Source organism: Dreissena polymorpha, chromosome 5 (assembly GCF_020536995.1).
Source record: "Dreissena polymorpha isolate Duluth1 chromosome 5, UMN_Dpol_1.0, whole genome shotgun sequence".
Lineage (NCBI taxonomy): Eukaryota > Metazoa > Mollusca > Bivalvia > Myida > Dreissenidae > Dreissena > Dreissena polymorpha.
This window is the reverse complement of record NC_068359.1, coordinates 72429727-72501815: the sequence shown is the minus strand read 5'-3', so window position 1 is coordinate 72501815 and position 72089 is coordinate 72429727. Positions and strand designations below refer to the sequence as shown.

Sequence of the window (72089 nt, the reverse complement as noted above, 5' to 3'; positions counted from 1 at the left end):
GTAACAAGATCTTGCAGCGCCCTTTCATGACCGGGGCGAATGGGTATTTTCATTAAACATCTCAAACTATTGTCAGTTATTCAGCTTTCATTTGAATTTGAGTAAATTAAGTATTGATGCAATTCAATATGTTTGTTGGCATAATGACCCCCACAAGTCAAGACGTTTTGGCGATGATCATTTGTTATGACTTAATTGAAGCATTCATATGTTTGAATAGCAAGATTTGCAAATTCATAAATTGACTGATTACAATTTCTTTGTGAATACTAATGTACTTCTTTATGTATTTGGCGCTTTAATTTCTATTGTTACATGTGCATGCTAGTTATAAAGTAATGGTATTATTAATGACGTGTTTATTTTGATATACTGAAGATATTCATGGAGATTATATTGGAATAGACCACAAACAAGCATTATTGGATTCGAAGATGTTCAAATGGAGATGATATTGGAATAGACCACAAACACGCATCATTGGATTTAAATTATTTGTTATGAAACACCTGTTTTATTAACACACATTATCAGATTTTATATTCATCTAATCAATTTTAGTAATAACATAGATACAAAACCGATAAATATACACACATATCAATACACACACTTTGTTTTGCTTATGCAAAAATACATGTTAAATGGTATGTTTGCGTAGTTAGTTGAAATAGCTTTCCATAAACATCACAGAATGAAGCGGGGTCCCTGTCTCTGTCACCGTGGTTTTGATTTTTAACTTGCCACATATCACCTTCCGTGTGGTTTGATGGTGTTCATGTAGTTCTTACACAGCTTCGAACCTTAAAAGCGTTACAGATCTTTCGACTAATCCTTTTCAAGTCTGAAAAACAAAAGAAGTAAAACCCATTTTAAAGCATGTGCTCTTATTTATTTTCTTTGTCATTCATTAAAAAATGGACCAAATTCAATAATCAGGCAGAAATATCAATCATTATATTTATTTAAAGACAATAAATAAAACAAAGAAATATTATATTTCAACATAACATGTATGCTTTAATAAGAATTAAGTTCAGTTAAACATAAATTGGTTAATCATTACACGATTACTTCAGTATTCAATAATGTAACATTTGGTTAATTTGATATATTTTCAGGACAGACTAAAGTTTATGTTCTAGATTCTTACAAAACTGTGTTCAGATTAAATGCAGAATTCTTGTATACCACACATAGCATTTAAAAAATGTATCCAACACATAGCAGTATAACATTTATATACACACACTCCGAATAAGATGTATTTGCGCAAACATACAATGTAAGTAGCTTCTCTATGAAGAATTACAATGTCCGCCCTATTTTTAAACCCTCGACAATATTATTATCAATGTTTTTGTTGATTGAACAAAAAATATACCACACATAGCATTTCACATCATGTGTTTTCAAACACGCGGTTGCACTTTTTGGAAAAAAATACTTAATTAATTTTGCGCAAACTTAACAAAGTTGTGCCTTTTTACAATGACCGGGCACTCGTCTTTGTTTTGTTTTTTAAATGGTTTTGAAATAATGAAGAAATTATCAAAAAGGTTACCTGAAGCGACGTTTTGTTTACATCCGATTGTCCCACACATAGCCGAAAAAGTCACGTGGTTCAGGTACCGTGATATCTATTCTCTTCTATTGCAAAAATACAAGAATTTAGCTTACTTGTTATGCCTCACAAAATGGCATGATTCAAACAAATATTGCTACCTTTGACAATATCTCATAGTGAGGGAGATAGTGCTCTTATTGACATCTGGGCTAACCTTTCTGGTAAAGAACATTCTAAATTAATTATTTGATAATTACTACAAATACTAATAGTGCAATGTTTATAGATACTATAAAATGTGATTGATTCAAGCAATCAAAAGATGTGATCAAATGTGATTAACCATATTTAAAACATAAATTCAAATAAAATATAAATAACTTTGAGGTGGGTGACATGACAGTCGCTACCTTTAGTACAGTGGCTGACTTGACATTCTATACCTTGAGTACGGTGGGTGACGTGATAGTCGCTACCTTGAGTACGGTGGGTGACGTGACAGTCGCTAACTAAAATGACGTTTAAACAGTAGTTAGGAATATACAAATTAATTTAATCCTAGTATTTTGGTACTTAAAAAATATATACTTACAAGTGTAAAATTATCAAAGTGTTATATCAATGGTATTAAATAATATGTTTTGGTGGGTGACATAATTATCGCTGACCTACCTTGCATTATTCCTCAATTATGGTAATTTGAAATTACTTTGACTTTAAATGCTCACAAAGGAAAATAAAACAAAAATGCTGCCTGGCCCTTGTGAAATCTAAGTACAGTATGCAACATGGAGAAATCATTGCTGATGCCAGTGAAAATTATAATTGAGAAGGTAGCAGCAGTTGGCTGTTCTAAATTTTTACATTGTAGGTTCTAGTTGATTGTTTAGTGTTTTAAGGAGGAAATGCCAAGGACATACATAATAGATTATTATATAGCTCCTTGGTATATACCAATCTTTGTTTGCTGCACAATTTGTTTATCACGGTTTTTCAATAAATAGGAACACCAGGGGTGTACAATTGATTTTTTTAAAATATTTACGCATGCGTTTTTGATATGTTTATTGAGGAGCCATATCCATCACACACGTACATGCGAAGTTTTACATGCATATCTATTATACTTTTTTATATATGATGGTTTGTTTGTGCCCGTGTATATTATTCAACAGAGCCTACTCTAAATGTCTGTTACTTTGTTTTATTGTCAAATATGCAGAATATAAACGACTGTATAATGTACAGAGGATTTTACAATAAAAGTACCTCATTCTGAAGATGCCTATCTGTTTGTAGAGACCGTCAGTGAAGTGTTTCTTTTTATCTCACGAAAATTTCAATGATCAAATGAAGAAAGAAAAATTGTGTTGTCTCATTTTTTTAAATATGTACTGAACACAAGTTTTGTATTTTGTATAAAACGTGTTGTGTTGATTTCGATATAATGTTAATTACAAAATAATCATATTTATGACTGAGGTGAACCACTAATTACATATGTTTATTCGTTCTGTTTCCTATATAAGTGCACTTCAATAAATTTAAACGACACTATAGAGTAACGGAAATTTAATAAACATTGAAAAATGTATTGTGTGAAGCAAACATTAAACAATAGCCGATACAGAGCTTTCGCGCTAAACATGCAGAAATGGATGATAATGGCATTATCTATACAAAATATTTCTTAAGTGTGACATATATTACTTGTGAAAAATAGTGTTAACTGAGCATTTAGACCACACAAACTGTTCCTTTGCAGATTTACAATATTAACATAATATAATTTAGGCACACACATAAGTGCTAGCATTCTTTATAAACCATTGCAATGAAATAAACACAATGGAAGTATAAATCCCAATCTCCCAACATGCCTGAAACGTTATATATGTTACAAGTCACGGATATTTTATCGTCACGGACATTTCTGCGATCGCATATACCAGAAGGGGTAATCACGTGATAGTCAAGATGACGACGTCCATACCGAGACAATTATTTTTCGCCGTTTTATACCCTTTATTACCTCTGTTTATTTTTTAAATGACGCTCACTTTCCAGCCATATCAGTAAAAGGTGATTAGCGTATATTTCGTATTTAAATTCGCTAAATATCTCGACTTGACTCCCCGCAAATTTTCTTAATGGAGCCCTAATTAGGTCATTCCGCTAAGAAATTTCGCACCGAGTAAAGTCGAAATGTAGAGCGAATATTACTATGAAATAGTAGCCAGTAACTTTCTTCCTAATATGGCTGGAAAATGAGCGGCATAAAAAAATACAAATAATAAAGGGTATAAAACGACGAAAAATACCTGCCTCGGCATGGACGTCGCCATCTTGTTTGTCACGTGATTACCCCCTCTGATATACTATTCAACTTCTTTGACTTTAGCCCATTATTGTGTGGGTATATTCATTTATACCAGTAAACCGAAAGTTTAATTTATTATAAGCACTATTGCTAAATCTAATACTGTTCATAAAGGTTCTGAATATTCACGCGAGTGTTGTTTTCCAATTGAAACATTCTGTTTGACTTCCCCGTAGCAATTGGTGCTGCAATAGTTTACATTTACATATTTACATATTTGTTTTCGAAGAAAATGCATTGTTTAAAACCAACAGTATCACAGAGGTTACTTATATGTGGATGGTATAATGTAATTAATATGAGAAGGCGACAGTAACGGACATTTAAATTAGATGTTTTGTTAAATCACTTTTGCTAACTATTTGATCTGAAATGCCAAACTACGATTAATTTTTATTTTATATGAATGGGTTTATAATGTATAACAAGGATAGCCCGTGTTTTATATCGTCAATGTGTCGTTATTACCTGGCGACAGGCATTGTTCCTATTTATTGAAAAACCGTGTATAGTTTCATGTGTTACGCAATATTCACCTTCGATATATCTTCTCTTCAGGTATACATAATTATCGAAGTATAGGTCACTTTATGGTTTAGATAATTACTTATTAAAATATTAGAGTTATTTAGTTACAAGGACTGTTCTGTTGCTCTTATCCGCAGTTGGTATTCAAACCATATATATTTTACCAGATTTGTGCAAAATAAGGTGATTTTATCTCAACTATACACAGTCGGCAAATTAATTAGCATCATTTTTACAAACAGAAGCTTTTGTGGGCTTTTCAAACATTAACTCATTTGAGCTTTTGAACTGACAATATACTGTTCTAAATCATAACAAAATATAAATTAAATGTAATTCTTTGTAAAATTTTCTTAAGCAAGGTATCATGCTATTATACAACATTGCAGTTTACCTACATATTTTTTAAAAGGTCAGATAGCTTAATTGGAAGAGGAACCCAGGCCAATATCATATGATCAATATCATCAGATGGCTCATGGATGGATTCGGGTTCGAATGCCGATTTACGAAATCGTAATCCTGTCGTAGCGAATTATTTTTTTCCTATCGAAGTTAACACTTATGAATGACAAACACACAATCCGAAATAGATCTACGTTTATGATTCGTTCGATGCTTTAAAATATTAAAAAAAACAGGGTTAAAACCACCGCGTCAAAATTGTTGTCCCTAAAATACTGAGAGAAACTAGATCTATCTATCTAGATAGTATGTTTTATCTGAGAAATGACGTCACACTAGATACGTCATACATTGCGTAATCAAGTAAATGAAAATTATAAATACGGAAAGCTGGTTCGGTAATATATTTTAAAGAAGACAAAAAGGATGATATATAATATAACGATAACATTCATGATGCGTCCCAATAAATTTCAAAGGTCAAATATTAGAACATGTTAATCGGCGCGTAGGAATACATACTTACGGTTAGATCACGGTCACGTGATGTACTGCAGGATATCAACTAGTTTATCCGACCCTGCTTTATTTGGTCAATGTTTGCAACAGAGGCAGGAAAAATACATATTCTGGGTTATAAACTAACATTCATAACCAATTGGCACAACTTTGTCCCTTCTATCTTTCGTATAGTAGATATAGGAGTTTCGCTGAACATCTTTGAGCCCGGTACAAATTTTAGGGACCATGTCTACTTGGCTTGTGCTAATATATTTTATTTAGAACTTGCGCTCTGTTGGTTTTTCCGCTTTCTGAGCGCCTGCGGGACGTGTAAAAACATTGTAATGTAGACATTAATATTACCGGGATCTGATTAACGTTCACATTAATTTTCAGACATTAAGTATTTCAAAACACACCTTTAAGTTAGGTCAAAGACAAGGGTTGTACACTATGCAGGGAAGTTGAAGACGGTAGTCAGTTGCTCTGGTGAACTACTTTTGTCACTTAACAATTTTCAAAAGACGTGTATCTGTTTATACATGTTCCTTATTTTGTTTTGTTTTTGGTAGATTTTTTTTATTATTGCTTGTTGTAAATTTTGAATGTTCAGATGTGTTACCTACTTTTTAACCAAGTTTTGAACTACTATTTTTTATGTAACCACTGTTAATATTTTATGCACTTATATGTATATGTAGTTGTATCGTTTTGGATGTTACAGTTTTGATTTGAATAAAACCCTCAAAACAGACAAAAAATAAAATAAAACATTTTCAAAGGATTGGACAGAACTTATTATTTTTCCATGATCCTGTCACTGGTATTTATTATGAAATGGAGTCTTACAATACAAATAATGAGGAGGAAATCACAGACCAACCGACAATAAACAAGAAGGCCAAAATGGACATATGTCGCTCACCTGTTGAACATCGCTCTTTTTGGCATCTATATTCAGATTCGACTTCCATTGTGTCTAGGTCAGCGCAAAAGTGTATGTACTTGTATCAAAATGAGCGATTTTGGCTTATTTTCTTTATTAAGTGTCACCAAGAACAGTCACGTGAAGTTTTAAAGAAAATAAATGGCATAGTGTAAGAAGTCGTTTAAAGGCATTTCTATTTTTAGCTCTGATGGCCATCTTGTTCAGTGGTGCAGAACGATTTTAGCCATTTGTTTAAAGGTCATCCAAGAATCATTCCTGTGCAGTTTGGTCAAGATCCAATAATTGGTTAAGAATGAGATGTCATTAAAGTGAAATATCTTTTTTTAGCTCTTGTTGCTTAATTAAGCATTGGAGCGGAACTGCTATTTTAATGAGAAAAGAGGATCATCAACTGATCATTCCTGTAAAGTTTAATCCAAATCCAGTCATTGGTTTAGGATGGAATGTCGATTAAGTGCTCCTGTGACCTACTAGTATAATGCATGTTAACGGAACTAGTTATGTAACTTGGTAGAGTACCATCCGCGGATCATTCCTGTGAAGTTTGGTCAAGAGCCATGCATTGGTTAAATAGGAGATGTCGATTAAGTGGAAAATCATTTGTTTAGCTTATGTGACCTACTTAATCAGCGGAGCGGAACGATTTATATAACTTTTGTAGATGATTATCCACTGATCATTCCTGAAAATTTAATCAAAATCCAGTCAGCAGCTTCAGAGGACATGCTGTTTAAAGCAAATGTTGACGACGGACGGACGACGGACATCAGACCATCCTAAAAGCTCACCTTGAGCACTTCGTGCTCAGGAGAATAAAAAGCATGATTATTCTCTTAACAAAGCGCTGACCGCAGTTTTACTCCAATTTTTTGCATTGCAGCTTTCTGTTTTCATGTAATTTGTCGCTTCTCTCACAAAGACTAGCTAAAATGTAGTACGCATTGCTTGTCTGAAAACATTTCCAGGGAGGCATAATATTTGTTTACACGTGTGAATCCTCTGGTCTGGTCCAAGTTTAAGGTACAGCATGCCAACGGATTTAACCGATTTAAACCACCAATGCTTTCTGTAATATTAATTATGTTATTTTTAACATTAAATTTTTTATTAAGCGTTTAGGATAGACATGTAATGTTTTAGACTTATTTCTGAACATGTATGTTAACAATATTAAAAATATTGCGATATCTTACGTTTTTTGTTACCGTTTTCGTAAATGTATAACTATGAATGATGATGGATTTTTTCATAGAATAAAATTATTTGTCCAACGAAAAGAAGCCTTTAATATAGATGTGCGCTTCAAACAGCATTAAGTGAAGTATCTGAAAGCGTTCATTATTGTCGTCGGCATAATCTAAGTTAAATTCATATAAAGAAATAAATCTATAACGAAAACATTTTGGCAACATAATGTTCAGACCTGAAATAGCACATCACTATTTAAATAGTTGTACAATTAAAATCCAATATGCTTAGTTGAAATAGTTCATTGATTTTTATATTGCGTCATATTAATACTGAACTAGCTTTGCATAAACATATATCCTTTTTCTTTGACATATGTTTTCTCTTAAAACACATGTGTAAACACAGATGATGGCATTGTCAACAATCTAGTTCATGATTATTCATACTTAGTCTGATAGCTTTATTATTATTTATTTTATATAAATTTCCAAAATTAGGTTGCATTTTCCCACGTGTGAAATTTTTGTTTAGTGTGATTCATTCGGATTTAATGCAGGAAAAAGGATCATAATTTGTGTTTTCATTTTATTATATTAAGGGCTTGTATGTGTGTTTTTCAGCATTACGGGAAATTTTAAACAAAGCGCTTAAAAAACATATTCCTGGGATTGCATAACTTTTGTTTACATGTGTATACCCTGTTATCCATTCAGGACCATGTTTTATATTCAGCACGACTATAACGTTTTCTCAATATGTGTTCGTTACATAAGAGTAAAGCTCTATTTGCTTCAGCGTTTATTTATGATATAAATAAAATGTTTTAAAGTACCCATATTTACTGACCATGTACGTTAGCACAATTCCGAAAATTGTGAATTATTTTATATATTTTATTACCGTTTTCGTGAATGTATAATTATGTACCATGATGGGTTGAAATATTTTATTTATTTTTATGTTTCGTTATATTAATACTGATATAACTTTGCATAAAAATAAGTCCTTTTCTTAAAAAATTGCTTTCTCTTATAATCACATGTGTAAACACAGATGTTGGGAAAATAGCATTGGCAGCAATCTAGTTGATAAAACATTGTATAATTATATCTGATTACCCATTCTTAGACGGATAGCTTTATTATCATGTATTTTTATATACATTTTCAGAATTAGGTTACATTTGCTACAGTCTGAAACGTATGGTTGGTTTAATTCACTCAGACTTGCTGGAAGAAAAAAGTACCAATAAGAAAGTTTTGAGTTGTCATGTTATTATATTAAGGGTTTGTTGCAGCAATGTGATCAAAATTTTAGATCGTGATAATTTCTTACATGCATTTATATTGTTTTCTACTAAAACAGTATTATGTCGAAGTATATGAACGCATTCTGTTGATGGGGTCAACTTAAATATCTTCATATACAATTAACAATACATAGTTAATGTAGATTTTATGTTGTACTTTTTATATAGAAAAAACGTCAACGCTTATTTTAAATTGACCTGATTCATCACCTATATTTTCTGGATAAATGTTAACTTTATAACATTGACACTCTCATTTGTACGAAAAACTGATTTTAATATCGCCATATAATTATGTAATATGCATACAGTGTACGCCTGAATACGCATCTATGGTAGTCAAATAAAACGCATGTAGAAAAATATACATTAAACCATAATAGTTTAATTATTTCGCTTGCATGGACAAACTTATTCTTTCTGTATGTGTATGTCTAGAATTAGGTGGAATTTTGATCAAAGCGCTTTTTAAAACATATTCCTGGGGTTGCATAATTTGTTTTTGCTCGCGTATACCCTGTAATCCTTTCAGGACCATGTTTAATGTTCATGCCTTTAACGTGTTTTAAATATGCGATCATTATATAAGAGTAAAACTCTATATGCTCCAGCCTTTATTTAGGATAGAAATATAATGTTTTAAAGTACATGTAGTTTCTGATCATGGGCGTTAACACAATTCAACTGTTGTGATATCTTTTACCGGTATATATTTTATAAGCGTTTTTGTAAATGTATATTTACGTACCATACTGGGTTTCAGCATAGCATACAAGTTACTTGTCCAACGAAAAGGAGCCTGTACTATGGATTTGCCCTTAAATCAGCATTTAGTCGAAGTACCTGAACGCTTTCATTTTTGTCGTCGGATAATTTAAGTTCAATTTATATAAAGAAGTAGTCTAAAACAATGATTTTGGCAACAAAATCGTTCACGCCGAGGGGCTATGTCACTTTTGAAGGGCCCAAATGGGCAAAGTCTTCAAAAAAACATGAAATTAAGAATATAATTTGAACATATAATACTGGTATAAACTGGAAATATCTCACGGGAAATGTATTTATGTATTTTGAAATAAAAATCATTTTAGAAATTTGTGTACATATTGATGTCATAACTTTGAGGTTCAATGCCACTGTAATGAAGGTAAACAAGGTGAAACTTCAGCTGCCATAGCGGCACAGCATTCCCATCATCAACCGCGCCTGGTGCTTTATTTACGGCCTATGACCAATTGCCGATCAGCACAGCATAGAACATAACAAAACAACACACATAACAAAGGCCGTTGAATAAAGCTGGTGTCACCGCATTGGAACGGTCAATGCTAAGCATTTGGGGGTTTGAACCGGTTTTAGAGCGCTCAACCTCACATTTGGCCCAGCGATATTCAAAACACACATACGTGTAAATAAACATTTACCTGATAGGATTGTAACACAAATTAAAAGGCAATAAAAGAGAACTACAAATGTTCAATTTAATTACAAATTAATTACTCTATGGTAAGAAGAAACCAGAACAACAGCGCTACAATTTTCTGAGGCACGATGCAATGAACGAACAAGTATCAATTACATCCCATCTTTTGAAAAAAAAAAGCTTTCAAGAAATAACCTCATATAGTTAATTATTCAGAGCATCGTCGCACATGGTCAGGAAGAAGATGCAATTATGGGTGTAAAGAGCCAAATTGTACACCTTGGTTGTGTATATTAATAGAACCGAAATATAAAGTAAGGAAAATAAGTATAACTTATATGATATTTACCACCTAAAAAAAATTCCTTTACAAGCAGTAAAATATGTACTGAAAAGAGAGGGGATTGTTGATAATCATATAAAACTTAAAGGCATTTAGAAAGTAAACAATGTATAATTATACAAATAAAAAATCATAAAAACAAAAACATCCAGACTGAGAAGTATATAAATGAATGCTAGCTAGTCGAAGTCAGCAACTCATTGTACATGGAAAGTTCTTTAAGTGTTTAAGTGTCCGAGTGTCGTATTTTAACACTTTAATCCGCAACAGGCCAAAGGCGCTGTCTCATATTGTTCGCTCGTATGACCCGTCATTCATTAGTTCGATTTGTACTTCGTGTTTTATTTCTTTTTAAACATTCTTATGATTTGTTTCGACCAAATTTCTCTTTTGTCGTTTTTAATATTTGGTTTATTGTACAAATATGTATCAGCATGAGGTATATGTAAAATACAAACAATTTTTATTTAAAATGGGAATCAATTGTCTTGTTGACATCAACAAGCTTTATAATAATGTATTTTTGCATACATTTTAAGAATTCGGTTGCATTTTCCACAGTCTGAACTGTTATGTTGGTTTCATTCTTTGGGACTTGCTGGAAGAAAAAATATCAATAAAAAAGTTTTGTGTTGTCATGTTATTATATTAAGGGCTTGTTGCAGAAATGTGATCACAGTATTAGAATCTGATAATTTTATTTAGGAATTTATATTGTTTTCTACTAAAAGTATGTTATTTAGGATAGAAATGTTATGTATTAAAGAACATGTAATTTCTGATAGTGGACGTTAACAAATTCAAAAGTTGTGATATCTTTTATATATTTTATTACCGTTTTTGTGAATGTATATTTACGTACCCTGCTGGGTTTCAGCATAGCATACAAGTACTTGTCCAACGAAAAGAAGGCTGCGCTATGGGTTTGCCATTAAATCAGCATTAAGTCGAAGTACCTTAAAGCTTTAATGTTTGTCGTCGGATAATTTAAGTTCAATTTATATAAAGAAATAAGTCTATAACAATGATTTTGGCAACAAAAACGTTGACGACTTTAATAGTATATCACCATTTAAACAGATGCAAAATTTAAATCCAACTGCTAAGATGAACTAGTTTTTTTGTTTCGTCATATTAATACTGAATGAACTTTGCATAAAAACCATTTTCTTTAACAAATGCTTTCTCTAATAATCACATGTGTAAACACAGATGTTGGGAAAGTAGCATTGCCAACAATCTAGTTCATAATATTATCTGATTATTCATACTTACACGGATAGCTTTATTTTTATTTATTTTATATACATTTTCAGAATAAGGTTGCATTTTCAACATTGTGAAATGTTATGGTTGGTGTTTAGTTGTGAGCTTTAGCTCACAACTAATGTAGAGAGGCAGTTTTGCAATTCAGTCTGCTTTAGCTAGGCTATGAACGATAACTGCAAGTAAGTCTGCTGTAAGCTATGCTATGAACGATAACCACTTCCTGCCTGCACTACCTGCATTGACATTATGCAGAAGACGAATGTTAGGAGCGTCTGCGCTACTACTGCAGTGTGTGTATTTAATCAATAGTGTTTAACAGCTTGTAAGACGACATTGGCAAGTCTAGTGTTTATCATTGAAATCTGTATATATTGGCTGCTTTCAGAGAAAACGGGCCTTAATGCATGTCAAATATGATTAGCCTGTACACATTGAGCCTGTGTAATTCGCACAAGCTAATCAAGGACGACACTTTCTGATTGTATGGTGTTTTTCGTTTAAAGACAGTATCTGGTACTGGGATGACAATTAATGCATATGCAAAAAGCCCTGTTTTCCCAAAATGAAGCTTAAATCATCTTTTTTATTTATGTTATAAAAAACCCATCTCAACCTGTGCTTTAAGACACACTCTTTATAAATTGAATGGGGTGTATTCATTTCAAACTTGCGATATAAAATGCTATAACATAATTTTGAAAACTGAGTTGCGTCTAAGATTATACAACAGCGAACAACTTCAGTGCCCCTAGCGCTTTGATATTCACACGGACTTGCTGGAAGAAAAGAACGTATCAATAAAAAGTTTTGTGTTGCCATGTTATTATATTAAGGGCGTGTTGCAGCCATGTGATAAAAGTTTTAGCTTCTGTTATTTTCTTTCATACATTTAGTTTGTTTTCTACCAAAACAGTATTATGTCGAAGTATATAAACGCATTCTCTTGATGGTGTCAAATTAAATATCTATATCTATATAAAATTTAATGATATACAAAATGAAGATGTTATGATGTATTTTAATACCAAAAAAAACGTTAACATATTAACGTATATTGTAAATTGACTTGACTCACTACTTATTTGTTCTGGTTAATATTAAACTTATATCATTGAAACTCTCATTTGTACGAAATAATATGATATCGCCTTATTGTTATGTAAGAATTATATGCAAACAGTGTACGCCTGAATAAACATATATGGTAGACAAATAAAAACGCATAAAGGAATATATACATTTTACCATAATAGTTGAATTATTTTGCATGCATGGACAAGCTGATAATTTCTATGCGTGTGTATTTCCATCATTACGGGGAATTTTTAAACAAAGCGTTTAAAACATATTCATGGGGTTGCATAACGTTTGTTTACACGTGTTACCACTGGAATCCATTCAGGACCATGTTTATGTTCAGCATGTCTATAACGTTTTCTAAATATATATTCGATATATAAGAGTATAACTCTAGTTGCCCGAGCGTTTATTTAGGATATAAATGTTATGTTTAAAGCACCTGTAATTACTGATCATGTGCCTTAACACAATGACGAAAATTGTAATATCTTTTATATATTTTATTACCGTTGATAATTATATACCATGATATATTTCAGCATAGCATACAGGTATTTGTCCAACGAAAAGAAGACTACAATGGGTTTGCCCTTAAATGATCATTAAGTCGAAGTACCTGAACGCTTTCATTTTTGTCGTCGGATAATTTAAGTTCATGGACAAACTGATACTTTCTATGTGTGTGAATTTTCAGCATAATGGGGAATTCCAAACTAAGCGCTTTTCTAAACATATTTCGAGAATTATATGATTGTTGTTTACACGCATATAAACTGTAATTCATTCGGGACCATGTTTTGTGTACAGCATGCCTACATAACTTTTACTACCTATGTGTTCATTGTTACGGTTAAATCTGAAGTTGCTCCTGCGTTTTATAGGATAGAAATGTTGATCTTACGTTTAAAATTGTTAAATTGTTAATACTAAATTTACGTTTTAAATTCTGAGCATGTATGTCAACAAAATTTCAGAAGTTGTGATATTTTTATACATATTTTAACCGTTTTCTTAAATGTTTAATTATGTGCCGTGTTGGATTTTAGCATAGTATACGAGTATTTGTCCAATGAAAAGGAGCCTGACTGTACTATAGGTATGCCCATATGTAAGTTTTTAGTCAAAGACCCTAAAAGCTTCCATTTATTTGACGTCTCGATAATGCAGGGTTCATTTAAATATAGAAATAAATATATAACAGCCATTTTGGCAATACAACTGAACACATATTACACGTATACACACATATGTTGCGAGAATAGCATTGTCAAAATCAAAATAAGATCTGAATTAGCCAAAAGGAGGTTCTCATAACGAAGATTAAAATATTTATAAACTTCGCTCATTCAGACATTTTTGTTCTTAATTTTCAAACGGGTTATTGACGAGAAGCATTTTTGAAGAACAGATAAAGACATGTTTTAAATTTCGCTGAAAAAATGGTAATACAAAAAAAACGAGTATGCTCTAACTTTTGTATATTTTTAAACAACTATTGACAATTATAAGACCAATTTTCGTTTTAAATGGTAAAAATAAACTTTTTAGCACAATCAATCTGTAATATGACCAACAACACAACTAAAACGACCCAAGAATTAGTTTGACTCATACTATAATTGTTGTTATATAATGTTGACGCTGTAATACAATTTTAATATTCGAATTTGAATTCAATGACTATATACCGTTAAAATTGGTAAGCACAGCAAGATCAAAATCAGCGTTAAGGTGCTGAGCTTCTTAAGTCTGTAATTGCTACCATTAACTGCGTAGCAGTTTCCGGTTTAGAAAAGAAAACTAAGTGTTTTTGGACAAGTCGAAATTTTGAAATGTATTTCTTATATATTAAACAACAAAACAACGAAATGTAAAATGTACAGACATCTGCAGCGTTCGAAACTTGTTCTTTACAGGGTCCAACCGAAAACATATATTATTGGTTTAGAAGAATAAAATCCACATATTTTAAAATGCGCCCTAAGGCTGGATTTCATAACCACATACATACTTTTTTTAAAGAAAAATCATGAAAAATGCATGTTCTATTGTAAAACGTCTTCAAATGTATCAATATACTTGCTATATCATGCTCTACAAGCATACTAATTTTTAAAGCGGAATAGTTAACAGGTAATTAATAATTAATTAAGAGAATTAAGTCACCTTCGCCATAATGGTCGAGGTCGACTTAACTCTGCAAAATTGAATTTCGGCTTCGCCCAACGGTCGCGATAGTATTTATATATATATATATATATATATATATATATATATATATATATATATATATATATATATATATGTGTGTGTGTATGTATATGTGTATGTATGTATGTATGTGTGTATGTATGTATGTATGTATGTGTATATGTATGTGAGTATATGTATAAGTGTGTTTAAATATATATGTGTATATATGTATATGTATCTATGTATGTGCATGTGTATATATATGTGTGTATATGCGTATATGTGGGTATATGTGTATAATATCTATATAATAATATATACACAGCGTATAACACATAATATGTAGCGACTTCCGAATATTGGCGCGTAACGTCACGTTCACGTCGGGTAACGTTACGTCATTTGTTTGTATTTTTGTATTTACTTCCGTTATGATCGACAGAAGAAAACGCTATGTAAAGTTGTCATAATAATCGTTTACTGAAGAAGGCCTTTGGTCGAAATATTTAATAAAAGAGTAAATGTGTGAAGTTTTAATAATTTCCTCCCTCTGGAGATCCAATACATAGAGTATTCTTCTTAGATTTTTTTTCGATTTTGTAACGTTTTTTCTCTCTTTTTGATAAATGTATTCGATTTTGTAACGTTTGTTCCTCTCTTTTGTAACGTTTTTGTGTTCTTTATTGATTAAATTTCTCGATTTTATAACGTTTATTTCTGTTGTATTTAACGATTTTGTATCCTCTCGTTTTAGTTCAGTCTTCGCTTGATCAACTGTTTGTTGCGCGGGCGACACAGCTTTTATATTTACGGAACAAACCTCATCCTTCGATTGAGATGCAGAAGGACGTAATAATGGACTATACTTACGTCAAAAATACATTGACGCTTCCAAAACGTTAGATCTACAAGGACCTCTTTATCACAGTTTTAGTACCATTAATCGGTTCATATTAAACCAAGTGGATGTGAAACTGAAATTGTTTTGGAATACACCAATGTTTTGTTTAAATTCAGCAGATGATGCTCCTGATTATAAAATAGAGATTCTTGATATATACTTACTTGCTAGAAAAGTGCGTGTGAATCCATCGTTGATCATCGCTCATGCTAGTGTTGAAGAACAGCACCGCTAAATACCCATATAACAGACTTGAATGTCGATCGCAGAGCATCGCTACTGGAAGTACATTGTTTGCATCGGATAATTTATTTCATGGTCAACAACCAAGTGAGGTTGTGGTAGCATTCGTAAAATCTAGAGCACTTTCTGGTGACTATAAATCGAATCCGTTTCATTTCTTAAATTGTAACATACAGAGTATTTGTTTGTATGTAGACGGTGTACCTGTAGGTGGTCGCCCATTACAGCTTAATTTCGATTCTACTCAAGGACAGGCGTTTATGAGAGCATATACAAATTTATTTACAGCAAATGGTACGTGGAACAAAAGTGAAGGTATTGATATCAGTAGAGAAGACTTTGCAAATGCTTCTACCTTATTTGCCTTTCAAATAGAACCAATATTTTCAGAAAATGCATTATTTTTATCGCTTATGGAAACAGGACATATAAGATTCGATATACAGTTTAAACAAGCTCTTACTGAAACCATCAGTTGTATTGTATATAGCGAATCACCAGGCTTTTTTCAAATCAACAAGCAACGCGATATAATCACAGACTAATGATTTGAAAATGATGTTTTTCAATGTATACTTTCAATATTTATCAGTGTTTTTAATTCATATGTAAATATGTATAATGGTGTTGTTTCAGAGACTTTTTGTATCAATTATGTAAATGTACTTTGCTTAAATATGTGTGTGTATGTGTGCGTGTGTGTGCGCGTGTGCGTGTGCGTGTGCGTGTGTGCGTGCGTGCGTGCGTGCGTGCGTGCGTGCGTGCGTGCGTGCGTGCGTGTGTGTGTGTGTGTGTGTGTGTGTGTGTGTGTGTGTGTGTGTGTGTGTGTGTGTGTGTGTGTGTGTGTGTGTGTGTGTGTGTGTGTGTGTTGGTTTATATCACACATCGAGGTACTTCATAGAAGTACACAGCCACACTTCGAGGTACCAAAAAATAGCGAGGTACTTTTCCCTAGACCTCGGTACGTGTACCTCGCCAACCGCTTGTAAAAACCATTGTACACAATTTCCGCTCGTTTCTACGGGTACCTCGGTATAACGTTGTAGTACTGGTTTGTGTGTCAGAGTGTGACCCCACACACTTGACATCCATCTCAGAAGCTTTTTTGGTTCCCGTTTCGAAAACGAGCGCGCGCAGATAAATCTGGAAACCAGTTACTGACCTATTTACCGAGTAGATTGGTTACCTCCCCTTATCTATCGTTACTCCCTATATAGAGAGGTATGGCACGCCTGAACCACAAAAAAGAGAAAAACTAAGTTTAAGTAACTTAAACTTAGTTTTTCACTACTTAAACTCAATTTAAGTAACTTAATTCGAATTAACGCTACTAAATGCATTAAGTAGTTAAGAAGAGTTATTTTCTATTTATGTGAGAAAAATGAATTAAGCAGAGAAAAACTTAGTTTAACTCGTTAAGTGCGCCCGAACAACAAAAATTGATTTTAATTACCGTTAAGTTACTTAATTTGCATTTAACAATGCTTAAAATTAATTTAAGTGCTTTCGCATCGTTAATTGTATTTAATTATTACTTAAGTAATAAAATTTTTACTTAAGTTGAATTATTAATTATCGTTAAGTCAAAACTCGCGTCCGAAAATAAGCATATGAAACAAGCGTTTTGATTGGTTGTCAGGTTTGTTAATAAATTCAGGCCCGAGGTCGGAAGAAAAAGATTGCCATGTGGTACGAGCAAAAAATACAGATATTATAAATTTGGATTAGAATCTTAAGTCAGCTAAAATTTGTTTTAGTCTGGAATAACATTCAAAACACCCTTTCATCATCAAATTTTGCTGACAGTCAGTAACTATGCAATAAACATCAAAAACGATCCGCCCGTCTATATATTTCCGGGTCATATCGCATTTACCTGTAGTAATAACTTGTCTTGTATACGAGTAGTCATACCAGCTTGTATGTAGAAACTGGGACTATATTATATGTCCCAGGTAGAAATTAAAGATTATATCGTGTCACCGAATCCAACTTAATTATATTCTATACATGTAAATTTTGGCTTTGATTTTAGTATTTAAATGGAAAAAAAAGTCTCCAGTATCTCAGTATTGGCAGTGAACTTATAAGTAAACAATCCCAAAAAGTACACATATCAGAAATTACCCAGGTGATATTTTAAGTCTGAGTGCACTATTGTCTTTTAAAATAATTTTAAATGTAAAAAAAGAAAAAAATGTACTGTTAACATATTATTTAGAAACATATCTAACTTAAGTGTTCTGATTTTTCCCCTTTAGAAATAAATAGTTTAGACAGAGACATATATTCCGTATATATTCCCAGTTTAGATATTAATTAAAAGAACTAATGTATGCATTTGTTAAATGTCATTCGTTCTTCCGAAATATTATCCTATATTGTTTGATGAGATTCAAAATAAACCTATTAAGAATTTAATTGTTGTTTTAGTGCAGCAGTTAACAATTTATATTTTTTTATGAGTGTGTAAATATTGCAATGTTAACAAACGAATCCATAATACAGTATTAAAAATGTCATGAGGATCAGTGATTGCTCGTTAATTGTCTTTCATATCCTGTATTTGTTATTTCAGTTCCCTTTTTAAAAACAACCAACATTTTGTTGTTGTTTTAACAGTATTGGTAATTGTCTAGTTAATTGAAGGGTACCCCTTGATTACACATGGGTTGTTTTCTTAAAAAGAAGGCCATATGACATTCCACAAGCTAAGTCATAGTATGTCTTCATCTTTTTCTTATAAATAAACCACCACTCAATTGCTTGATCATAATTATCCTGAATTCAAGATGTCAGTTGGTAAGTAGCAATTTTATTTTTTGGGTGTTTTAGTTTTGTCAAAATTTAGTCAATAACATCACTTAAGCCATAACGCTTCGATAAAATGATTAAACAGATATATATTATGTTAGTATGCAAGTGGAAAGATATTATATGGGATCAGTTACATAGAGACCACACTCCATCCAAGAGAAAAACAGGGAATTTCAAAAAATAGTGGTCTCCACAAGTCATCCAACAAGTCCTTGTGTGAAAAAAAACAGCTAAAAGATGCTGTAATATGGTTATGGGTTAACACTGCTTGTAATTTTCCTGCATGAGAGCTTTTGATAATCATAGTCACATGTTGTTGTTTTTTTTTGTAATGGAATCCTAAAGGAATCCTTTGAATGAAAATAGAATCTTAATCAAAATTGCTTTTATACAGTGAGTTTCATGACCTTTAATAGTTGCCAACAATGTTGAAGAAACTTATTCAAATATTAATGACTTTGAAGTTTCTGACAATCCCTTTAATGAAATAAAATAAATTTAAATAGAAAATTCATATTCGTATTAAAAAAAATAAAAACATTTATGCAAAGACAGTGTTTTAACACCCTCGACTACCATCATATGGTATCAGACTCAATTTATAAATGAATTAGTGAAGAATAAACATGATCAATGATAGTTCCATAAAACTTAAGTCAGGAGTAAAGGTAGGAGAAAATTTTTGAGAAGTTTAAGACCCGGGAAATAGCTTAATTTCATATAAATGATCACACATTGGAAGGTATAAGAATATTCCAGGGGGGGGGACCAATTCAGGAAATTTTGCACATTTTGATAAATTGATGTTAAAATCAAGTTAATACTTGATAGCAAACAAAACTTGAATTTAGGACTAAATCATTTTTTGGAAACGACAATATTGCATCCTTACTTGAGTCAATTTAAAGGTTTCTACAACTCAAATGTATTTTATCTCCAGGATCTCAACTTTTGACAGCAATTTTTTATTTGATTTTTATAGCAATTTATGTTAGAACTGTGATAGGTCCATGCAAGTCCAAAATTTTACAAATATCACAATATTGTAAAATATGTCTTTTATGCTGTACAAGCTGTATGTATTTTTGTACTTCCTTGACCTGTATGGATGTTACTTTGCACTTTTATCTATTAAAGAAAAAACTGGGGAAGGGGGGGGGGGGAGGGAATAGTTAGATGTTCATGTAAAATTTCTGCCTTGCATATTCTCTCAACGTTTTCAGTGAATATTCCTATTTTAAAAACAACTAAGTTTATACAAGAGAAAATATACCTGTGTTGATTTATGCATTTTGCTTTGAATTTGCCCCTCCATGAAAAATAATTTTGGTATAGGCCTAAAATAAAATTAAGTTTGTTTGCCCTCCTCCGACCTACCCACCAAAATTGCCCCCCTACTCATAAAATTTTATTGCAAAGTTCTTACACAAATTTTATTTCTTTGATTTTTTTCATGTTTTAAACAGTTTTCTTTCAAATTAAAATTAAAATTTGAAAAAAATAAAGCATTACACATTCCATTTAAGAATTAAAAAAAAAAAAAAAAAAAATTCCTGCCTGCCGGGTCTGATTTTTTTGTCCATGTTAGGGGAAACCAACAATCATTTTTCTTTGGCCTTAGATAAGACAGGAAATGGGGAGGTATAATATTGTGAAATATAGTGGTGCCAGAATAACATTTCAAGTCAGGCTTCATCCGTGACGGGCCACACGTGAATGGGAGTGGATCAACCTGTTTGTACTGATTAAAATACGGGGTTTCTGAGAAACACCTGGTTAAAAATTGTTTTTTTTCCAGCTTTAATATATAATACAAGAGGACCCCATGTATTCCTACCTGGACAGCCTTTGAAAACAGACTATACATGAACATGCACGAAAATATCATAAACAGTATATCCATGGCGAGGGGAAGGCTTTTCATGGGGACTCAAGGATGAAGCAATTTTAACTCCGGGATATTGGGAATGTCGTTAAATTTCTTAAGGAATTAAGGAAAAATGTTATCAAGAATCTGGATTCCTATCCAGAATTTGGAAATTTTTTCAAATTTTACATCAGAATTATAAAATAAACACACAAGTTTCTTGTGAGAATTTAAAAACAGAAAATTTGATGTGAATAAAAACTTAAGATCAGTCCCAGCCAAACTCAATTTATTTTTACTGGACAGGAGGTCCTGTAATATCAAAACTTTTACAGGACCTTAAAAATTTTTACTGGACGGTCCTTTATTTATGTTTTGCATCAGAAAATATTATACTGGTCAGGAGGTCCTGTAAGTGTGGTCACCTTACTGGACCTCCAATTTTTTTACCAGTCATGTCCTGAGGTCCTGTGAGTTTGGCTGGGACTGTAAGATATGCATTGCGGTTTAGATCTATTTAAAACAATTTGCCTAACATTTTTTTATACCTTTAGCTGGAATTTGGGAATGAATTTAATTTAATCCAGGAAATCGGGAAAGGACTCAAAGGAGCAAAATAATAGGTACAGGATTTCGGGATGGGACTCCCTCCTTACCCCCTTTATGCATGACAGGCCAAAAAGTTTGTTATATTTAGCATTCTACTCACCATAACGATCAACTGAATGACTGCTGTGTTGAGCATGTTGAGTCAAATCAGGGAGACTATCTCTGACTAACACTACTGACTGGATGGTGCTCTTCAGTAAATCATCTGGGACGGTGTGGTCATTCTCAAGTCTCTGCAAGTTTGTAAGAAGACTGGCGATCTGGGTGCGAGCTGCAGAAACGTCAAGGTTGCCGTTCTGTTTGCCTCTCTGTACATCTCTGAGTGTTATTGAAACTCTTTCAAGAACACTGTCAGCTGTAGGTAAATGCGTGCGTTGTAACCGATCCATTGCAAAATTGTAAATGGCGGTAGAAGAATATCCTTTCCTGTTTACGTTTGTTACGACGTTTCTGATTGGCTTAGGTCTTCCGGATCATTAACTGACCAATCAAAACAATTCGACTTTACAACTTAAGTAAAATTCCTTACTAAAGTTGAATTCGTGTAACTAAAAACATATTTTAAGTAGAAAAACCTATTTTAACGCAACTAAATTGAAAATAGTACAATTGATAGAGAAAATCCTTGTTAAGTTGAATTAATTCAACTTAAGTAAGAAAATTACCATTAAGCACCGTTAATGCATTTTCGGTGTTTTAATTAGCGTTAACGCCGCGGGAACCACAAAAACTACTTAAATTCATTTTAAGCAGCGTTAATTCGAATTAAGTAACTTAAATTGAATTTAAGTAGAGAAAAACCTAGTTTAAGTAACTTAAACTTAGTTTTTCTCATTTTTGTGGTTCAGGCGTGCCATAGAGAGGACCTCGGTGAATCGGTCAGCAACTGGTTTAGGTGAGTTACGAGCACACAGTTATTTTCAACAGTATTTTTTCTTAACATAAAAGAAAAAAATAATGACATCGTGTTTTTATGTAATAATAAATAACAGTTAATTACTCGTCATTTAGTAGATTTTCTCCTTACTTTAATCGATCATTATTTACTGCAATTCTTACAAGAAATAAACAGGACAGTCGTTTCGCGCTAGTTTTTATACGTTCAGTTGTTTACATTTTTTCTTACAAAAAAGAATGTTTCTTTCAGTGTTTCTAGTGTGTTAAATTTAATAATACTCTAACACTTTGTTCTACAGTGATGTATGTTCCAGCTGGTAACAGTGAATTTATGAAGAGAATAAGAAAATAAGGACTTTGGTCGCCCAGGAAGAAAGTGGTTTTAAAGGTGAAAATATGTGATTATTTACTCTTTTTGAAAGATTTCATTACAACTGGTTCATGTATCACTGAAGTATATGCTATTTTAATTATGCATATAGCTCCAAACTTAATATAGAATGCTTTTATAAGGAATTATTCTTTAACATTACCCCACCCACTTTGACCATTTCAGGAAGTGATATGTCCTTAAGCCTTGGGCTAGTTCTGGGTACCATAACTTAGGATTTTCGCATTTTATTAATTTTGACTGGCGCGACTTTAAAGTTATGGATCAAACCCATAAGGAAAGTCAACCAGAAATTCCCGTAAAGTTGACAGTTAACAAAGACCGGTCCAAAACAGCTTTTAAAAGCAGTTATTGGCCCAAATCAACCACATTATCAGAAAGATCCACATTTTTCACATTTAACTGATATATTCTTTCACAAAATACTATCTTAAACATTTAAAACTTATTCTCTGCTCAACATATCGAGAAAAACAGTGATGCAACAGACATTTTTCAAATGTGAATCCAGAGCTCCAGATAAGGATTTGTGAAATTAGTAACGGTACTGCCACTGACAGAAAGAAAAGGAGTAACGCTTAAAATCAATTAGTACCTGTACTACCATATCCAAAAATACAGGTAGTACTGTACTACCCGTGTTCTTGAATATTGAAGGGTGTATAACTGACTTTACAGAAACATTTGCAGCAATTATAATAAATATATGTAGCTTCTTAAACAGTTACTGTATAAGGTTTTCCATTCTGAATTATGATGCAAATACAACTACACATTAAAACTCATGACTAATACTATTTCTTCATTTTTCTTGACAAGAAAACACAAGCCACCTAGTAAGCTAAGTAAATGAACACTTATTTCACTGTCTCCTCCGTTTCCCATCGTGTTTTCTAACGTTTAAAGCCACCAATGCAATCAAATCGTTTAATATTGGAGCGACAATGTCTTTTTCTGGGTTTACAGATTTCATGTCAGGATAATTAGACGACACCGTATGTAGTCATTATATGACAACAAAGTGTTGTTTTGAACTCCTTTCGGTTAAACCAGCATTACATTGCGCGCAGACATATTGTTTTTGACGGATTTATAAGTTACAGGAAATCACGCGACAGAATAGGCATTAATATATGAACCAAGTCTACAACTTTTCGGAAATTTAAATTAACGAAAAGCGCCGTTAGGTTAGAGACCAACAAATAAGCCTCGCAGACGTATCGGTACGGACAGATTGTTTTTCGTAAATGCGTAAAACAGATATTAATGTCGTAATTGTACGTCCAGTTTATAAAAATAAATGCGTAACTCTTCATGAAAAAGGCGTATTTCCGGCTGTTCGGCCTTTATCTGGAGCTCTGGTGAATCTCCCGAGATTTCACGGTCATATGACGTTATTTCTATTTTTAGTAATATACCATGTGCTCAAGTGTTTTCAAATTCAGATAGACATTTCCCGGTATTTTGAATTATTCTTGCTTGTTTTGTTAAAGCGGGTATATACGATTTTGTCAAATATTTATTAATTTATATAAAATGTTTAAAAAAACTTATTATATATATATTTCAATATAAATTTAAAAAAAAGTTAAGAAGAACATGCGTCGAAAAATGCGAACTAAGCCAGATATTTAATCCTGAAATTGAAAACGGCTGTACAGCTGAATTCACCAGCATGTAATACCAGACATGTACGACGATGTGAATCTAAACTTAGTTTAACGGTTTATTTGAATTCCTGCAACGATATCTATTCATACTACACACGAACACTAACTCCGATCCTAATACAAAGACGAATGCTTCGGTTATTTTAGGAAAATATGTACGTCACAATCTGCTCGGGGCGCTTATTGTCTTTGCTGCATTTTATGAAATTCGGCTTTAATGTATAATTTGTCTTACCTATTTTGTGTTATTGTCACATATTTTATCAGTATATTACAATTAAACACATATAAAAAAACGTAAATATCCGCTTTAACAAATTGTAGTGTAAATTCAAACTCAAAAGTAAAATATTTAAAATTACCTGATTCACTTTAAAATCAGTACTTTAATCCACCAGACATAAGTTGTTATTCACAAATAATAAATATCAGAAAACGAATGTAATGTTTACCATTTCAGAAAAAATTACAAGGTCGATCTAAACGTATCCAAATGAAAACTCGTCACGTGACAAAGCGACAATGGCGTCAAAATTGTGAATTTCAGGCTGATGATAGTTATTTTCATCTATTGTAAGATGCATTTGAAACATTTGTACCTTAAAATATGCCTCCATGCAGTAATTTATATTCATTCACCAATATATGTAGAAAGTATCCAAGAAAATGAATTGTCTTTGATTTATAGCATGACATAAATATGTTACGACTCTGGTTGACTTTTGATATGGGGTCAGCTTCAGCGTACAGGTCTGTCAATACTATATAAACTGTACGCTTTTCTTAAGCAAGCCTTGGGCAAGATCGGAGTGAATCAGATGTGATGTTTTCACTCCCTAAATCAGACATGGCTAAAGTTCGTTGCATGTCGGACATTGCCAACAAAAAAATTAAAGATGCCAACTGTGAAATCCATTATCATCTGACTTACTGTCCGGTAATTTATTAAGTGTTAAACCTCTGTTGTTTTCACAACAAGCCAGTTACCAGTTCCTGTTTTTAGCTCGGCATTTTCGGAGAAAACCCGAGGTATTGTCATAGCCAGCTTGTCGTGTCGTCTGCCATCCGCCGTCCACGTCGTGCTAAAACCTTAACATTTTGTTAAGGTTTTGAACATTGGCTCTAAAATCAAATTGCTTCCACCTACAACTTTGAAACTTCATATGTAGATGCACCTTGATGAGTTCTACACGCCACTCATTTTTGGGTCACTAGGTCAAAGGTCAAGGTCACTGTGACCTTAAAAAAAGATATAATCTGACAACCTTTCATTTATTCAAAACTTCACCCGTAGCCAAGCGTGGCACCGGTTATGCGGTGCTCTTGTTTTGGATTCGTTGCCATATGTAAACAAGTGAGTTTTTAATACCAACATTGTGTGTTGCTCAAAAAATATTTTTTGAAAATGACGCGATGTGTTAAACAATCTTACATTTTCGGTGAAATTTGGTATAAGTACTACCCATGAGTGCCTTTGACAAATTAAAATAACAACTGCTCAGTCAGATTGAACGCATTCCCCACCACCAGTCTGAAAATAAGAACATAAATTTCAATCTTCATGGTGTGAAGAGCGCCCCAATGTTTGTCACAAACTTGTGATACCTCATTGCACTGGAGTAGTTCTGTAGTCTATAAAGCGATGAAAAATGTTCAATTTTGTGGTTGTCATCATATTGAAAATGTAATAGTTAAGTTTAAATATAACCAGAAAAGATCTTGGACAAATGCACAGATGTCCGTAAATATTTCATTCAGAAACATCTATGTTACAAAAAAATGTATGCCCTCTATAACGATATTAATTAAGGCTTAGTTGACGGTGTTAAAGTTAATATTTAAGCCCTAGTATTCTGTTACTTTAAAGAGGTTTACATGCCAACCCATACATGCTATTCTAGTGTTCCCGATCACAAAAACGAAAACTCGCGATTAAATCATGCAGCTGGATATTTAAGTTGAAAATGTTAAAGAAAATGGTGAATGTAAAAAAAAAAACACGTTTTACTATAAGCGTATGAATATTCCATACTTAAAAAAAACACACGGAACCTACTTCAGTGTACAGGTACCTACTTCTGAATGTTATCGACATAAATGCCACATGGGGGTAATAGAATATTCGATTTCTGCGAATTTTAACAATTTTATGGGTTAAAAAATTAATTTCCCCACATGGTAATTGTGCATGTTGCAACAAACCACGTGCAGTAATTAAGTATAGATGTTCAACTCAGTACATGTAGTATTTTAGAATAATAAAATATATCAGAATTAATGCACAATGTGACATACGGTGTAATGGGAAAGTATTGATCCATTATTTAAAAAAGTACGTCGCTCTATGACTTACACATCGCAGAGCATGTATTTGAAAAGAGCAAAAAAGCACCAGACTCCGTTGTTTGACAAATACATTCGTAAAAAATATTGGTGAGAGGAGCTTGGGTGGGGGGGGGGGGGTATGGCAACACCCTCCTTGCAAGGACCTGGGCCTCGTAAGGAAAGGCTCTCACATTGTATATTGTTAGTGTCAATGCATGAAAATAAATAAAAATCAAATGAACAAACATTAAATGAAGCACTGAATTTGAGGCGAAAAATACTTTATTTAAATGCGGTTTGATTGATTATTAAATAAGATTCTTGTGGATACTAATACATTTATGATAATAATTATATTCTTCATTCTTTCTTTGTTTGTTACACACACAAATAAACGTCTACACTCATATTTCCAGAAAATTATCAGAGTTATGTGGGTTATCATCTTAACGCTGAAATTTGGCTTCTGCTTTTTTTCTTAACACTAACCTAGTACATGTTTTACAAAGTGAGCTTTAGTGGATGGTGAGATTATAATGATCTGAGATTCTTAGGTCGGAAAGCATACAAGTTGAAAATTTTGAATATTTGTCACACAGGTTTAAAATTATATCCCTGTTAAGTCAAATGCCTGTTAAGTCTATGCTGTACTGATTATAGTAAGGTCTTGAAAACATAATTGCATAGGAATTAGAAGAGTTTACATTTTTAGACATGTTCCTTAGATGTGCCATATAGAGCTGTGATGGCTCTCTTGTTTTTGTTAGATATGTTGTTAAAACAAACCTGGCTCATCAAAGTGCAAAACAAATTTTCAAAGGGTCTGTTACACGAATTAACTTAGAAAACAGCTTTCTAAGTAATTGTTTTTAATACTAATATTGATATTTGGGTGTTTCTTTACTAGCAGATGATGATGGGGTTGGTTCTAGAAATGAGCCAATCATTATTTCCTGAAAACAATTCTTCAAGCTCTCCTGGTTCCAAAATGAGCCCAAAGGCCAAAGCTTCAGTGGTCTGTCTGAATATTATATTAAAAGAGGTCATAGATCATGAAATTTTGCCCGATGAGCTGGCTTTGCAGACCTTTAAGACATTTCTGGTCTTTCTTCCATGTATTTCATTCATATATTTTTTATTACCTTTACAATAGACTATGGATACCTCTGTCTGTATGTATTCAGTTGAGTCCATAGCATTCTACTGTGTGTGTGTGTGTGCCTGGTACCTCACAGTGTATGAGCATGTCAAGATGTCAATCCTTATCAACTTAAAGTTTTACAATTTTTGTGAATTTGGTGGGTTTAAACCCTTATTAGGCGGTAAAACCAGTCGGTGTCCTCTGAGAAGGTGGTTACTTCAGTTATGCCTTATGAATGATCCTTTTGTGAACTTCTTGATTTAAAAAAACGGTTTGCAGGAGCAGAACTCAATTAATAAACGATACAATTCAGTAACATGGCATATAAAGAATTGAGTGATTCTAGAAATGACCCATCCAAATTGATCCAATATGCTGAAAAGAACTCTTCATTCAAACTCTCCTGGTTCCAAAAGAGCACCAGAGGTCAAAGTCTTAGAGGGGTGTCTGATTATTGACGATGCTGGAACAGCAGCGCCCAAGGTTTGATAACCAGTAAAAAAAATCTTCACAATGGCGACCTATGTAAAAGACCGAGCCAGTCCGATTGAGATAATTCGATTTTTCAGTTACTTCCCTTGGCATTCGCCACTGCGTAGGAGATTGCTCGTTGATTTTCATTGATAACATTTTCCTAGCAGAGTTGTCGTTCGTGTTGATAAAGGTAAATATCAATAGAACAGCATATCCTGGGGAAACAGATTCAATAAGTGTATCAGAACATTAATTTCAAATTAGTATTTTTACATCCATTTTATTTTATGGACCAATGAAACAACTATATATTTTTCTCTATTTTGTTTGATATTTGTTCTCGATTTAGTAAATAAAGTGCGAATAAAAACATGTAAAATTAACTTTTTACGTCATCACAAAACTCAAGAATGCGAATGATTTCAAACCTGCAAATTGTAAACGCTGCACTGCTATGATATATAGATAAAACAAATTTTTTTTTGCGTAATTGTCCATCCCGCTAGCGCAGTGGTAAGGACGTTCGCTTTTTCACCTTTACGACACCGGTTCGATTCCCGCTGCCGGCGCAATGTTATATTTTGTATGTTTTGTGGTCACCATTCCTGACAGTTGTTTTTTTTACAGAAAATCTCATCCCCCCCCCCCCCCCGCAGCATTTGACCATATAAAAAATTAAAAAGTATTTCAGTACAAAACAAATAGCTGGAAATTGCAGCTATCATTCAAAATTCGTCACAACTGTCGTCAATCTAATCTTATTAGGTAAGAGTGCTGGACACACTCCGGGTCCCAACATTATGCAGCCTCAGCGCGGAGGTAACTCATTACCTTGGAAAAACACAAATACACACACTGGGTGCAGCCTAGGCGCGTATAGACTCAAACAAGGCAACAAACTCAAGTGCGGGCACAATCATTTAAAATTTACATATTGAATACGATATTCTAACAGAAATTACACAACCACCTAAGTGTACATACCATGTTTGATATTTCGTTTGATTGTTAGATTTCAGCATATACATGTATAAGGTCATTTCGCTATTTGTTAACTTATCAATATGTTCGTGGGCGAACTCGGATAGTCAAGTGCTCATACGATTGAGCTCACATGGTCCGGCTATGTGCTCATACCTACTTTCGAGAATCATCATGAATGTATTGCCATACTTAATGAACAAGAATGTGACCCGCCTCCCAGTTTCGCTCAATGGGTCAAGTTACCCACGAGTACTACTTCCCCGTACCCCTAAACTTTTTTCGTACCAAAAATGTTTCGTACGCAAAATTTTTTCGTACCAAATTTTTTTTCGTACCCAAAATTTTAGTACCCAAATTTTTTATCGTACCCAAATGTTCGTATCAACATACACAATTGTGGTGATATAGATAAACTTAAATTGATGTTTTATATCCATCCTCTTCAAAAGCATCGTCACACCAGTACTGCCAGTACTTTGATTATAATAAGTGAGATCAACGACCATGATTATTTGGCCTGATGAGCTGGCTTTGCTGACCTTTAAGACATTTCTGGTCATTATTTGCTCCATGTCTTTTACTGATATTCTTGTTACCTTTACGGTAGACTATGGATACCTTTGTCTGTATGTAATCAGTTGAGTACATAGCATTACTCTGCATGTGTGTTTGCCTTGTACCTCACAGCGTATTAACATTTTCCAGATGTCAATCCTTAAAAATTGCATAAATATTCCAGTAGTGTGTTTGTTAGTTTAAACCTATTTAATTTAGCTTGATGGCATAGAAAGCCACAGGCTTATTGAAACGCTCTTGAGTCCGTTTCCTGGGCCTAGAACCAGTACTTGGTGTCTTTGGGGAAAATCTAAAGAACACTCCCATTGTTTGGATCGAACTTGTGACCTCCCTGTTGATAGGCAGACACCATATCCATTACACCATGGTGACCTAGTATGTATTTCTTTTGACCTTGCAGTCAAGGATATCCCATGAAAGTGCAACCACTTATTTCTAATGGGGTCCTTTGGTTTTTGCTGAAGAGACAGCAAGCAGAAGAGACAGTATTGGGATACAAGGGATCCGGTTGCGATACCATAGCTCTTTGCGAATAGATCCCTTGGTTCTTTTACGTGCTCAGTGTATAGCACCAATACACGTGAGATAATTACCTGGGTTTCATACCAGTACATCTCTAGTTGGGTGGGAAACACTTGAAGCATTTCTGAAATTTCCAGTGCCCCGGCCGGGAATTGAACTGGGGACCTCTGGAATGGTAGACCAGAGTGTTACCACTCGACCACCGCACCACCTTAGTGTGTTTGTTAATCAGGGTCTCTGCTGTGGGTTTGAGTCCCACTGAAAACAGAAAATCATGTAAAAACGTTCTTTGCTTACTTAAGATGGTAGTGATATAGCACAACTGGCTGAAAGACGTCGGACCGCGGACAATACGACAATAGGTATATGTAAAATAATACAGACTGTTTTCCGTTTATTTTACTTTGATAGTTTTTTAACTTTTAAATAAAATGGATTTAAACGGCTATTTTTGCTGGTAATGTAACAAACTCCAAGCGCGAATCTTAAAATCACTGCATTCCGCATAGAAGAAAGTTGGAAGTGAGTTAAGTTGAGGTATAACACAAACATTAATAGGAAATAAGCGCTAATCACTTTCTTTCTGATATGGCTGGAAATTGAACAGAATTTACAAATTTAACAAAAGTAACAAACAGGCATACAACAGCGAAAAATACCTGTTTCCGTACGGACATCACCATCTTGATTGTCACTATAAAGGAGGAACTAGTGTTGAATATTGCTGTATAAAATTACTTGTAATGTGTAAACAAAATCTAAACCAGGTTTTTTTTAAGAATGTGCGTATACATATTTCAAATATGTACAGATTCTTTCGTGTCTAGCCAGTTGACTTTTATTTGATCATTTACATTGTATTTCGATTCAACACTCTGTCATTGATTTGCGTGTGATGCAGCTAAGAACTGCACAGAAAAAGGCATTCATTATTTTTTATCTAATTGATACAGCTTTTGATCTTTCATCAACACCAACCACAATCTTTTTAGCTCGACTATTATGTATGAAATATATATAGTGGAACTATCCTACTCACCCCGGCGTCGGCGTCACGTTAGCGTGAGTGTGCAAATGTTAAAGTTTGCGTACCACCCCAAATATTTTCTATGTCCCTTGTTATATTGCTTTAATAATTTGCATACTTCTTTACCAACATGACAACACCCTATTAACAAGAGCAGACATCTGTATCAAGCATTTTGTAAGAATAATGGCCCTTTTTTCACCTAGAATATGCAAATATTGATATATCTATGTTAAAGTTTGCGTACCACCTCAAATATTTTCAATGTCCCTTGACATATTGCTTTCATATTTTGCAAACTTCTTTATCAATATGAACCCAATCGTTTAGGTTTCGAAAAATGCTCATAACATATATGTCGCTTCAGATAGCAACTTGATATTTGGCATGCATGTGTTTCTTATGGAGCTGCACATTTTAAGTGATGAAAGGTCAAGGTCATCCTTCAAGGTCAAAGCTCAAATATATGGCTTCAAAGCGGCGCAGAAGGGGGCATTGTGTTTCTGGCCAACACATCTCTTGTTGATTCATATACTTGTTACCTTTACAATAGACTATGGATACCTCTGTCTGTATGTGATCAGTTGAGTCCATAGAATTATACTGTGTGTGTGTGTGTGTGTTTCTAGTACCTCACAGCGTTTCAAAATGTCCAGATATCAATCCTTTCAGTTAAAGATTTCAATACCTCTATCTGTATGTAATGTGCTTCTAGTGTGTGTTTGTGTGCCTTGTACCTCACAATTTCTTAACAGTAAATGTGTCTGGTACCTCACAGCGTTTTAATATTTCTGAATATCATTCCACATACATCGCATATACATGTACATTACAGCAGTGTGTTTGTTAACAAGGGGTTCTTTCTGCTTTGGGTTTGAGTCCCACTGAATACAGAAAATCATGTAAATGTAGGGTATATGCTTACTTAAGATGGTAGTGATAAAGCACTACCAGTATTCCCAGAAACAGAGGTAATGTAAATGGTGTGTATGTATATCTGTGAAATGAAGTGCAAGAGCTAAAGCACATTAAAAGCCAAATACAAATAATTTGTCACAGTTGACAGAGAGTGCTTTATTTCATACAGATAATGATGATGATGATGATGATGATGAGTTCGAAGAAGCTGGCTTTGAACCTTCCAGTTCTAAAAATGCCGAAAAGGACTCATCTACAGGCACATCTTGTTTCAAGAACAGACTAGAAAGTGCAAGTTTAAGGGATACGGCTGGTTTTATAATAAATGATCAGCTCTTTTGCGGGTTTTGTGGAGATTTGTTTGTGATTCCTTATCAGCTTACTTAAAAAATTACATTTTGGTGAATACCTCTATCTGTATTTAGTGTGTTTCTAGTGTGTGTGTGCCTCGTACCTCACAATGTGTGAACAGTTAATGTTATATTACACCTTTGGATTGCATTACTGAACTTTTTGATTACAATGATTAAATGCTGTGCGTTTTTATCCTTATTATGTCGTACAACCGGTTGGTGGTCTCTGAAAAGGTAGTTACTTCAGTTATGACTTATGAACAATAATTTTGTGAACTGCTTAAAAAAACATGTTTATCTGTTTGGAGGTGCAAAATCCAATTGATTCAATATACAATACATTGACATGAGATGTTTCTTTTCTGGAAGATGTTGACGGGCATTATTCTAGAAAGAGCCATCATTCCAGTATGCTGAAAACATCCCCTCAAGCTCTCCTGGTCCTAAAAATGAGCACCAAAGGCCAAAGTGTCAGAGGTGGGTCTGATTATAATATTAAATAAGGTCAAAGATCACGACAATTTGGCCTGATGAGCTGGCTTTGCAAACATTCAAGACTTTTCTGGTCATTATTTGCTCCATGTTTGTAAGTCATATATTTGTTTCCTTTACGATAGACTATGGATACCTCTGTATGTATGTGTTCAGTTGAGTACATAGCACTCTACTGTGTGTGTGTGTGTGTGTTTCTAGTACCTCACAGCGTTTCAAAATTTCCAGATATCAATCCTTTCAGTTAAAGATTTCAATACCTCTATCCGTATGTAATGTGCTTCTAGTGTGTGTTTGTGTGCCTTGTACCTCACAATGTCTTAACAGTAAATGTTATATTACAACTTTGAATTGCATTACTGCTTTTTTGGACCACAATAAGTAAATGCGGTGGGTATGAACCCAACTTAAGCCTTAAAACCAGTCTTGGCCTCTGACGTTGTTAATTCAGTTATTACTTATTTATGATAATTTTTATTAACTGCATGCTTTAAAAAAAACGTTTGCAGGAGCAAAACCCAATTAATTACAGAAAAAATACATTAACAAGGGATGTTTCTTTTTTTGCAGATAATGATTGAACTGATTCTAAAAATGAGCCATCCAGTATTGGTGAAATCGTCTCCTTCAAGCATTCCTGGTTTCAAAATCAGCATCAAGGCCAAAGAGTCAGAGGTGAGTCTGATTATTATAATAAATGAGATCAAAGATCACGATAATTTGGCCTGATGAGCTGGCTTTTCAGACCTTTAAGACATTTCGGGTCATTATTTCCTCCATGTCTTTGATTTATATTTGTGTTTTTTTTTACAATAGACTATGGATACCTCTGTCTGTATGTGTTCAGTTGAGTACATAGCATTCTACTGCGTGTGTGTGTGTGTGTGCCTGGTACCTCACAGCGTTTCAAAATTTCCATATGTCAATTCTTATGCATTGCATATACATTACAGCAGTGTGTTTGTTAACCAGGGTCTCTGGCTGCTGTGGGTTTGAGTCCCACTGAATACAGAAAATAATGTAAAAATCTAGGGGTGTCTGCTTACTTGAGATGGTAGTGATAATCACTACCGGTATTCCCAGAAACAGAGGTTTTGTAAATACATGTAAGATGTTTTGTTTATCAGTGAAATGCAGTGCAAGAGGTAAAAACTTAATGATAGGCAAATACAAATACTTTGTCACAGTTGACAATGAGTGCTTTATTTCATACAGATAATGATGATGATGATGATGACGAAGAAGCTGGCTTTGAACCATCGAGTTCTGACGGTGCGGAAATGGACTTGGCTACAGGCACATCTTGTTTCAAGAACAGACAAGAAAGGGCAAGCTTAAAGGGTAAGGCTGGTATTATAATAAATGACCAGCTCTCTTTTGGTTGTTGTGCAGATTTGTTTGTGATCCCTTACCAACTTACTTAAAGAATTACATTTGTTTAATACCTCTATCTGTATGTACTATGTTTCTAGTGTTTATGTGACTCGAACCTCACAATGTCTGTACCGTAAATGTTATATTAAACCTTGGATTGTATTAATGCACTTTTTTACCACAATAACTAAATCCTGTGGGTTTCAACCCTTATTAGGCTGTACAACCAGTTGGTGGCCTCTGAAAAGGTTGGTTAGTTCAGTTATGACTTATGAATGATATTTTTATGAATTGCTTGTTTAAAAAAAATGTAAAAAACAGTTTGGAGGTGCAAAATCCAATTGATTCAAGATAAAATTCATTTACATGGGATGTTTCTTTTCTGGCAGATGACGATGGGAGTGTTTCTAGAAATGAGCCATCCAGTTGTGCTGAAAACAACTCCTCTTCAAGCTCTCCTGGTTCCAAAATGAGCACCAATAGCCAAAGTACAGAGGTGGGTCTGAATATAATATTTAATGAGGTCAAAGATCACGATAATTTGGCCTGATGAGCTGGCTTTGCAGACCTTCAAGACATTTCTGGTCATTATTTCCTCCATGTCTTTGATTCATATTTGTGTTACCTTTACAATAGACTATGGATACCTCTGTCTGTATGCATTCAGTTGAGTAAATAGCATTCTACTGCGTGTGTGTGTTGCTGGTACCTCACAGCGTTTCAAAATTTCCAGATATCAATCCTTTCAGTTAAAGATTTCAGTGAATACCTCTATCCGTATGTAATGTGCTTCTAATGTGTGTTTGTGTGCCTTGTACCTCACAATGTCTTTACAGTAAATGTTATATTACACCTTTTGATTGCATTACTGCATTTTTGGACCACAATAAGTGAATGCGGTGGGTATGAACCCAACTTAAGCCTTAAAACCAGTATTGGCCTCTGAGGAGGTTGTTAATTCAGTTATTACTTATTTATGATAATGTTTATGTACTGCATGCTTTAAAAAAAACTGTTTTCAGGAGCAAAACCTAATTTATGTCAGAAAAAATACATTAACAAGGGAAGTTTCTTTTTTTGCAGATAAAGAATGAACTGATTCTAAAAATGAGCCATCCAGTATTGGTGAAAACGTCTCCTTCAAGCATTCCTGGTTCCAAAATCAGCATCAAAGGCCAAAGCGTCAGAGGTGAGTCTGATTATTATAATAAATGAGATCATAGGCCATGATAATTTGGCCTGATGAGCTGGCTTTTCAGACCTTTAAGACATTTCTGGTCATTACTTCCTCCATGTCATTAATTCATATTTGTTTGTTTTTTACAATAGACTATGGATACCTCTGTCTGTATGCGTTCAGTTGAGTACATAGCATTCTACTGTTTGTGTGTGTGCCTGGTACCTCACAGCCTTTCAAAATTTCCACATGTCAATTCTTATACATTGCATATACATTACAGCAGTGTGTTTGTTAACCAGGGTCTCTTGCTGCTGTAGGTTTGAGTCCCACTGAATACAGAAAATTATGTAAAAATCTAGGGGTGTCTGCTTACTTAAGATGGTAGTAATATAGCACTACCTGTATTCCCAGAAACAGAGGTAACGTAAATAGAGTGTTGGTTAATCAATGAAATGCAGTGCAAGAGGTAAAAAAAATGAAAGGAAACTACAAATACTTTGTCACTGTTGACAGTGAGTGCTTTATTTCATACAGATAATGATGATGATGACGAAGAAGCTGGCATTGAACCTTCCAGTTCTAACTGCAGAAATGGACTCAGCTACAAGCACATCTTGTTTCAAAAACAGACAAGAAAGGGCAAGCTTAAGGATAAGGCTGGTATGATAATAAATGACCAGCTCTCTTTTGGTTGTTGTGGATATTTATTTGTGATCCCTTAACAATGTACTTAAATAATTACATTTTGGTGATTACCTTTTTCTGTCTGTACTATGTTTCTAGTGTGTGTGTGTCTCGTACCTCACAATGTCTTTACAGTTAATGCTACATTGAACCTTTGGAATGCATCAATGTACTTTTTTACCACAACTAAATGCTGTGGGTTTGAACCCTTCTGAGTGTGTTCAAGCAGTTGTTGGCCTCTGAAGAGACTGTAAGTAAGGATATGACCTATGAATTATCATTTTGTGAATTGCTTGATAAAAAAAAAGAAAACTGTTTCGATGAGTAAAACCCAATTAATGAAAGATAAAATATTTTATTCATAACAACCACCAAAAGCAAAAGCGTCAAAGGTGGGTCTTGTTATTATAATACATGTGCTCATAGACCTTGATAATATGGCCTTATGAGCTGACTTGGCAGACCATCAAGACATTTTTGGTCATTAATAACCTGTCGTTGTTTCATTTTTATGCCCCCCTACGAAGAAGAGGGGGTATATTGCTTTGCACATGTCGGTCGGCCTGTCGATCGGTCCGTCCACCAGGTGGTTTCCGGATGATAACTCAAAAACGCTTGGGGCTAGGATCATGAAACTTCATAGGTACATTGATCATGACTTGCAGATGACCCCTATTGATTTTAAGGTCACTAGGTCAAAGGTCAAGGTCACGGTGACCCGAAATAGTAAAATGGTTTCCGGATGATAAGTCAAGAACGCATACGCCTAGGATCATGAAACTTCATGGGTAGATTGATCATGACTCGCAGATGACCCCTATTGATTTTGAGGTCACTAGGTCAAAGGTCAAGGTCACGGTGACCCGAAATAGTAAAATGGTTTCCGGATGATAACTCAAGAACGCATACGCCTAGGATCATGAAACTTATTTGGTAGATTGATCATGACTTGCAGATGACCCCTATTGATTTTGAGGTCACTAGGTCAAAGGTCAAGGTCACGGTGACCCGAAATAGTAAAATGGTTTTTGGATGATAACTCAAGAACGCATATGCCTAGGATCATGAAACTTCATAGGTAGATTGATCATGACTCGCAGATGACCCCTATTGATTTTGAGGTCACAAGGTTGAAGGTCAAGGTCACGGTGACCCGAAATAGTAAAATGATTTTCGGATGATAACTCAAGAACGCTTTTGCCTAGGATCATGACACTTCATAGGTACATTGATCGTGACTCGCAGATGACCACTATTGATTTTCAGGTCACTAGGTCAAAGGTCAAGGTCACAGTGACAAAAATCGTATTCACACAATGGCTGCCACTACAACGGACAGCCCGTATGGGGGGCATGCATGTTTTACAAACAGCCCTTGTTTTCCTTTACAATAGACTATTGATACCTCTGTTTGTATGTGTTCAGTGGAGTAAATAGCATTTTACTGTGTGTGTGTACCTTGTACCTCACAGTGTTTTAACATTTCCAATTATCAATCCTTATACCTTGCATATACCTGAGAGCATTACGTTTCTTAACCAGGGTGTCTGGCTGCTGTGGGTTCAATTCCCACTGAATACAAGAAATCATGTAAAAATGTAGGGTATATGCTTACTGAGATGGTAGTGATACAGCACTTCTGGTATGCCCAGAAACAGCGGTAATGTCAATAGCTTGTCTGTATATCAGTGGAATGCAATGCAAGAGGTAAAGACAAGATAAAGTGCCAAAATTGAATGCTTGTCAAAAGTGACGGGAGAATGCTTTATTTAATACAGGTAATGAAGGTTATGGTGACGAAGAAGCTTGCTCTGAACCTTTAAGTTCTAACGCACTGTTAGAAAAAAGGACACATCTTCACGCACATCTGGTTACAAGTACAGAGAAGAAAGGGCATGTAAGGGGTAAGGCTTTTATTGTATTAAATGATCAGCTCTCATTGGATTGTTGTGGAGATTTGTTTGTCACCACTACCAACTTACATAAAGTGTACATTTTGGTTAATACCTCTTTATGTATGTTCTGTGTTTCTAGTGCATGTGTGTGTGTGCCTTGTACCTCACAATGTCTGTTCAGTAAATTGTATATTACATCTTTGAACTGCACTTTGACAGCAATAACGAAATGCTGTGGGTTTGAACCCTTCTGAGTGTGTTTAACCAGTTGTTGGCCTCTGAAGAGATGGTTAGTTAGGATATATATTATGAATGATAATTTTGTGAACTGCTTGATTAAAAAAATGAAAACTGTTTTGATGTGCAAAACCCAATTAATGAAAGATAAAATGCATTATTCATAACAACCACCAAAGGCGTGTCGGAGATGGGTCTGATTATTATTATACGTGTGCTCATAAACCTTGATAATTTGGCCTTATGAGCTGACTTGGTCTTCAAGACATTTTTAGCTCTGCTGTTTTTGAAGAAAACCCGAGGTATTGTCATAGCCAGCTCGTCCGCATCGAGTTAAAACCTTAACATTTGCTCTAAAATCAAAGTGCTCAACCTTCAACTTTGAAATTTCATATGTAACTCCACATGAATGAGTTCTACACGCCACACCCATTTTGGGTCACTAGATCAAAGGTCAAGGTCACTGTGACGTCAAAACAAAAATTAAAACCGAGCCGAGCATTGGCACCCGCTATGTGATGCTCTTGTTGGTCATAATAACCACCATGTTGTTGTTTCATATTTTTATTTCCTTTACAAAGGACTATGGATACCTATGTCTGTATGTGTTCAGTTGAGTAAATAGCATTATACTGTGTGTGTGTGCCTTGTACCTCACAGCGTTTTAACATTTTCAGATATCAATCCTTATTCCTAGCATATACCTTAGAGCATTGTGTTCGTTAATCAAGGTGTCTGACTGCTGTGGGTTTGATTCCCACTGAATACAGTAAATCATGTAAAAATGTAGAACATATGTTTACTTAAGATGGTAGTGATATAGCACTTCTGGTATTCCCAGAAACAGCGGTAATTCAATAGCGTGTCTGTATATCAGTGGAATGCAATGCATGAGGTAAAGACAACATAAAATGTCAAAATTAAATGCTTGTTACAAGTGACGGGAGAATGCTTTATTTAATACAGGTAATGAAGGTGGTGGTGACGAAGAAGCTTGCTCTGAACCTGTAAGTTCCAACGCACTGTTAGAAAAGGACACATCTTCACGCACATCTGGTGTCAAGTACAGAGAAGAAAGGGCGAGCGTAAGGGGTAAGGCTGGTTTTGTATTAAATGATCAGCTCTCATTGAATTGTTGTGGAGATTTGTTTGTCACCACTACCAACTTACTTAAAGTTGACATTTTGGTGGATAACTATATGTATGTACTGGGTTTCTAGTGTGTTTGTTTGTTTATGCCTTGTACCTCACAATGTATGTTCAGTAAATTGTATATTACACCTTTCGACTGCACGTTTTGACAACAATAACTAAATGCTGTGGGTTTGAACCCTTCTGAGTGTGTTCAACCAGTTGTTGGCTTCTGAAGAGATGGTACATGTAACTTCGGGAGTGACCTATGAATGATAATTTTGTGAACTCCTTGATTAAAAAAAAGAAAACTGTTTCGATGAGCAAAACCCAATAAATGAAAGATAATATACATTATTCATAACAACCACCAAAGGCTAAAGCGTCTGAGGTGGGTCTGATTATTATAATACGTGTGCTCATGGACCTTGATAATTTGGCCTTAACGCTGGGTTTTGCAGACCTTCAAGACATTTTTGGTCATTAGTTCCTCCATATCGTTGATTCATATTTTTTTATCTTTACAATAGACTATGGATACCTCTGTATGTGTTCAGTTGAGTAAATAGCATTCTACTGTGTGTGTGTGTGCCTTGTACCTCACAGCGTTTTAAACATTTCCAGATATCAATCCTTATACCTTGCATATACCTTAAAGCATTGTGTTTGTTAACCAAGGTGTCTGGCTGCTGTGGGTTCGATTCCCACTGAAAAGAGTAAATCATGTAAAAATGTAGGGTATATGCTTACTGAGATGGTAGTGATACAGCACTTCTGATATTCCCAGAAACAGTGGTTATGTCAAGAGCTTGTCTGTATATCAATGAAATGTAATGCAAGAGCTAAAAACAACATAAAATACCAAAATTAAATGGGTGTCACAAGTGACGGGAGAATGCTTTATTTAATACAGGTAATGAAGGTGGTGGTGACGAAGAAGCTTGCTCTGAACCTTTAAGTTCCAATGCACTGTTAGAAAAGGACACATCTTCACGCACATCTGGTTACAAGTACAGAGAAGAAAGGGCGAGCGTAAGGGGTAAGGCTGGTATTGTATTAAATGATAAGCTCTCATTGGATTGTTGTGGAGATTTGTTTGTCACCACTACCAACTTACTTTAAGTGTACATTTTGGTGGATACCTCTATATGTGTGTACTGGGTTTCTAGTGTGTTTTTTTGTTTATGCCTTGTACCTCACAATGTCTGTTCAGTAAATTCTATATTACACCTTTCGATAGCACGTTTTGACAACAATAACTAAATGCTGTGGGTTTGAACCCTTCTGAGTGTGTTCAACCAGTTGTTGGCTTCTGAAGAGATGGTACATGTAAGTTAGGGAGTGACCTATGAATGACAATGTTGTGAACTGCTTGATTAAAAAAAAAGAAAACTGTTTCGATGAGCAAAACGCAATAAATGAAAGATAATATACATTATTCATACAACCACCAAAGGCTAAAGCTGTCTGAGGTGGGTCTGATTATTATAATACGTGTGCTCATGGACCTTGATAATTTGGCCTTAAGCGCTAGGTTTGCAGAACTTCAAGACATTTTTGGTCATTAGTACCTCCATATCGTTGATTCATATTTTTTTATCTTTACAATAGGCTATGGATACCTCTGTCTGTATGTGTTCAGTTGAGTAAATAGCATTCTACTGTGTTTGTGTGTGCCTTGTACCTCACAGCGTTTTAACATTTCCAGATATCAATCCTTATACCTTGCATATACCTTAAAGCATTGTGTTTGTTAACCAAGGTGTCTGGCTGCTGTGGGTTCGATTCCCACTGAAAAGAGTAAATCATGTAAAAATGTAGGGTATATGCTTACTGAGATGGTAGTGATACAGCACTTCTGATATTTCCAGAAACAGTGGTTATGTCAATAGCTTGTCTTTATATCAATGTATTGCAATGCAAGAGGTAAAGACAACATAAAATGCCAAAATTAAATGGGTGTCACAAGTGACGGGAGAATGCTTTATTTAATACAGGTAATGAAGGTGGTGGTGACGAAGAAGCTTGCTCTGAACCTTTAAGTTCCAATGCACTGTTAGAAAAGGACAAATCTTCACGCACATCTGGTTACAAGTACAGAGAAGAAAGGGCGAGCGTAAGGGGTAAGGCTGGTATTGTATTAAATGATCAGCTCTCATTGGATTGTTGTGGAGATTTGTCACCACTACCAACTTACATAAAGAGTGCATTTGGGTGGATACCTCTTTATTAATGTACTGTGTTTCTAGTGCGTGTGTGTGTGCCTCGTACCTCACAATGTCTGTTCAGTAAATTGTATATTACACTTTTCGACTGCACGTTTTGACAACAATAACTAAAAAAGAGGCCCATGAGGGCCTGAATCGCTCTACTGCTTTAAACACTGTCACTGTGACCTTGACCTTTGACCTAGCAACCTGAAAATCAATAGGGGTCATCAGCAAGTCATAATCAATGTACCTATGAAGTTTCATGATCCTAGGCCTAAGCATTCTTGAGTTAACATCTGGAAACCATTTTACTATTTCGAGTCACTGTGACCTTGACCTTTGACCCAGTGACCTGAAAATCAATAGGGTTCGAGTCCTCATTAATATAAAGACACTGAGCAAGTTTGAAAAGAATGGGATGAAAACTGTGGACGTTATCGGATAAACAAAATTTTACTATTTCAAGTCACTGTGACCTTGACCTTTGACCCAGTGACTTGAAAATCAATAGGGTTTGAGTCCTCATTAACATAAAGACACTGAGCAAGTTTAAAAAGAATCGGATGAAAACTGTGGACTTTATCGGATGAACAAGTTTTTACTGTTTCGAGTCACTGTTACCTTGACCTTTGACCCAGTGACCTGAAAATCAATAGGGTTCGAGTCCTTATTAATATAAAGACACTGAGTAAGTTTCAAAAGAATCCGATAAAAACTGTGGACCTTTTTGGATAAACAAGTTTTTACTATTTCGAGTCACTGTGACCTTGACCTTTTACCCAGTGACCTGAAAATCAATAAGGTTTGAGTCCTCATTAATATAAAGACACTGAGTAAGTTTGAAAATAATCGCATGAAAACTGGACTTTATCGGATAAACAAGACAACGTCTAACACACACAGACACCATGCCATCCCATAAGCTCTTCTGCCTTTGGCAGTAGAGCTAAAAAATCAAAATGCTTCTACCTACAACTTTGAAACTTCATATGTAGCTGCACATTGATGAGTTCCACACTCCACGCCCATTTTTTGGTCACTAGATCAAATGTCAAGGTCACTGTGACCTCAATTTTTTTTTTAACTGCACCCGCAGCCGAGCATTGGCGTCCGGTATGCGGTGCTCTTGTCTCAGGACCTTTAGTTAGACCCAAAGGTGAAGGTAAGGGTTGGCGATCTTAATTTCCTATGATATAACTTGGTCATTGTTTCAACATAATGGCCAATTTGGGAAGCATCCATTAGCACTACTGATATCCTTGTTGTCCCCTACAAGTGAAACCGGAGGGGACTTATGGTTTACGCTCCGTGTGTCAGTCTGTCTGTCCGTCACACTTTACTGGATCCTGCGATAACTTTAAAAGTTCTTCATATTTTTTCATGAAACTTGAAACATGGATAGAATGCAATATGGAGAGTATGCACGTCATTTCATTTGGTTCCTAGGTCAAGAATTCTGGTTGCTATGGCAACAAATTTATAAAAAAAAATCACTGACAATGGTGGAGTTTCACCGGTAGGGGACAATATTGCTTGGCAATCTCTTGTTATAAGATAGTGTAGGAAGATTATTTTTTAAATGAACCTCTTTCAGACCCTGAATCTTCTGACACAGACCATGATGTGCCAGTAAGACAACCACATGCAAAACCTGGGCCGTCCACAACTGTAACCATGTCGGGTCATCCCAGTAAGTAGGCTTTGTTTCAACAACAAAACGGTATTCCTGAAAGTCACAGTATAATGTTTTTGTTTAAAAATTCGTAATGAATGTACAATTAACACAGTAATTGAAATAAGCTCACTCTACTTTGACACAATTTAACTTTGCCAAGAAGCTTCATAGGTGTTCCTAGCTTATCTTTAAATCGTTACTTCAATCTTGCTCATAACTCAAAATCTGTAAGACATATCAAAATGAAACTTAATAAATGGATACATCTTAATGTGTGGACATTTATTACTAAGTAACTATTACTCAAAGTATCCGGTTATATTAAGCATAATTATTTTTTAGATGTCTTCAAGAGAATTGAGAAAATGTTCAAGTGATATCACTTCAGATCTTTTGTTTCAATAGAAAGTCACATTCTGAATAGTATATTGTGCAACTTTTCATTTGATTAATTACAAGCAGCATTTCAAATAAAAAGATCACCTTTAAATCATGGTTCATCTTCTGGAACAGTTTTGAGATGAACTTTTTTATAACTTATTATATTTCTGAGATGCTTGTTGGTGGTCATCATGGAACAGAAGAGGCAATTGAATATGATTTTATTACTTTTTCAGAGAGGCTTCAGAAACTCGGTGAAGACCAGAGTCATCTTTTGAAGACGCTGTTCAAAACGAATATTGTGTTGAGGAAGGAGCTTAAGCGTGAAGACTGTGAAAGAGTAATGCAAAAATATGAAATTCTACACGGATTGTCATGGAAAAAAATTAAAAAACACGATTCATAACTGGATTACTGCTAAAAGTGAAAACAAAAATGATTTTATAGCTTTTTAGCCCACCTGCGCACAATGTTCTCATGGTGAGCTTTTGTGATCGCTTTTTGCCCGTTGTCCATCTTGCGGCATCAACATTTGCCTTGTTAATATTCTAGAGGTCACATTAATTGTCCGATCTTCATGAAATTTTATTTGACGATTTGTCCCAATGATATCTTGGAAAAGATTACAAATGGTTTCGGTTGGTTGAAAAACAATAATTTACACGCCATATACTCCATACTTAAATCAATATTGTTATATGCAAAGCAGCAATGCTTAAAAGAAATAATACAAAATTGGGAGGGGGCATTACTCGTATGAAAACAAGATGGTGGTATTTGTTATAAACACGTGTAAAACAGTTGGATTTTTCTGGCCAAAGACAACTATTCATACGACCAACTTCTTAATTTTTGCATAGCTCGTCATATTGATTTCCATTCAGATTTACTTCAGAAAAAATCTATTTCATATCTCTGATGCCAGAGCTATACATATGTTTATAAGAAGAGTAAATCTGAGATCCGTTTTCATTTATGATATTTGAAATGGCATGTTTAGACGAAGATTCTCTACAATTTTCTACATAAATATATATATATATTTTTTGTAAAAATGGTTTCGGTTGGTTGAAAAACAGTAATTTACACGCCATATACTCCATACTTAAATCAATATTGTTATATGCAAAGCAGCAATGCTTAAAAGAAATAATACAAAATTGGGAGGGGGCATTACTCGTATGAAAACAAGATGGTGGTATTTGTTATAAACACGTGTAAAACAGTTGGATTTTTTCTGGCTGAAGATAACTATTCATACGACCAAATTCTTAATTTTTGCAAAGCTCGTCAAATTGATTTCCATTGTAGAATTTACTTTAGTTCGGAGTTGCGAACCGAATTGACCATGTTTTTGTTAGCAAGTAATACTGTACAACAAGGTCTATTTTTTCTCCACTCTCAATAAACATGTTTTACTTACTCTGCAATAGTTTATGAGTTACTAAATTCCTTTGAAACATTGGACCATTTTCTTTATTAACAGATCATACTTGCACAATTGTTGTTATGTTTTCTTTATGGTTAAGGCATTGTGACATGTATATTAATTTGATTTTTATGCCCCCCGATAGAGGGCATATAGTGATCGGACCGTCCGTCTGTCTGTCTGTCTTTCCGTCACACTTTGCGTTTAGGTTTCGCATTTAGGTTTAAAAAAATGCTCATAACTTCTATGTCCCTTCAGATAGCAACTTGATATTTGGCATGCATGTGTATCTCGTGGAGCTGCACATTTTGAGTGGTAAAAGGTCAAGGTCATCCTTCAATGTCAATGGTCAAATATATCACTTCAAAGCGGCGCAGAAGGGGCATTGTGTTTACGACAAACACATCTCTTGTTTTCAGATGATATTGTCTGAACTTGACATTAGTTCTATGTGTGATGATTAAAGCATTGTGTCATGTATGAAGATATTTTGCTTAAATGTTTTCATGTTGTGGTATTCACTCTTCTATATACTTTGTGTCAGAAGAAATTAAGTCTTTGATTTTTATAATATACAATTGTAATTAGATTTTTTCCTGATGATATTCTGAACTTGACATTTGTTCTAGGTGGGAGGGTTAAGGCATTGTTTCATGTATGAATATATTTTGCTTAAACGTTTTCATGTTGTGGTATTGACTCTTCTATATAATTTGTGTCTGAAGAAAGTAAGTGCTTGATTTTCATAATATACATCTATAATTTGATTTTTTATACGCCCGTTTTTCAAAACGGGACGTATTATAGTTTCACCCTTGGCGGGCGGGTGGACGCCGCCGGTGGGTGGACGGGCGGTTTCCACAGCAGTTTCTGCTCTCTATTTCAAATAGTTTTCATCTGATCTTCACCAAACTTGGTCAGAAGTTGTATCTAGACAATATCTAGGTTAAGTTTGAATATGGGTCATGTCGAGTCAAAAACTAGGTCGCGGGGTCACTTAGTGCATTTCAGGATTAAGTATGGTTTCCGCTCTCTAACTGAAGAAGTTTTCATCCGATCTTCACCAAATTTGGTCAGAAAGTGTATCTAGACAATATTTAGGTCAAGTTCGAATATGGTTTATGCTGGGTCAAATACTAGGTCACGGGATAACCAAGTGCATTTCAAGGATTTAGCATGGTGTCCGCTCTCTTAATTGAAGTAGTTTTTTTTGTGTACATGATATTTAGGTAAAGTTCAAATATGGGTCATGCCGGGTCAAAAACTAGGTCATGAAGTCACTTAGTGCATTTCAAGCATTTAGCATGGTGTCTGCTCTCTAATTGAAGTAGTTTTGATCCGATCTTCACCAAATTTGGTCAGAAGTTGTGTCTAGATGATGTCCAAAACCTTCAAAAGGGCGTATCCTATGACAGTTTGGCACTCTTGTTTCCAGATGATATTGTCTGAACTTGACATTGTTCGAAGTGTAAATACATTTTGAAACTACTTTTTGTCATAAAAATGTTTGGGAGTATTTTTTGGAGGAATAAACTGTTTTAAATCGACGTTTCTTGTGGATTATATTTATAGATATTAATATCTTTAAACTAATATTCATGAGTTAGTCCGTACACACATTAGAATACGCATTAAAAAGCACAAAATACTGTCGAATGAAATTGAAAAAGGCCTAAATAAACAAAAAGATGGTTTAGCGTAACGCAACTGACCCACGAAAAATTGCTGCGAACCAATTTTCGGGGGCCTTCCTGGATTAAATTTTGAGGCTATACACTTGAAGGCAAAATAACAAAAAAAATTGGACCGATCGACACACCTCCAAAAGTCTTCTTTGTGATACACCAAATTTGTTAATTGAATTAGGCATAATTTGATTAAGGTATACATCTGTGTGATGAAGAATACGTAATAAAAACATTGTTTGATGGTACCTCTAAATGATAACCTGATACATGTGTGCTCTGTGTGGGACATCCCGAGGTATTCACCTCACAATGTATGTAGAATACTCGTATCTTAAAATGCAAAATATTGAAAAATACAATTGATGCATGGGTTTAAGTTACCAAAACTGTTGCCTGTCTATATTTATCATTCAAATATTTCATCAAATAGGGGTAGACCTCGGTGTGTTGGTACGGAACAAAGGACCTCTCCATGTGATATAAACCGGTATGTGTGTGTGTGTGTGTGTGTGTGTGTGTGTGTGTGTGTGTGTGTGTGTGTGTGTGTGTGTGTGTGTGTGTGTGTGTGTGTGTGTGTGTGTGTGTGTGTGTGTGTGTGTGTGTGTGTGTGTGTGTGTGTGTGTGTGTGTGTGTGTGTGTGTGTGTGTGTGTGTGTGTGTGTTTGTGTGTGTGTGTGTGTGTGTGTGTGTATTTTTATCGTAAGCAAATAGTTAATGTTTTTAGGTTCGCAAAGTGCCTAATGTTTTTTTAGAGCTGCAGGAAATATTATTTGATACTATGTTTTCACGGTCAAAACATGCCGTTAAAGTATAACTATATTGATGTTTATTTACTGCATATCTAACCATAATGTTGTTGCTTATAATATGCAAAACAAAAATAATACAAAAACGGTAAACATGAACAGCTCATTGTCAATCGTAACCGAGATCTCTCTAAAAGTGTATACACACTAAAATAACTAAAATGGCCCGGAGTTGACTATGTGTTGAACAGATATATTCAGCGAGCAAAGTACTTGTGTACTCTGATTTTCGTCCCTGTGACTTTCTTGTCTACCTTTGCTTTGATTGACCAATAAATTTAGAGGAATCGTGGCACCAAATTACCCCCGTGTCCCGTTATTGAGATGCAAACATAAATCGGTAATATTTCCATTATCTAATGTTACAAGCCCCCCATAAGACAGATCTTACTACTTCTTTGTTATTGTAACAAAAATATATTGCGATGAAGTCAATTGATGGAACAATTTGCAATATGAACCGAACGATGTTAGTGCAAAGGCGCGTTGAAAGTTTTCATAACAACAAAAACGGACGGATGAACAAGAAAAAAATTATTTATTTTATAATAAACTTTACATAAATATGACACATATGATCTTATCATTAATTGATTTAAACATAGGTTCAATCTAAAAAAATATGTAGTTTTTTATATTAACACAATTATGACTGTAAAAAGCGCAGTAACGCGCACACGGCACTACGTAATATTTATTAACAAAAACGAAAACGGTTCTTATCGCCTTTGGCCTCTGTGATTACACTTATCCCATTATTTGCTCCATAATGTGTTTTAGAGATCAATGCAATGCCGCCATAGGTGCATTCGACATGCGAGTAATGGCTTGTGAAAAGTCTGAACACACATTAAATGACGTTCAATGTATTGCTTTAATCTGTCGTCTCAGATAGTATACATCATAATCCAGGTTTCCAGAGAAACGCTATTTAAGTTGTTAAGTTCTTTCAAAGTCATGTTTAATTTTCATTTGACAAGTTTATTGTTTGTAGCAGAAAGATTCCGCTTTGGTGTGATGCATTTTTGTATTGATATTAGCAATATGTGTTTGAATCCGACATTCCTTGTTTATCTGGATCATACTTGCGCATACTAGAAGCTTTTCTTTCTCGTATACCGACCGCACACATGTGGCTTGGTATTGTTTTATAGTACTGATTAGGAACAAGCAATTAAAGAGTGGTTTCAAATATATATTGAAGGCTAGCCTTTAAGTATTACCTTAAGAAATTGATCAAACCATTAAGACTTCTCGTAAATGGATATCATATACAATAGAGCATACACAATATAAAAAGCGAGCATTAGTTATGATCCGTTTAGTACCAACGGTCTTTATAAGTTATCGTATATTCAAGTTTAGTTATTGACTGTAACTATTCTCCGTTATGTAAAACATAATACGCCTCTCAATATAAAAGAGCACGTAGTGTTTGCTAACCCCTCAAACGCAGCAATATAAAACCCCAACTTGTTTAACGTCCATCGTTACATCATTCCTTTATTGCCGAAGTGTTATAAAACATTGTTTATCGGGTAATAAACAGGTCGGTGACGAGTAAGCTGACCCTTACACGTAGTATATATAAATAGAACTAGAACTAATAACGCAGGTCTTCTTTCGAAAATTAACGGACAATATTAACCACACTCAGTGCCAACAATCGAACAAATTGTATCGCGCTATATAAGCAAAATGGATACTTTAACAGTATTAATACTAGAATAATCATTCAAGGGAATCTAAAATCCCTATGCAACTGTAGGAAAACAGAGAAGAATACAATCTATTTCGTGTACCAAGAAATTGTTATAACATGTGTGCAGACATTGCTGATACACGATAGAATAACCTTTTAAAGTATTTTCCTATTTGAGCAAAATTCTTCGAACAACTGATCAAACCTCCAACTTAAGTAGCTTCGTTTTGACGAATACCAGATACAATTGTAGGTTTGTAATTGTACTACTATAACAATAAATACATAGTTCTTCATTATTGGAAAATATAAATATTTGTTAAAAAACAACAGATTTATGTTTTGTAACAAGATTTCACAATCAATATGCAAGCACACACAATGCCTATTTATAATTAACAATAATATAGTATTGTTTGATCTACAATCGATTTGAAAATCGAGTCCATAGGATACTCTAGATATCTAATTCCGATCGTCGATTCCAAATTACCATTGTTCAACATATACAACTGAAAGTGTTTTTGATTCTGGTGTATCAATGGACGGGAATTACGCTCACAAACACAACACTCTAAAGGTATTCGAGGTATTCGAGTTCAAACAGAAACAAAGTGTCTGCTAATTGCAAACACAGACCAACTTTTCCAAACCTCAGCGGATTTTTTATTAGTTCATCTTCGAGTTCCGAAATGTCCTACGCTCGTCACTTTATACTAGTTACATAATGAATATGGCACATATAAACAATAACATTTAGTCTTGTATAATATTGACAATATATATTCGAAAACGGATTTGAGAATTAATTTTTTCGATATTTATCGATAATCATTCGAAATTGTAATACTGCATGTTATATTTTAAGATAGACACAAGCATAATAATATAGGCCACAAGTTATCGCATTTTGTAAACTATATATAACGGACAGTAGAATAGGGTTAATATGTGCAAAGTACTACTTTCCGAAATTAAGCAAGTACAACACCTTGTTTGTCAAGCTTCGTAAGCATCACATATTTTTGGACCTCCCACTTCCCTTTGTTTTGTATTTGCCCTTAAAAAATGAGTTTAACATGCGAACATAAACAAAACCGCTCGTTAATGGAAGGAACGGGGTGCTTATCATAGTGCAAATTAGTTTGTAAAACATATTAAAAAACAACAGAACAAATATATTTTTTAACATATGCTGTGTATAAGGATGAATTGAAGTGATGTTTACTCACATTGAAAAATGACAATTGGAAACCACAAAGAAAAACTTTAACTTAAGGACAATTGTTTTAAAAAGTGATATAAACCTCCTGACTCAGATGCTGTGTTTAATATTTATTTAGTTATAAATTTGTATTATTAAAAATCATATTTTGATCGACTATTTGGCTTATTTACATATAATATCATCAAATACATTCTAAATCGCTATTATAAAATTGAAGACTAGTCAAACAAGTATATACTTATTAATGAATATATTGCACGACAGTCACACAACGACAATCTGTGCTAACAACTAATTTTTAGTATAAATATTGTTTGCAACTTGTTAAAAAGCACCACATTGTTGTACCATCGTTATTTGCATAAAACTAGAATATTCTGCATTGATATGCAGGTTAACCGAAGAATATTATGCTTGTTTGTGAATAAAAAATACATACTTATAAGAACAGTTCATGAAAGCAAAATGATGCGATTGGTCATATGTGTACATGTATTTACCTGCGAATTAATGGTCCATAATAATTAAGGAATATAATACGTATGCTTGAAAACGATTTATCACCTTCACTTATGTTCACCAGCAACCAAAACATTTAAGTAATCTTTTTATCAGATATTGTAAACATTTAGCTGTTCTACGGTCGTTTGCATAAAGGTATTCCAACGCATTTATGATGCGGTGCAGTGTCAACAGATATTTCTGTCTGATATCAACTGATATTGATGTTGCGACCGTCGATAGAATATGCCAACTCCGGCGGTGTTATTGGGAATTCGAAAGTCCAATCCCAAGCTTTTAAACATGAACCGTGCTTTGTGAAAAAATGTGGAGTCCGCACAGGCTAATCATGAATGACACTTTCCGCTATTATTGATTTTTTCGAAAACAGAAAGTCTTCTTTTTAGCAAAATTACATTTAAAGCGGCAAGTGTCGTCCCTGAATAGACTATGCGGACTGAACATGCTACTCTGGATTGATAATTAACGCACATAAATTAACCCCTCCCCCTTTTCGCAGAGCACTGTCAAAATATATCCCCGTTATTTTAAGGATTGGTTAGTTAACAGTTATATAATCTTTTCTAACAGCCATCAGTTGCGTACTCTAGCTAGTTCGAGGAGCGTATCGTTTATTAGAATGGAAGCGCGATTTCAAAGAATCAAATCATGCATATTTAAGGCGCTTGTATCAAGATTTGAACTAATTGAAGCGTGATTACACTCCATGGTGAATTAAACATCGCATGCTTAACAATGTAATTAGAATTAAGTACAGTATCACATACATTGTTATCAGGTCGTCCGATCGTTGGTCCAATTGCCAATTAAATTATTGGGTAACCACTTCAATAACAGTACACTTAACGTGGTGTAACTTGATTTCATCATGAGTAATAGCTGATGCTATTTTTGCGCATTCCGCATTGATCTCTTCATTTTGGAAGGAGATGTTAATTGCACATGATGATGTTAATGATACACGAAAGGTTCCAATCATCCGTTTTACAAACAATATTTTGATGACATACAAATACAACCTGCCGTAACAGATTGCGAAATGAGTATCCTTTATGTGTATCGACGTGTTAATACTCGAATTAGTTAGTAAATCACGTATCACTCATCAACCTAATTGGACAACGGGGAAAATGTTTAGAGTTAATACATTCTATATCCATTTATTTAATACGTATTTTTACAACTATCTTGTTGATATATAAAGAGTATAATCGGACATTGAAGATGACATAGGGATGTAAAATACACAAACGAGGTAAACAGCGAGACGAATGAGATATGTAATATGGGACGCGCTTGGTAACATATAGAAACACTACAACAGCAAAACCAGTCTTTTGATGGACAAACTGCATGTTACACGCAGGTTAAATTTAAATTTAGGCAACTAAAGAATGCTTTAATTGCATTGCATTACACAAAATATAACATATCTTGTAGTAGAACGAATGTCCGCTACAACTAACGCCCCACTTGCTACAATTGCAATATCAAGACATTATTATGACATTCAAACCTGACATTGTCAGCGTTGTCAAAAATAGCAACTTTTTCATAAACGTGTAACGATATCAGCGCTACATGTCTATAAGCTACAGGGATTTGAACGGATAATATTTATGCACAAAACATATTATTAATGATCAGTTTAAAATTGATTGATGAGAAAACCTATTAACGAGCATGCACACACACACAAATAAAACGTATGTGAACATTAATAATCTTTGGAATTGCTTAGGCACGATAACTATGGAAATAGAAAGCTACGCCATCGTGGTTTAATTCCTACGCATCGGAACTCCATACCGTTGGTTATTACCGCAATAACCAACGGTTACCCGTGGATTATTTCTTAAATATACCACTGTTATATTGTTCTCTCTCGCTCACATTGTTAAACGCTGTACAAGCAATACCTTTCTCTTGATCACATTATTAAACGCGGTACTAGCAATACCTTTCTCTTGCTCACATTGTTAAACGCGGTACTCACAATACCTTTCTCTTGCTCACATTGTTAAACGCGGTACTCACAATACCTTTCTCTTGCTCACATTGTTAAACGCGGTACTAGCAATACCTTTCTCTTGCTCACATTGTTAAACGCGGTACTAGCAATACCTTTTATGCACTTAGTACAGGTAATAGTGAGGTTTATTTTAATATGTTTAAGCGCGTTAAACATAGCTACACATGTCACAATACAAAAATCTATATTACTGTTAGTTACAAAATTATTTCAAGACGTGATGTAATACAATCACGAATTATGCTGAATGTTCGAGAAACTAAAACACTAAACAACAACATGTTTGAAGCGTAAATGCGAGTTTCGATAACATAACACTTTTGCAATTAGAGATTGATCAGTTTTATTGAAAAAGTACATGTTATATAATGGTGAATAAAATCAAAACAAGGCCGGTGACCCTATGTTTTTATTTCATTTTTCATATATTATTTGTATGTATATCTTAAATATAATTTTTTGACAAAATCTATCTGATAGAAAAAAAAACCATCAAAACTGCAGCAACACCCCTTAAAGCAACAAACATCCATTTTTTCTTTCTTGTTTGTATATTTGTATTTTAACCCTTATTGACCTGTGTAACGTTACACCATTTTTGCAAACTTTTAAATATTGTTTGAAACTATTTCAAACATATTCATTTCACGCCAACTATTGCCAACTATTGTCTTCATAGATGCTGTTTCACAAGTAATATAAAGAACTTTGTGAAACATTTTGCTCAATGTATGTATTTCTAGTAATATGTAATAAGCAAAATACACATGCTTTATCTACAACAATCATAGTCTTTGCAAAATGCTATGTACCATTATATAGTTATACAATGTGAAACAAACATACTAATTGTTTGTATATTTGACATATTATGTATTATGTTATATGATATATATATATAGTAAGTGTATCATGTTTACGAAGGAAATAAAAAATGGAATTAAAAAAAACACCATAACACTTTTGTTCCATTCGATGTCAGATTTTAAGCGTCTTCCTCGGTTCACCTGTATATCAATGCAATACGGTTTTGAATGAAATCCTATATATCTAGTCATACATGTTTAACTCAATAAAAAACATTATTTCACCACACTTATTCGTGCAAAATGTTTCACATTAGCATAAAGGTACCGATAATTGACCAAACTCCTTAAAATCCATTCGTCCATAATTGTATTTGTATTGATAACTTTCCCCTTATAATAGACCATGAATAAAATGGCAAATCCAAATTAAAAACAAACCATGTGAACTTCAGAGATCTGTGAAAACAAAATTACATTAGCTTATTTACAGGTTGCTTGAAATATTCAATATTTTCCCTTGAGCTTTATAACGTAAGGCTTTCATATACAAACTGTATTAAATTATTGAAACCGTTAATCGAAAAGTGTGCTTATTGATCCGATAGACTTAGTCGAAAGGTTTTGAAGTAAGCGTGGATTAAATGTTTTGAGGCAGATATGACTTAATTCCTTATAACCTTCTGTTTCCTCGACGTGAGGTTTTGAAGAAAAAATACGTTTCATAACGATGGTTTAGCGCAAAAGCGTCATATCATGATATTACAGGTGAAGCGGTGTACCTTAACCGTTCGATATGAGTGTACTGATTAAAAAACATATTAATACGTACACCGCATATTAAAGTGCAAAATAGTCCAATAAAGTTCGAAATCCTCTATTAAAAATAATACAGAAATGCAAAATACTTACCAGTTCATTACTACTCCAGAACAAGTATACTTTGCACGCATGAAATGTTTCTTAATTTTAACAATATATTACATCAAATTCCAACAGCCTCGAACACATTTGCACTCCGACTTTACTCTGATACCATAGGGCTGCAATTACTAATACTATATTCCAAACGTTGTATGCTGCTTTGAGAAACATATATTGACAGACTGTGCCACGTATTACGTCTGTTATGGGTTCATATTGGAAATTTCATCTTCGCTCTGTGGTTGTTCAGTTTAATTATCCCGCATTTTATTCTCTTTGTTTATTTGCAATAATATAATACCAAAATGTTGCCTTCTTACCAGATGTGTGCTTCGTATTCAATACATACGGCGGCATAAAGGGGACATAGGAAATATTTTATTTAACTATTTCTATGACGTGCGCACGTCATAGAAATAGTTATATAAAATACTTCCTATGTCATATTATTTAACTATTTCTATGGCGTTCGCACGTCATAGTTATGACGTGCGCACGTCAAGGCTATGACGTGCGCACGTCATAACTATGGCGTGCGCACGTCATAGCTATCGCGTGCGCACGTCATATCTATCGCGTGCGCACGTCATAGCTATGACGTGGGCACGTCATAGAGACTGTCAAATAAAATATTGCCTATGCCCCCTTTATGCAACTCTATGACGTGCGCACGTCATAGCTATGACGTGCGCACGTCATAGAGACTGTTAAATAAAATATTGCCTATGTCCCCTTTATGCCACCGTAAATACATAATCAATATTAAAGAAGTAATTAAGCATTTTGTAATAGTTCATAATTAAAGCTATTTTCGTTGACACGCAAGTTGATATATGACAGAAAATGATGTCATGTGTAGAAAGCAAAATTATCAATATCAATACGCAACAAAATATAAAGAGACATTTTAAAACAAGGCTGTGTTTCAGTCGAAATGTGTTTTATAAATGACGCATTACTTGCCTTATCAAAATAATTATCTCAGTTGGCAAAGTAATTATACGCCAGTTGTTGGCGGTGTACTCAAATAAAAAGTTTTGCTCACTTAACTGCCAATACGAGCCACAGTGGTCGTAATCGTAACAATTTTCAAATGCATTTAGTCATAATTGTTATCACAAATGTTAGCGTTCTTATAACTGATTCCCGCAGTTAAAATGTCAACCATTTTGATAAATATGTTCACTAGGACCACTGTACGTGGTTGAATTACTACAAGTACTACTACCTGAATCAATGTTTGTCTTGATAGAGGAGAACATTCTAAACAATCTTATATTACCCATTATGTCATACAAATACATTCCATCGGGATATTGATGGGCTTTCCCTATTACTAAATAAAATGTACTTTCACAACTCGTCTAAAGCTACAGGCCAATACCAAAGTATAAATGAAATTTATGTTCGCACCAGATTGTTTAATTTTAAATGTTTTCTTTCACGCAGCTTTTATTTGAATTGTGTTCTCGAATAACTGATGTAATAAGTGAACTGACAGACGAAATTTAAACAAGTACTGTATCATTGTCGTAATATAATTTCAACTGAATGAAGCACCTCTCATACATTTTACCGTTTGGCTTATATTTCATTCTAATGTAAACGCAATATAGACACTTTAAATCTGTAATGTGCTTGAAACTTGTTCTGTTGGCAAACCAATTATATTAGCGAGTTAATTCGGAAACCCAACATGCCTGCCAGACAACATTACGGTTGTGTGAACAAACATAATCAAGCTGTCGACTACATGATATGCATTTTACGTCAAACTTATCTTGAAAAAATAATATAGCTCATTAACTGCCATTTCAATGTTTTTAATTTAGTAACTAAAATACACCCAAAAACAAAATAACTGGTTTTCATATTTATACACAATTATAAGAAATATGTGTTACAAAATAATTCTAAATGAACTTAACATCACAATCTGATGATAATTATCATAAACGGGAAGAATAATTATTATATGCCATAATCTCTTGAATAAATTTGCTATTAAACACTAAAGTAGCGCTTGGACTATGTACAACAAAGTTATATTCTGCGAGAAGTGTACTTTTGTACCATTATTTCCGTTCCAGTGAGTCTGGTCTACCATTTGTATAATCGGACCATAAATATAGCTTAATCGTGGCGTCGTAAACCCCTCTGTGTCGCATTATAGATATTTTAAAAAAAACATCAGTCAGATTTATATCATTGATTGTAGTAAGCCTACCATTAGACAGATCTTACAGCTTCAGTGGGATTGTTCACAAATATATGTCCTTGAATTGAATTGATTGGACAATCAATGTGAACCGAACGATTTGTCAGAGCCAATGAATGATGACAGTACTGATAACAGCAAATACGAATAATATAAATATCAAACGTTTAGTTTCATTACAAACTTAACATTTATGATAAATTGTTCACGTATCATGTATGGCTATAAACATATTGGCATAGGCATAGAGGCATGGTAACGTGCACACAAATTAAATAGCAAATTGCAACGTTTACAAAAATAACACTGCTCATCCTTATTGAACTCTGTGTATAAACTAATATGTTCCGTGCAATGTTTTAGGGGTTAATACACAACCCCCATAGGTGCATCGAACATGCGGCTAAAGTTTTTTGGAAATTTTGAGAAAGCATTTTGATTAAGTTCAATGTCATATTTAAATGTTTTGTTGGTGACAAGTTTCACCGTGATCAAGGTAAGCCATTCATGACGATGTTTTGTTTCAAAGTCATCATGTATTTGTCTTTTAAATATTCACTGAAACTATTTCGCTTGGCTATGATTTGATACATTTCCTTTTTATTGCAATAAGCCATGCCTTTTTAAGAGACATTCCCTTATAATCTTGATCCTACTGGCACTAACTGGAATCTTTGCCTCCTCGTATACCGACCCATAATCTATGGTTTCGTATTGTTTCATATACTGAACACGATTACCAATACACGACAGATTTCCAACATCAGCCGGAGGCAATCGAAAAACAAAATTCACCTTCGGACATAAAACATTTAGATTTCTTTAACGTGGATATATATTAAATACAATTACGTATACGGAAAAACGGTATTATTATTTATGATCAGTGCACTACCAACAGTATTTATCAGTTCGTTCGTATAATAATAATTATTTATTGGTTTTCCAATATCAGATTAGTTAACAAGCCAACACTCATTCTCCTCTACGTTATGAACAGAATTAAGCAAACACAATAAAAGACGAGCTGCTTCAATAAATAAGAACTGAGGAAAATGTATATCCTTACTTTTTCAGGCTTTTCATGATTCGTTAAAAGAATCGGCGTATTTCAAGCATATTCTTTAACTCATTTTAACTCGCTGTATTTTCCAACCATCTTACTCTCACTTGCCATTGGCATTAGTTTCTACCCCCCCCCCTCTCTGCTACACATCATTCCCAGCCGCACCCCTCCTACACTCTAAATTGTCCATTTGTCATACAGAAATAAAAACAACAAAAGTTAGTTGAACTAAATATTAAAAATCGATGCCTTTCACAATCGCTACGCCATTGCCCAAGAACAGTCACACCTCTGTTATAAACCAATGAGAGCACAACTTTGTTGAAAACTATTTTAAACCGGACAATGTTTGATGTTTGTTATCACGAAGCATCTGGTATCTATATCCTGTGTATCAATATGCAATTAATTGGACAGCCCGAATTAAAACACGCGTTGTAAAGATAAGTTCTCTGAGAAAAGAAATCACTTTGACAATACATTGTATACGAATGCCTTAAATATTCGATTGTATTATTATTTTTTTAAAGGATGGCATACTTTATTAAAACGCCTTTATTAAATTGTGGAAACCGTTATTCGGAGACTGTGTCAATTGATGTCATAGCAGGTGAATCGGTCTTCCGTTACACGTCGATATGTGCGTTAAATTAGAAAAACATATTGTAAAAACTACACATATAAAGGAACAAATTTGTGTAAATATTTTTTTTTAAACTATATGACATATACAAAGGAAAGTGTAATACACTAACAGTTTCATCAATACGCCAGAAAAAGTTTACTTGACGCACTTGAACTGTAACCTAATGTTTTAAATTAACTATAGTCATTTGCTGCAACCACGACTATATTTGAACTCAAACGTCGCTCTCATACTAGTTTAAAATTGATCAAACACGCATGCCATACGCTGTGCGCTACCTTTTTTAAGCAGATATCGACAGACAATGCCACGGAAAGAGTCTTAATTGAAGGGTAGATATGAGTTAGTCAATTTCAACAATAGTCTGTGGTAGTTTAGTTCCATTTCCCCGTATCTCGTCTTTATTGACAATACTACAAAATCAATATGTCACCTGCTAGCAGGTGTTGTGCGTCGTGTTTCAACACACATTCAAGAGTATAAGATTGTTTACAATGTAAGCTTATGCAATTGTTCATTAAATACAGCTATTTTATTGACATGCTTTTTGTTGGTTTTACTGCAAATAGTGGAATATTTGAAAAGCAACAAAGGTTGTTTAAAAATGAGACCCATTACCAGTCGAGTATGTCTTATAAATGGCGCGTTACTTACTTATATATACCATTCCCATATATTGAATACATAATACGCTGTGTTTTATTACAATAACCAAATGTTTGGTTTATGAATGTCAACACAAACCTTATATTGCTTATAAGCACATTTCAGTTAAAAGTGTAAATCATTTTGGTACATGAATCCATCAGAAAAAATGGGTGATCTACTGCAAGCCTAGTTCATACCGGTATTAATACTTGTCTACACAATGGAGAACATTATAAACACATTGATATAACACACTCTTTCATACCAATACGTTCCATGTGGATGTTGATTTTCTATTCTCTTACTTTAATACAATGATTTTCTATTCCCTGACTTTAATAAAAATGCTTGCTTACATCTCGTCTGAACTAACATTTGTCAATACCAAAGTATACATAGGATTGACCATGCAGCTACATTGTTTTGCTCTAAATGATTTCTTTCATTTTCCTGCAATTTAAAAAAGTGGTATTTTGTCCTGGAATATTTACGTAAGAAGTGTATTCGAAGACGCAATTCAACAAACTTCATCATGACACCAAACGATTGATATTTCAAAATATGTTACATAATCATAACTTTAAATGAAACAAGGTCCAGTTTTGAACACATATACAATAACGGTACTGTTTTGATAATTAAAAGATCGGGACTATATGAACTCAGACAAAAACATTCGTTTCAAAACAGTGTTCTGTAATTTTGTATTAATATAGACACAACATATGTTGATGATGAACATAAATAAAACTGAAAGTAAAAGGTCGTTTTCTGAACAACTATATATAGGATCTGGCACGAGTTGACATATCATACCATATTTTATTGAACGAGTTCAGGAATTGTGTTAGTTAGCGAGCCTTTGGGGAGCTTACTAACGAATTTCCTGGACGAGTTTAATAAAATATGGTATGATATAACAACGAGTGTCAGATCTTTTTTATGACATGCTTTTAAATGAGCGAAATAAATAAATATTTACTCAAACATAATGATAAATCCCAAATGTTGTTTACATTTCGTGACGTCTTTGACTTTGCAACGTCATTTCAGCAAAATAACAAAATGCGATTGGTCAATCGAACGAAATTAAGCCAATGAAAACACTTAAACAGTATATTACACATGTGAAAGATAACAATATTCGTAATGGTTATATTAAAGGGAAACAGGGTATGGCATGTGATAAAAGCATATTGACAATCCAGAAACACCATCGGGGGATGCACAATTGCATTTATTGCATTTTCAGATCTTACCGTATTGATGTTTTGCATGAAAAACTATAAATAATAAATACACGGTAAACAGAAAGGTTAAATATCAATCAGAATTGCAATCTATCGAATAATTGTGCTTTTATAAAATAACCAATCAATTAACGCGTGGACTACGTGCTGAACATGTCATTATATTCAGCGAGCAGTGTACTTTTGTGCAATTTATTCCGTCCTTCTGATTTACGTATCTCCCTTGTGAATAATCGCTCCATAATTATAGCAGAATCGTGGTATCATGTATACCCTCGTATATTCATGCAAAATAAAGGATTGGTCTGATTTTAATCATCTTACGTAATAAGTCCCCATTAGCAAGTCATTACAACATCATTGCGAGAGTATCAAAATGTGCCTTCTCGTAAGCGCACGATATTAAATGAGAAGGTATAATATATAAGTAAGCATACTAGCAAATAGGACGGTTGGTTAAAATACACACACAGCACTTAACATTTATATGAAAGTTCACTATCTTCATAAATTAAATGGATATAAAACATATGTCAACATAATTTTCATGAAGAATATGGAAAGCTCAACTTCTTCCGCCGTCAACCATCGTTTATTTATTGCCGAAGTTATATAAAACTGTGTTCATCGTATAATTAACATGCCGAATATTGTTTATCTGATAATTAACATGTCGCTGACGTTTACGCTGACATTAGCACGGAAGTCAATAAAGAGAACATTCTCTCTTGCATACTGCCGACAATTAATGGAGACTTCAGTAATTGTTATTAACGTTCCGACAATTATACTCCCAGCATATGGCATTAATACAGATCATAATGTATTACATGTATTTTCCTTAGCATAAGTCATAAAACTTCTGAATAGTAATACAATCTCAAAAAGTGTGTTGTCTCAAACCTTGCGTCTTTACAGTGTTACTTCTGGGTGCAAAATGAGGCTGCATTATGCGAATGGAGTTTGTATCAGCAAAATTCAAACGAGGTGTATTTACTTGATTATTAATATAAAGCACAACATCAAGACAAGCAAAGTAACTTGCATTCCCAAGCAAATTGATACAATATATAAAAAACATTCAACAAAAGCTTTGTATTTTCAGCAACGATCAAAACAAGGATTTTTTCAGATGACATTATTATAAAATAGAATATAAATGTGTACTGATATGTGTATATATATCGACGAACGAGGCTGCTGATATAACGAAACCACAACCAGAAATGTGTACGCGATAAATTAAAAATATGGATACAAAAACAGTATTACAGCTTATATAAAAATGTAATGGAGGCGTCAATCCCTATTCAATCGTCTTAGTGAAAAATGCAGTATATTACGTGTACCAGGAACAAAATGGAAACATCTGTTCAGACATTGCTTATAAACAGATGGAATGTCTGGAATTTAAATCCTATGCTTTTTAAACGGCATACTTCAAACAACTGATCATTATTTAATATCGTACCTTTATATGTTTGCCTTCAGAAAAAAAGAAAAAGCAATGTAGATTTGAAATTTAACTTTCTAAATAATAAACTTGAACTTCTTCAAGATTATAACAATACAATAAATTGCTACAGAAGCTGTTAATTAAGTGTAAGTAGGTCACGTACACTCTACAAACAAATACTATGTCAATTTACAATTGTATAATACAATATCAGAGTGTCATTATTGTTTTCAACAGCATACTTTACATTCCCTCTTCTGATCGTCTATTCAAAATTTCCAATGTTTAACATGTGTTCTAGCACCTGGCACAGCAATTCACATCAATTACTTACAATGCTTTCCACCAGAAACAAAAAAGCTCGCTAATTGCAATCCAGAACCATCTTGTCGAAATCTCACGGGAGTCATAACTGGTTTTCTTCCGTGTTTAAGGACGGAAGTAACTGTGTCTTACGTATGACATTTTATATCGGTAAAAAATGTAATACCGACTTCATGTGATGTGAACTAATTATACATATTTGAGAACGGATTTGAGAATAAATATATGCGATATTCATCACTTAAAACTATAATTTTGCATCTCATCTTGAAAGGCATGATGAATCATGCTAAGATATGCCACAAGTAGTTGCATCTCGTGAACTTTAAAAAAAACGTGAAGAGATTTTCAATTGTCAATTAAAGATATGTGATTATAAATTTAAATCACAATACATTTAAGTGATCGCATACATTAAATTGACTTTAAAACCTGTATAACAATAACACCCAAATGGAATATATCTATCTTGATACTCGAGGTAATGTTTACTTTACGAGTTTCAATTGTCATCTAATGTTAAACATACATTTTCGGTAAATTTCTGCAACCTCAAACACATATGTAATCAAACTTCACTCTTACACCGTAAGACTTCAATGATGAAGTGGACAACGATTCAAAACACCGTGTGCATCCTTTTTGAAGCAGATATCGACAGAGCATTAACTCGTCTAAATTGAGGGCGGTTTATGTGGTTATATTGGAAATCACGGTATCCCTTTCTCGTTGTTATGTTTATTTACCCCGCATCTGGTGTTATGTGGTAATTTACACTGACCTAATATACATCTGTCTCCTGCTAGCACGAGGTGTGTGTCGTAGTTCAATACATAATCAAGACTACACAATAAAGGAAGCATTTTGTAATCGTTCAGAATAAAGCTATTTTCATTGACATGCTATTTGATATGCCACAGAAAATGATTTTATGTGAATAAAGATATGTTATTTCACAACGTAACACAACTTAATCAAAGGATTCAACAAGAAAATATTTCCATGCGAACAAATGTAATGAATGACGCCTTTCGTACTTATTAAAATTAGTCTATCAGTTGAAAACTTTAAGTATCAATCAGTCATATGCTTTATACTCAACTCAAATATATTGCTATATTGACATCTTTTTCCAACCAAAATGATATGTTTCTGTACAATGGCTGCCAAATTAATTACGTCATGAATGTAATCACATTGCTTGATTATAACCTATTCCCACAGTTTTCAACCATGTTGATAAATAGATTACCACCTGAAGCAATATTGTTTTAGGAGAAGGAGAACCTTCCAAATACACTAACATCGTCCGATATTTCCTTCCATTACATTCCATGAAGATGTTGGTTTCCTATTCCCAGTGTTTACTAAATTGTTAGCTTATAACTCAAATAGAGTTACATATACCAATACATTAGTTTAACATTGGTTTTACAGCTACATTCTTTTGCTTAAAATGTTTTCTTTCCCGACGCTTTAAAATAGTGGCGTTTCGTGCTAGAATTATTTATGTAATAAGTGTAGAGACAAACGTTATGCAACATACCTTATAATTGGAGCAAACTTTATAATTGGTGGATGCAAGTAACACTTCCAGAATGGAGTGTTCTTTTTTAAATTATAATAATGACTTTAAATGAAACATGAAACATGGAAATCCCGGTTAATACCTCATATGAAATAAGGGTAGGATCAAATTACTACTTACGACTGGGAACATACGAGCTAACAAAAGACATTGCTTTGTTGTTTTTGAATACTAACAAGCATAATACAACGATTTGTTTCAACATATTTCGGAAGCAATTGTAACAATTAAATACCGAAGGATTATATTAAAACGTTTAGACTTTTCGTACGAAGATATTATTAACAATAACTAATAATTACTATTTGCAGTGCAAATATGATTGATTATAAGTCTGTTCCGTTATTCTTTATAAGGAGTCCTATATCGAATTGGCAAATCGACTAACTCTCAGTCTCTTCTACATTACGGTAAGCACGCAAAGCAAGGCAAACGCAAAGAAAATACAAACTATGACCGTACATCTCAACATGATGAGACGAATATAGAAAGCTAAAATTATTCACCTACCCGCCATCGTTTATTTACAAAGAACATCATAAAATAGCCTAAGTGTTATGCAACATAAACTGTAGGTTAACTAAGAAATCGCGGATACGCTTCCACATCGTCAATAAAGACACACTTTACTGATGGCGCATACATACTTATGAAAATAAACAGACAATATTAGTCATTGTTAATTTTTTGTCAATTATTTAACCGCATTATATTCTCATTATCAGGAATAAGCACTGTAAATACACATCCAACGTATTTTTATGAGCATGGAAATCAAAATTCGCAAAAAAGTGTGTGTTTTTGTTGTAAAACTTTGTACCTGACAATTGTTATTGTGTACAAAAAATCTGTAAATACTATTTTGCAGTCGTTAATTTGTGCGCAAAAACTTCAAACGTGATTTAAGTTTTGCTCATTAATATAAAGAACACGAACACTGAATGCACCTTGATACAATATTAAAACACCGTTTTCGGAAAAGCTCTGCATTTTACATCAGTGATAGAAATTAAAATCTTTTAAAGCGTTATTAACGTATGACATTAACTATATATAACGTATGTACTGATATGTTTGTGTATTTCGACACAAGACTTTTTTGAAATATCGAAACTTCGAAATTGTATTCGTGTCAACATCGAAAAAGTATTTATTTCTCGACTTATTTATAATGCAATGATGTTTCTATAAGAAAAGTAACTATTATATAAATGTACAACGGCGTTTAAAATCTCTTGTAATTTTAATTTCCATTCTTAAAAGAACCAAATGCAATCCATTACTTGTGCTAAGAACATGATTGGAGCATGTATATTACATTTAAAATAAACATATAGATTGTCTGGACTCAACATGCCCTGCTATCACGGCATTAATAAAACAACAGATCAAACTTTCTGATCAAAACACTTTGTTACAAACAAATACCCTGCTAATTACAACCACAGACCTGTCACCATCTAGTCAAAATTTCAGCGAATTCCGTACTTGTTTATTTTTGTGTTTAAGAGCGAAAATTACGTCTCTTACGCTCCACGATTAATATTGATTGATGGATGAATATTGCAAATATTGTCACATTATGGTTAGAAATTGTAGGTGGAATATGTGGGTTTACCTCATGTAAGAAATATTGAAAATTTTATCAAAAGGGCCAGTAAACATGACAGTCAGAAAGTGCAGATATGTACAAATAAGCTTATCGATGAGGGAGTGATTAAAGAATAGTATAGTTGACACAAGGCGGGTATGTTTGTATTGGTCAAGCAAAAGTGTTTATACAGTAAAATCTCTCATCAAAAGGTTTGATAAAGCTTGTAAATATTTGGATGGTCTGTTTATCCCGTTTTCAGGGCTTCATTGATTCAGTATCTTAAGTAATCTAGCCAACCAGCAATAAGCACTATAGAACACGGACCAATGGAATTCATAACTGAGTTTCACGGGGCAAATGTTGGAGGAAAATTATTAGTTAGCATTTAGATCTAGACGTGAACAGATGGAAAAAGACACAATCATGTAGAAATCATAACGTGTTTGTACAACTAAAAATATTAGTTATGTCAGACATTAAACTGGATTAGAAACTGATATATGGTGTTGTTGAATATTTTTTATCCCATTTTCACCGCGACATTGACGGAATAACACGTTGTGGAATATACTTGTCTGTCTTCAACACTGTGGAATATACCTGTCGCGTGCACGGACTACTTTTCAAATGACGTCATGCGATACGCGCTAAAATTAGATCGATATTGTTTGGTTCATTGATCGACTTTAAAGGTCACCCATTCGAAGAAAATGTGCATATTTTGCAGACAAATATATATATGACATATTCATCAAAAGAAATGTTGAAATAAAATATAAAATTACACGATTTTTGTTTTGTTATTTTTTATGTATATAAAAAAAATACATTTTGTACGGCCCTGCTCAGTTTATAGTCAAAAGTTGTCTGCTACAAAATTTATTGAAAAATAAATAAATAAGGATAAACATTGAAATAAACAAGATTTGTAAGTAAAATGTCTGAAAACACATATGGTTTCAATATTTTTTGGGATGATTTAAGTGAAGAGTAAGTTAAACCAGTTGAAATGACTTATGAACAGTTTAAAAACGAATTTGGTTTTGATGCAGCTGAAATTGTTGATGAGTTTACACCTTGTGCAGGTCCCATGCTCAATAACTTAGCAAGTGGCCAACCTTTAATTAATGATCAAAGTTTTGAAACAAATGAAACTCCAAATTCCAGTCTTGAAAGTCCCTTGGTTCAAAATGAATTTAAAGACATAAATGTTTCTGATGTTCAACAATTCATCAAAAATGAAGAAAATAAAAACACGGCCAAAAAAACTTTGAACGACACCAACAAGTTCAAACGTTTCCTTGCGTCGCGTGGCGAATGCAGAGAAATGCACCATATTGAAGTTGATGTTCTTGACGACTACATTTCCACCTTCATATTATCACTTCAAAAATCCAATTGCACCGAGAATGAGCCCACTAGTATTCGAGGAATCATTGGCAGTCTTGACAGAAAACTGAAGAGGCATCGTTTTCCATACTTGATAATGGCTGGCAGTGGGCCCGAATTTTCTCTGACAAGACAGACCTATAATGCCAAGAAAAAAAGCTTAAAGAAACAGGTAATCCATAATGCCATAAATGTTCAGACAAAAACTTGTGGGTACCCACACTCAAACTTCCAGGATTTTTTTCCAATTAGCATTACAATACTGTAATCCAAGTAAAAAAAGTAATATGCCCTGACCCATCTGATTTTATTGTTTTTTAAGCCTTGAGCGAGGAAATTTTAAATAACTAAAAATAAACAACTGTGACAATTATGATCATTGTTTATGTTATAATAAAAATGCAGCAGTTGATGATGGGTACATTACATGTAGCACATAATGTACAATTAAATAAATCAAAACAAAATGTGTATGTTACTTTTCTTTATTCATGTGTCAATTTATTTAAACAAAGCCCCCTTAAGATGTGTTAACATTCATTGTATTTTACCTATGTTTTTTCGTCTTCTTAAATTAGGCACCCATAAAAGATACCTTCTAAATAAAAAAAGATTAATTTTCCCAATTCCCAGATGAAAAATTCCCAAAAATTAAGATTAGCGTGCGGGTATGAAAAAATAGAAATATTTTTTCAAAATAAACAAAGAGCTGTTTTACTGCTGTTGACCTTAAAAAATAGAAACAAACAAACAATAAAACTTTTTACATAAGGGTAAAGGGAACAGGCCATGTGAAGCAGCACCACGAACCGATGGAGAGCTTGAAGTCATGTGGCAGAAAGGTGTCCTTGGATCTCACAGCCCAACAGCGCTGGTGAACACTCTTTGGCTCAACAACTGTCTGCACTTTGGCCTAAGAGGCACTAAAGAGCAGTACAATCTGAGGTAATAAAGTTGAAGTTGTCCACATCTGAAAAATGGAAAAATCATTTAAATAGCCATAAATGAAATAGTTACATGTGTATTGACATTATAAACCAGGTGTTGATTTGTTTTGATAATGTTTCAAGCACAAATATGCCATGCATTTGTTTGCAACATGTACATTTTCATTAATTTACCCGCCATTTATAAACAAGAAATATGTTTAAAAAAATGAATTTACTATTTATAAACGCAATAATGGCCAGAATAATTTGTTTTTCAGAACTAAAATCAAATTGTATTACTTAAACTATTCTAGTTTTTCCCAATTGACACCAAACCTCCCATATTGAGATGTTAGGGTCTTTTTTTTCAAAAATGTTTAAATTTAAAAATACAAACACGCAAATTGATGTCAATTTTTGACCCTTTGCATGCTGGGAAATTTGTTGTCCGCTAAAATGTTGTCTGCTCAATTTCTAAAACAAGCATTTTCTTCAATTGTTTTCAAAGAATACTATCGGAATAGCAAACAGTTTGGATCCAGGTGAGACGCCACGTACTTTGGCGTCTTATTCGGATCTAAACTGTTTGCAAAGGCCTTCAAAATTCGGTTCCCGCACTGAAAGAGTTAAAACAATTAATTGCACATTATACAGATGGGGTGACATTACATTGAAAGCTGCTGTTGATGGAACAGAATATTTGGACTATAACGAACGACAGACAAAAACCAGAACGGGTGAAAATGTGGCAGATGTGCGAAGAGTGACACCAAAGATGTTTTCAACTGGAAATAATGATTTGAGAAACCCTGTTGAAATTTATAAACTGTATGCGCAGAAGCGGCCCACTGGTTTTTCGGCACCCGAAGACCCTTTCTTTTTGGCACCGAACACAGTTTTTGGAAAAGATGTTTCCGGGAATAGTGGTGAGGGAGAGGTGACTTGGTTTTTCAGACAAAGGGTTGGGATTAACAAAATGGGAAAAATGTTGAAAACAATGGCAAATGATGCTGGATTACAAGGGAACAAACTATTAACAAACCACTCTACCCGGAAACATCTTGTTCAAAAACTGAGGGAGCACAATGTCCCACCAACGGATATTATGGCAATAACTGGGCATTAAAATGTGCAGTCGATTATTAATTATTCTTGTGTCAGTGAAGAGCAACAACAAAAATGCTCAAACATACTTGCCTGTCACACTCCACGTGCAAATCACATCAGCAGCTCTACCGCCTCTACATCCCGTATAGCCCATACTGCTACCTCTACCACAGACAGTTGTGACTCCTTTCCTCAAACGTCCAACTGCCCCGAGATGCAAAATGTCAATACACCCCACCACCCGATCAGCTTCCAACAGCAATTTGCTAGCTCGCTTCAATCACAATTTTCCGGAGCAACATTTCACATTGCAAACTTCCATGTTCACAACTACTTTACTCGCAACGAACACGACAATACACATAAATAAATCCACAATGTACGAAACAGTGCCAGGCATCACATTTTTATTCATCTTGCTTCTTCCACTTTTTTGAAAATGTGACCAGTAAAGGTCATGACCGCATATGTAACACGCGTGTATTGCTCTATAATTAGACATGTTCAATATCACTACGCATGTGTATTACTAGTATATTTCATTTTTGTTAATTTTAAAGTGTTTTGTTATAGCAAATGCTTTTGTTAAAGGTATTAAATTATTTCAAATATTCGTAAACAATAAATATTGTTGATATTTCTATTATCGTTTATTTCTTTACATAATTCTCGAACTATTTTTTTGAATTTTACAGGTGTTAGCAGTTCACAACAAACATAAACAAACAATCGTTCGCCGTGTTTCATTGTGTTTGAAGTTTCCAAACATGCCACGTTTGTTTATTATTTATCTTGTTTAATAAAACTTCGATGGGATAAATAGAATACTATGATTAGCGTTGAATACAGAGAAGTTTATGTTGCTCGGCTCGAACACCGAAAGCGCTCGCCAAGGCTCGCGCTCCCGGCGTTCTAAGCCTCGCAACATAAAATTCTCTGTATTCAACGCTAACCTAGTATTCTCTATATCCCACATTATGCAGAGAAATTAACATAAATAGAGAGGGACGGACTTGTCCCATGTGTGACACGGGAAAATGGTAGTTAATGCAAATCTCGTCATCATGGCAATACGCGCATGACGTGATATTGAATGATAGGCTTCACACCAGTAATTTAAGAGTAATGAACATTGTTACAACTATTTTCCCGTGTCACGCATGGGACAACTAATTTTCAATATTTCTTACATGAGGTAAACCCACATATTCCACCTACAATTTCTTACCATAATGTGACACAACCTATCCTATCAATTTAATTTTTATGTATTTTAGGATACAGAAAAATCTTTAAGAATTTAAGTATGGAAGTAAACGCAAACATATAAACACATACGATGAAAAAATCAAACACGCAAACATGAAAAATCTAAGTGACTAAATCATATATATGATGAAAATCTGCAAATTATTAATGAAATTTTTAACGAGTGTTTCTGCTAAAATGATAAAATTTTCAATATTTCTTACATGAGGTAAACCCACATATTCCACCTACAATTTCTAACCATAATGTTACAATATGAACACCGACATTAAATCCTGTAAAAAATATATATGTATTGGTGAAACTTCATACACTGGATATGTATCATTTGAATCTAAAATTCTGCATCGTATCGTCTGAGACACAAACTAGCAGATTTGTATATGCCAAAAATTGTTGAATTGTGTACACTTTATAAACGGGTAAGTGGATTCAAGAAAATATTGTCGCAGCACTGTTTTACTACCTCTAGCAAAATAGACAAGCTGTGTAAACACCACTTAAACTACCTTACATATTTATGACGATTACATAATCAAACATAACATACTTGCACGAAAAAAATAGAATTTACGACATCTAAAATATGTTATATGATAAACAAATCTTCTTAAATTGATATTTTTATCCGCTATATTTGCATACAGTTATCTGTCCTTTCTCTCGCAAGAACCAAACCGAAATGCAATCATTTTTACTTAAATGGCAAGATACTTTTTGTTAATGCATGACGTTGCAAAACAGAAAACTATTTGTTAAATGTACATTTATTATAGAATCTTATGTGTGTATTTAAATGAAATATAAAAATTAAATTAATAAATGACAAATGCATAAAAGCAAAATGAAGTGATTTGTCATATGAATAAATAACAAATATTTAATATCTTACAAAAAAGCATATGTACCTGAGTAATAAAGGTTCAGAATTATTAAGGAATATATAGCGCATGCTTGAATACTATGTGTCGCCTTCACCTTTTTACCACCAATATAAACACGTAAATTATCTTTAATCCGGTAGTGAAAACTTTCGTCGTGTATATACTATTGCTTTCCAACGCATCTCTGATACCAAAGTGATTAAACAAATATATCGAACGTTGAGACTGATGCCGATTGTGAGAGCGACGCTAATATCTGTCAACTCTGGGAGAAATTATGCGTTCTTGGAAATTTGAAAATCGCTTGATGGTTTCTTTAAGGATTGGTTTGCTGACAGCCATTGTCTGCAATTATCATTTGCGTGCGAAAGCTAATGCTGGTAGTCTATCGTTTATAAGAAATAAATTTGAAACAGGATTTAATAGCCGGAAAGAATGCATATTAAGGTGGCGTTATTTATCATGGTTAATAA

At 34.0% G+C, this 72089-nt stretch overlaps 1 protein-coding gene and 2 long non-coding RNA genes across 10 annotated transcripts; 2 read left to right on the top strand and 1 right to left on the bottom strand.

Moving 5' to 3' along the window:
• Positions 1–64: 64 nt before the first annotated feature.
• LOC127831963 (uncharacterized) lies at positions 65–2218 on the bottom strand. Its single transcript, XR_008026584.1, has 3 exons — positions 2011–2218; positions 1565–1650; positions 65–844 (listed from the first exon to the last, which is right to left on the bottom strand). It is a non-coding gene; the product is annotated as an uncharacterized LOC127831963 (long non-coding RNA).
• Positions 2219–15304: 13086 nt separating this feature from the next.
• On the top strand, positions 15305–22490 carry LOC127831961 (uncharacterized). The gene is made up of 3 exons (XR_008026582.1): positions 15305–15655; positions 15893–17503; positions 22439–22490. It is a non-coding gene; the product is annotated as an uncharacterized LOC127831961 (long non-coding RNA).
• A 134-nt stretch (positions 22491–22624) lies between these two features.
• Positions 22625–47088, top strand: LOC127831954 (uncharacterized). 8 transcript variants are annotated; one of them, XM_052357048.1, is made up of 13 exons: positions 22625–22860; positions 33223–33330; positions 33916–34020; positions 34561–34686; positions 35109–35215; positions 35803–35908; positions 36434–36559; positions 38362–38487; positions 39682–39807; positions 40760–40885; positions 41844–41969; positions 43651–43746; positions 44349–47088. In XM_052357048.1, the coding sequence occupies exons 4-13, from the start codon at positions 34626–34628 to the stop codon at positions 44516–44518; spliced, it is 1170 nt and encodes a 389-aa protein (XP_052213008.1). In that variant the 5' UTR covers positions 22625–22860; positions 33223–33330; positions 33916–34020; positions 34561–34625; the 3' UTR covers positions 44519–47088. The 8 variants fall into 8 exon arrangements, with proteins under 8 accessions (XP_052213008.1, XP_052213009.1, XP_052213012.1 ...); XM_052357049.1 differs by lacking the exon at positions 33223–33330; XM_052357047.1 differs by lacking the exon at positions 22625–22860 and having other exon boundaries at positions 31118–33330.
• The last annotated feature ends 25001 nt before the right edge of the window (positions 47089–72089 follow it).

Excerpts from the sequence above, each read along its gene's own strand:
- LOC127831954 (XM_052357049.1), top strand. The coding sequence starts at position 34,626 with ATGGACTTGGCTACAGGCACATCTTGTTTCAAGAACAGACAAGAAAGG. Across the intron at positions 40,886-41,843 it reads AGAAAGGGCGAGCGTAAGGG|GTAATGAAGGTGGTGGTGAC; the intron begins GTAAGGCTGGTA and ends TATTTAATACAG. Across the intron at positions 41,970-43,650 it reads AGAAAGGGCGAGCGTAAGGG|ACCCTGAATCTTCTGACACA; the intron begins GTAAGGCTGGTA and ends AACCTCTTTCAG.